This window comes from Hippoglossus stenolepis, chromosome 1 (genome assembly GCF_022539355.2).
Source record: "Hippoglossus stenolepis isolate QCI-W04-F060 chromosome 1, HSTE1.2, whole genome shotgun sequence".
Lineage (NCBI taxonomy): Eukaryota > Metazoa > Chordata > Actinopteri > Pleuronectiformes > Pleuronectidae > Hippoglossus > Hippoglossus stenolepis.
In genome coordinates, this window is record NC_061483.1 from 11097775 (window position 1) to 11163242 (window position 65468).

The 65468-nt window shown below is 40.6% G+C and overlaps 2 protein-coding genes across 4 annotated transcripts; both read right to left on the reverse strand.

Moving 5' to 3' along the window:
- Positions 1 to 717: 717 nt before the first annotated feature.
- On the reverse strand, positions 718 to 6513 carry arl6 (ADP-ribosylation factor-like 6). Of its 2 annotated transcripts, none has more exons than XM_035174581.2 (8): positions 6321 to 6513; positions 4727 to 4875; positions 4308 to 4369; positions 4139 to 4207; positions 3950 to 4044; positions 3657 to 3786; positions 3049 to 3104; positions 718 to 2547 (listed from the first exon to the last, which is right to left on the reverse strand). In XM_035174581.2, exons 2-8 carry the CDS (start codon positions 4844 to 4846, stop codon positions 2522 to 2524), a joined length of 558 nt encoding a protein of 185 aa, XP_035030472.1. In that variant the 5' UTR covers positions 4847 to 4875; positions 6321 to 6513; the 3' UTR covers positions 718 to 2521. The 2 variants fall into 2 exon arrangements, with proteins under 2 accessions (XP_035030472.1, XP_035029596.1); XM_035173705.2 differs by having other exon boundaries at positions 4727 to 4880.
- Positions 6514 to 7256: 743 nt separating this feature from the next.
- LOC118113514 (ephrin type-A receptor 6) lies at positions 7257 to 51868 on the reverse strand. 2 transcript variants are annotated; one of them, XM_035163306.2, is made up of 20 exons: positions 51200 to 51868; positions 42981 to 43045; positions 36401 to 36529; positions 35629 to 35778; positions 35382 to 35543; positions 35064 to 35292; positions 25349 to 25504; positions 24177 to 24527; positions 17097 to 17221; positions 16684 to 16846; positions 15127 to 15232; positions 14041 to 14111; positions 12485 to 12604; positions 11844 to 12029; positions 11601 to 11662; positions 10456 to 10665; positions 10204 to 10353; positions 9874 to 10067; positions 9292 to 9441; positions 7257 to 8344 (listed from the first exon to the last, which is right to left on the reverse strand). In XM_035163306.2, the coding sequence occupies exons 1-20, from the start codon at positions 51276 to 51278 to the stop codon at positions 8230 to 8232; spliced, it is 2973 nt and encodes a 990-aa protein (XP_035019197.2). In that variant the 5' UTR covers positions 51279 to 51868; the 3' UTR covers positions 7257 to 8229. The 2 variants fall into 2 exon arrangements, with proteins under 2 accessions (XP_035019197.2, XP_035019191.2); XM_035163300.2 differs by having other exon boundaries at positions 12479 to 12604; positions 51200 to 51864.
- Between the last annotated feature and the right edge of the window lie 13600 nt (positions 51869 to 65468).

The following is a 65468-nucleotide window of genomic DNA, read 5'->3' on the forward strand; positions in this document are numbered from 1 at the left end:
AATTTTGTTCCTGTTCTATATTATATATATCATATATATTATATATAAGTATTTTGTTAATTTCAGAATAAAAGTTACAACATTATTTGGTTCAGATTGAAAGGTTCAACTGTATGTAAAGCTTATTACTATTGAAATTAATGTAAAAATACAAATAAAGACAGAAAAGCCCCACAGCTCATTTTAAGCATTTGAACAATTAGAATATCACTGACTTTAACTCTAATTAATTTTGACATCAGACAAGTGATTCTGTGCTGCACTGGCACCAAAAGCTAAAACCTCCAGATGACAACAAGCAGTACGGTTTGACAGATGGTTGCCACATGACCATGACACCTTTTCAAACCAAACACTGAAGCTGAGGCTCTGCAGGTTTGAAATCAGCCACGTTCAAGATAACCACAATCATGTCATTATATCAAACATATACAAACAACACTTCACAAAATGAAGCGTGTGCTGCACAACACAACAACACAAACTCTCAGAACCTGTGTAATTGAATGTTTATGTTCAACCAAGTAAACTGTTCAGGGCCCGAGAACTCGAGGTCTAATGAGCAGCTGTTGCTGGCAGAGCTCAAGATGTTCGAGAGAGTAAGAGAGACAGAGAGACAGAGAGACAGAGGGAGAGGGAGAGAGAGGAGAGAGAGAGAGAGAGAGAGAGAGAGAGAGAGGGAGAGATTATTTGCACCTCAGGAAACACAAGACATGATTTCATATTTTGCACTGCATTTATTCTTTATTACACATTCAGTGTAATAATCAAAATACATAGAGCTCATGTGATGGGACATTGTGAGGGAACAATCTACAGCTAAAGTGAACTTGTGCTCCTTGTTTTTAAAAACAATGTCTGGAGGACATGAAAAAGAAGAATCACCACTCTGAAATGTCCTCCAATTACAAATAGAGAACACGTTCCAAAATCACCGCGGCGCCCTTAAAGCCTGTACAAGTAGGAATTGAATGTTTAGGACTTGGGTGTCACCCAGTGGTACAAAAATACATGTCCGATATGAATGGAATTAAAGTAACACACAAAACTAAATAAAAAAAACAAAAACAGAATCGTGTCCTGTCCACCTTCATACATTGAGGTTATACATTCTACTGTTTGTATTTGGAACCATGGAAAGTGAACAGGGCTGTAAAAACTCCTGTCGTTCATCTTACCCTCATATTTATGTCTCAGGTCAGTGTCAAGTGTCTGTGGTGGAAAAAAACCTTTCGGGAGTTTTACTAGATGTATCTTCTACAAGTTGGGAGAACTGTAGGACTAAAATGGGAGTTACAGATGAAACATTTATGAACAAGTTACTACAGAATATATACAATCAATCGCTATTACTTCCACACATTTTCAGTTATTTCCTATTTGACTCAAAACTACTATTTGCTATATGGCTGAGGTTGAGGCGATGGAGTTTGGCAAACGCCATCAGAAAGAAACAGAAGCAACCGCACTCTGTGATCTGTACATTTTTTAAATCAAGCTTTTGGTCCGAGACTAAAGAAGAGGACCAACAGTTTGCAACATGAGGAGACTGAGCATATATTTATATATTATATACTTTAATTAACTATGAGTCAACTATAACAATCATTTTGTTTGAAAACAGTGTTTTGCTTTGAAAAATGAAATAAGGCAAATATAAAAACTAGTTGAAAATCAGGCAAACTAACTTGACATTCATTCATCACTTGTTCCAGCTAAGTAAAATATTATTTATAGTCACTGAGCCACAAGTAACAATATTTACAACAGAATCTACTGCCTCCCAGAAAACATTTAATTGGCTAAAATTATGATCTTCAGTATGGAAAATATATTTTCACAACTACAAAAAAAAAAGAGCCATGTTAACGAAACAGGAGCAGAGCTGCATCAAGTCTGAGCTGCAGTAAAGATATACCATAGCAACAGTTTAATGTGACAGTGAGATGGCTCTACATATAAGCTGGAGAAGGCAATTCTTGCCTTTACTAATGATATGACACGTGACATCACAGTTTACATCACTGGTATAATGTAGTGCCAGTTTGATTCTGCCACAGCAACTAACATGTGTGTCTCATCTACAAGACATCCTAGGTATTCATGCTCCTTAAAAGAAAGACAGCACCAAACACATTGACTTTTTTTAAGAGCATCATGATCCCTGATACACGGAGATATTAAACAGCTGTTTAAAGGAATGGGAGGGATAATGTAAATAGAAGTCCATGTTTAAATGTTATTGTTCCTTTGAAAATGGCTGTTCAGACTGATGAGAATTTGCCTAAAATGAACTCCTCAACTCTCCTCTTTCTCACTAATTTAGGATTTTTATTTATTTTATTGTTCTAAATGAGATTATGGGCTTTAATTGTTCCCGTGAACCACACACGTCCAAGAACCACCTCAACACCGTGTTAAAAACATTACTATCTTACTGTACTTCTGAAAACAAGGTCAACACATCTTACATGACAGACTTTAACAGATGCTGTTTCTTCAAGCATTTTCCCTCAGGCCCTCATGTTCTCAATGTTTTGATTTGATCTGGAAAAGAAATGTGAAGAACAGAGTTTATCAGCAAAACATGACGGTACCTAAAAACACATTCAAATTCAAGTGAATGAGAAAGTGGCCTCAGACTTTTGGACTTTACTGAAGACTAATCAAAACCCACTGCAGTGTCATGTATACAAAAGCCCTTATGATCCTGACCCAAAGGAATAATTTAAAGTGGCGACTGATGAGTCCATCATTATGTTCAGAGGTAAAATTAGTTTTTAAGTTAATTGAACAGGCCACAAATGTGGTGGGTTCTTGTTTGTCGAGTTTCCAGTGGCCAAAATGTAGAGATAGAAAATATGAATTATATCAGTCATAATGTCATATTATTATTTCTTTCAAATTTAAAGACAGATTTTTGCTCCTGAGTGAAGGTTCCTCACCTCATGAAACAACCCTCCGTTTTAACAAATAGTAAATGTGTCTGAACCGTGAATGCAGCCTTACAAACTAAACAATTAGCATTTATGTGAACTCTCATCATACCTTGCAACCAGTCGACTCCCTCCTGTAAACCTTCTCCTTTCAGAGCATCTGTGGCACTGAAACATATCAACAACATACATTAAGAAATTTGCCATAAACTACTATTTTTACTATGAAAGAAACCAAACCTCTAGTTATAATCACTGTGTTACATCCTTCACGTTCATCAGCTAAAAACAAAGGCAAGTAAATATTTGGCTGGTGCCAGTTGTGTCTCTATAAGCTACAGCAAATACTGCAGCACTTAACACTTATCTACACAAATATTTGACATGGATATTCTTCTTTATGTTTTTAAATTGAAACAAGCTGCAAGATATCAATTCAGAGAAATGCTATAGTCTGAATAGAACCGATAACATTTATATTTCATTTTACCATTACTACTTTCTGAAGTCGGCATCATCACTGTCAGATTCTAGTTACTTAGAGTAATCCACTATGTCTGTAAACTCCAAAAGAGCAGGGATGAAGAGATAAATCTGTGTGCGCTGTGCAGAGTGTATTTCACAGCAGACTACAGTTCATCAGTGATACACACGTTTTCTCAATGACACCGGAATGCAGCAGTAATTAATAAGCAAATAGGTGTTGATGTGTGTTCGTACCAGATGTGCCAGGGTTTGTCTTTGATGTTCTCCAAGCAGAGCAGCTGGGAGACCTTGACTGACGACAGAGCATCCCTGACATCCATCTTGTTTGCAAAAAAAAGGATGGGGATCCTCCTGTGTTTAATATCTGTGGAGAAATAGAGGAAAACCAAAAATGTATATTAATTATCCCAAAAATGCCAAATTATCTTAAATTTACACTGTGCTATAACTCAAGAGGGAGATAAACAGCTGATTTCAACCTATGCAAGAACATGATCAAGATTTGTGCAAAATGTTATCGAACTTACCGGGATGATTCAGTAATGTGTCCAGTTCTTCTTTGGCAACAACCATCCTCAGTTTGTCTGCACTATCAATGACAAATATGATCGCCTGACCTTCCCTGAGGAGAACAAAGTGATTTGAGAAGTCGATATGTACATCTACATCGTACATGGCAAAGAAGATTGTTGTTTTTGCTCCATCTACACACTCACTTGTAGTAATGCTCCCAGAGGTTTCTGTACCTGCCTTGACCTGACATGTCAAACACTGTGAAGGAAAGACTATGAGTGGAGAGAGGAGAGGAAATGAGAGGATATTCATTTGTGACAGATAAATACAACTGGAAAAGGAAAAATGGAAAAATGACATAAACAGCTATACCTGGAGGTCTTGAACTTCTCTATGCTGAAACCAATGGTTGGGACGATGTCTTGTGCCTGGGCCTGAAGGACAAATGCAGTGTTTTCTCAGCAGCAGATTAAAGTAGGAGTACATGTTGCAACATACCTTCAGTAATTTTCTAGTTAACAAATTTTATGAAATATGCACACAGTATAATTACAGAAAAGCAAATGGTGCAGTGATGTGGAGTACCATGAATTTTGAATTGTTGAATGTACTTTGTAAGTTGCTTTGGATAAAAGAGTCAGCTAAATGATATGTAATGTAATTTATGGAAGAGCACAACTTCAAATTCATGGAATCTTTAATTCAATTGGATGATAGAGAAATGACACACTTGGGATGCATGACTGAATAACATTTCAAACATTAGTCATGTTAGAAACACACAGACTTACATTGGACGGCTTGAGCTTGTTGATGATCGTGGTCTTCCCGCTGTTGTCCAGACCGAGACACAGAACATTCACCTCCTTCTTCAACCCCAGCCATCCCGCCAACTTGTCAAACAGCCCCATTGGCTAGTCAGCAACCATGAGCTGTCTGTCTGATCTTCAAGAAACAACACAATTAAAGCTGTAACATTCACAATGTAACACCTCGCTTATGGATTAAACAGGGGTCATGTTTAAAGGAGTCCTGGAAAGATCAGAACATCAACACATACATCTACAAATATGCTAAAGGTCAAATATGTGCCCTGACTGACTTCCTGTTTCATTACCTGCATTGGTTTTCAGAAATGCAGTTAAAAATCTATACGTGAAATTGTAATATGATTTTACTCAGTTTGTGACGTGTGCATTTGTAAAACTGTTTAACATGTGCACTATTTGCTTTTTGTGAGTAGCTGAGGTTATGCACGAATCCTTGCACGCATTTGTAAATCATATTTTCACTTGTAGATAGTGCAATAAACATTTGAGAACATTTTGATTCCGTTTTCTATCCATACCCTCAGCAAGAGTGAGGGAAAGCAACCCCTCAAAATACCCTATTAACAGGGGAATAAAACATAGAAACCTCATAGAGAACATCAACTGAGAACATCAACAAAATAACAGTATTTGCAACATTGATTAGAAGAAACAGTTTGTAACATAATTGAAAAGGGTTTCAATGTTTAAAGTGAAACATTGTTATTGGGTCCTTCTTAAATGCCCCTAAAGACACAAACATACTCCCTCTCTCTCTATTTAGTCAAAGTGAACTTTATTGTCATTCAGACCATACAACAAGAATTGCAGAGCAGAACTTAACACTATGTGCAAATATAAAAGGCAAATAACTTAACACAAGAAAAATGGACATAATAGACGAGACCTAAAGACCAACTAAGCCATAAAAAATGAAATTATTGCACAGAGTAACAGGTAATCTGTATCTAGTCTCTATATACAATGTTAAATACACCACATCCACAAGTATGATGTCAACCATTAATGAATACACATGTTACATTTCCCTCCTCACAGTGTGTAACCATGATTTACAACACACAGCAGATTCAGTGGAGACTCCACAAGTTGCCATTCCCACACCTCCTCCCCTGAAACCACTAATCTGTGTGTAAGTGTGTTGATTAGCCGCAGCGCAAAGGCTAACAACAGCTTCCAGCAAGTGACATTAACTCGACGACTTTTATTTGCTAACCGCCTGCTTAAGCTAACATGCTTACCGGGGGTGTAACGTAATTAACATTCGCTGTTTGGTTAATCTCTTGTTGTTAATGTCGCTAGGTAGCTAACGTTTAGCTCCCTCCGGCTTCCTGAGCGGTGTCCCACATGTAAGAGTCCCCCCCCGAGGCACCTTTTATTAAGTTGTCGGTTTTAAAGTAAAGCGACAAGTAAGAGACACGACGAAGGAAACGCGTTAAAACCCCCCAAACTTTAGTGTTAGCATCACAGTTGACGCTAACACGCTAGCGGGGTGTAGCTAACGTTAGCTTGGTGCTATCCTTCACCGCACGGTGCTGTAGGAGCTGGGTTTTACCTGTAGTTTGGCCTCGGGTCGTGTTTTCTGGATGATTTAACGCTTCCCTCCAGTTAATCCATCAAATAACCAGATTCAAACCAGCGTCTCATTCATTTCTCCTCCTCTGTCATGCGCCTCAGTCCGAAGAGGTAAAAGAGTTATTTACATGCTGTTGCTGGGAGACCGCTGAGCTGACTCAACACCGCCACCCACAGGCCAAACACGGGAGTGTCCTGGCTCTGTACAAATTCCCGAATCAGCGTGGAATCATCCGTAGTTGTATCAGTAACACATTGTTTTTATTATTATAATACCTATTATAATAATAATAATAATGACTATTTTTATTTTATTTGTATTTGTTTATTGAATTGTTTCTCGTTGTTAAATTTTGAAGTGTTTGAAGCACCTTGTAACTGTGTTTTGAAAGATGCTATAAGAATAAAGTTTATTATTATTATTTCAACAGTGCAGGAACACATTTAATTTGTCTCTCCATACTGCTCCTGTGGTGTCATCCAAGTGCCTGTTAGCCCGATATTCAATTTCAACTCGAAATGGAGTCATTTACACCAAGTTTTTAGCCTAAATGTCTGCTCTGATCCACGTGTGAATGCGGCTCCAGAGGAGGAGATCATTGGACATTTAGGCTAAAAACAATGTCGGGGCTTACGGACACTTGGATGACACCACAGGAGCAGTATGGTGGCATTTTATGTTTTTTTATGTTTGAAGAATCGGTCACCATTTACTTCAATTGATTTGGATTTGGCTGCAATGCTGTTTACCCCTGAAACTCCAAAAGTGTTTTGTGGACTCAAACACTTTGTCCACCCCTTCACAGGCAGAGTGGTGTGTCATTTTTCGTTGAACTATAGCTTTAAAGTAGATATATGCAAATCCTCCGAATCATGAACATGAATGCCTTTATAAAAATAAAAACAGTATACCACATTTAATCCAAAAGAGTAGATTTATAACATAAAGAATATACTGCTTTGTTTACCATCAAGCCTTTCATCATTAACCTCCCAGCAACTGTTTGACAAACTCACTTGACAATTCTCTTGATGTCCAGAAAACGTGTCAGTCCCTTGAGTGGCAATTAAGAGGACGCCATTATTGTGCATGTGTGAGTGTGTGTTTGAGAGACGGTGCGCATCCATGGTTACATGTGATAATGTGCATGAGCGACTGATGTCTGGGGCCTGTGCTGGTTAGAGTCTGAGAGAAAACAAAGTATTAAAATAGGCTCGTTTATTAAGGAACAAACATACTGAATAAAACATATGACTTTCACAAGACTCTTTGTACAAGACATACTGCATTATCATGAGGATAGAACATACACATCTCTATAAAATCTTTTTGACATTCAGCGGTCTTCAGTTCAAAAAACATGATTGTATTCATCATTCTGTCAATCTTTCTTACTGGCGAAGTGATTCATAAACCAGCTGGAAAGGTTGCTACTAAAATCACACTCCGTTCCCCATGTTACCGTGTTACATCCACATCCTCTCTGGTCATGAGGTAACAGACATGAGACCTTTCAAAGTCCATAGAAACCGTCGGATTGTCACTTGGAAAGAGAAGAGGTATCGGTGGACACTTGAATAAACACTGGAGAGAAGACGTCCTAAATTCAAGTGAATGCTCGTGATTGCTGAGATAATACAGAGACCGCATTTGGCCAACGCAGACAGAGGTTGATTGTTGTGGAGGCTGTGTTGATAATGATCCATACGATGATGAGTGTGTTTTAACTAGACCAGATGTGGTCTAGTGGTGGACTCCTTTCTCACAAGCAGCGTGTGGTGTCAGTTACACCAAAATGTCTTGTGTTGGAGCGTTGGTTTGTCTCCAGCTCAGTGCACGCACGCACACACACACACACACTTTTAAAGTCTGTCTTTGTGGAGTGGCCTCACACTTGAAAGCCACTCTGTTGGATGTGGTGAAGCTGCAGGCGCAGAGATTGTATGCTGCTTATGATTCTCCTCTGGTGACCAATCAAACAGATCCCAATACGCCTGATGTCGCTGAGGGGGAGAAGAAGATTTATACAGTTTGAATAATCATAGAACAGCAGCAAATGTCTTAGATCAAGGCAAAACATGCAGTGAAGTTGTCCACATTCCTTTAACCTGCAAAAAGCCCATTTGAATGAATTGATGGTCCGAACAATAAAAACATTCAGCACAGCAGAACAAAATACTGTAACAATAGTATTCGCTGCGGCTTAATAAACATTTTTTAAAGCCAGGACACATTTGAAATATCATAGCATTATCATCAAAAACAAGAAAGAACATTTAATATCAGGGTACATGATACACACAAGCTGTGCAAATCATAGACTGTATATAAAGATGGACGACATGACAGCTCCACAAAATTGAAGTGTCTTCATTGCCACCTGGTGGTTGGCTTTACTTCAGATCATGAACCCTGCCTCCTCCATGTTAACGGATGAGAAATGGACCAAATGAAAATCCGCCCCTTTGCTTAGTGTCTTCACCATTCTCTCTCCCCATTTCACCCTTGCATTGTCTTATTGATAAAGTCAGAAAGACCAAAAATTACACATCAAGTAATTATTTTTCAAGATAGTTTCTGTCATTTAAGGTATCTTTAAGTGATATTGTAAAAAAAATGTCTGCATTGTCGTGGTTGACAGCTGAGACTGAAGGAACATCCGACACAGCTCTTTTCCTCAGATCACTAACGTACAGACTCTGCCTCTTAATTACATCTTCATAGGCTTAATCGCTGGATAGTGGAAGGAAGTGGAGACATCTATTTTCATATACAGTCTATGGTACAGATACTTTTTTTTTTTTTTTACATTATTGGAACAATAAAACCGTCCCTCTGTTCCAATGTTCCCAACTTTTTTATGCTGCTTCTCCTACTCTACTACCTCTCCCTTGGGTTGATGTACTTTTTGATACCGTAGCTGCACTCTGTGCGATTTGGCTTCACTCACTCTATACTCATGGTTGAAATGGAATCCAGTGTTGTGTATCCTGCTGCAAGGAAGTTGTTCTTGTACTGGCACATTTTGATGGAGTCGAGCCAGTCACCGATGGAGATGAACAGGGGGTAGTCTGGCATGTCCTCCGGAGACTCGGAAAAACTAGGATGACAAAGAGAAAGTCAAGCAGAGCACAAGTATAATCATATTCAAAGCCGTGAGCTGCAAACCTTGTATCTACATTATTACAAACCATTTTCCGACATGCAGAACTTTCTACCTCTCACTAAGCCATTGGTTTCACTTCATGCAGTCTGGGGTGACAATCCACATGGAGCGACGTGTAACATCAGCAGTGAATCAAAGTGAATATATCAGCTCAACCTTGAATGTTCTCTCCAGATTCTACTGGGAACTGCATTGCCAATCTGGGATACCTAACAACAATTATGCATTCACTAACCCTAGGAGGTAGGAAATATTCATATATTATGCTTTTGATAACATTACATTGTACTGTGAAGGTCACACAACTTGTAGTCAGCGGACCAAAACACGCAATAGATCTCAGTGTTTGTGTGAATCGATACGTACCTCTGAACATCATTCACCAATGTCAGCAGGCTACTGGGATTGATTATGAGTTTGTCGAGGAAAGAGAGAACGTTGCTGAAGCGTGGCCGCAGGCTGGACTCCTTCTGCCAGCAGTGCAGCATCAGCTGGTGAAGTGTCACGGGGCAGCCCATCGGTGCTGGCAGGCGGTAGCCCTCTTCAATAGATAAAATGACCTGAGAGGAACATCAGTAAACATAATGTTGTCTCACACAGTTGTACTCCTCATAAAAGAGAAACAGTACAAATCACATGCTGTGTTCACCAAGCCAGAGTGGTTGTGGAATATTAAATCTGATTAGCAAAACTTACATCTTGATTGGACATCTCCCAGTAGGGCCTCTCGCCATAGGACATCACTTCCCACATGACAATGCCGTAGCTCCACACATCGCTCGCTGAAGAAAACTTTCCGTAAGCGATGGCCTCCGGTGCCGTCCAGCGTATCGGTATCTTCCCTCCCTTACAAACAGGGGTGACAGAGAAGTTTTGTTAAGGAGACCTTCAGATGCTCAGGTCCATAAGTCCTCACTATTCTGCACCAGCTGTTCGATCCTCACTCACTGTTGCAGTGTAGGCTGCTTCACTGTCATCTTCAAGGACTCTGGACATCCCGAAATCTGACACTTTACACACCAAGTTGTCATCCACCAGGATGTTGCGGGCGGCAAGGTCTCTGTGAACGTAACCCATATCTGAGAGGTAGTCCATGCCCACTGCGATGCCCCGCAGCATGCCGACCAGCTGGAGCACAGTGAACTGACCGTCACGAGTCTGGAGTGGGTGTGAGAAAGAGAGGGGACCAATAAGGTGTGAAGAAGACAATATAACCTCAGTTGAAAAATAAAAATAAAGTTTATCAGTTTATCTTTGAGTTAAAAAAATGTTATAAACATGTTTAGTTAGGCCACTGGCCCTTGACCATTGACCACCCAAATCAAATTATTTTATCTGTGAATCTAAGCGAACATTTGTGCCAAATTTGAAAGGATTCTCTTGAGACCATCTTAAGATAACGTGTTCACAAGGCAGAAACGGTTTAGTGAGGTCACAGTGACTTTGACTATTCAATTCAAGTTATCCTCGTCTCCAAGTGAAACATTTGTGCCAGATCAAATTTCCTATGGGTGTTACCGATATATCACTTTCTCAAGAACATGACGTCACTGTCACCTTTAGCTTTGACTTTTGAAGAACAAATTCAAATATGTTGTTGTTACATGTTTTACCAAATTTTGAGAAATCTTTTGTTCACAAGAATGGGATGGACGGACAATCTGAACACATAATGCCTCCAGGCCTTAAGTAACGGGAGTGCGTTATGTTTTGGTGCCAACCAGTCCCTGGCACTGGGATAAGATATGCTTTTAGTCTCAATTCTCAAGATGATAACAATATTGACATGGCTTATAATGACCTAGACTTGTTATCTGCTTCCTCCCATATGCTACAATACTGAGATGTTTCTATTGTGCTTCAAGCTTTTTGGTGCGGCTGTTTGCATGGGAGCTGCCCCAAGAATCTCTATCGACAGATCATGTTATAAATAAACTTGTGTTCAAGTAAGAACAACTAAGCGTCCTTGATATGATCCATGTATCCACCACTGTGAGTACCACCAAGAAAATCTGATTTAAAAAAAACGAAAATAACGAAATACAAGTTTTTTTCTTCATCTGTTAATCATATATTGCATATATTCGTCTCACCCGCAGGAAAGAGTCAAGTGCTCCATTTTCCATGTACTCCACCACTATCATCACTGGTCTGCCTGCAGGAAATTTGATCGGTGAACAGAGAAAAGAGACCAAAGTTAAAGAGAAGATGCACGTGCGCACACACACACACACACACACACACACACACACACACACACACACACACACACACACACACACACACACACACACACACAACCACACACCACACACACACACACACACAGAGCTTACTGTTAGTGACGACCCCCTCCAGCCTGATGATGTTGGGGTTGTTGAACTGTCCCATGATCGAGGCCTCACGTAAAAAGTCTCTCCGCTGTTGATCCATATAACCGCCTTTAAGTGTCTTTATTGCCACGGCGATGTCCATCCTTCCAGGTACACGCAAACGACCACTACACACTTCTCCAAATTCACCTGCAATGTTTTTAAAACAGGTCATTGCACACCGCCTCCATCAGATGGCGCCCATGTAACAACAAACAGACAAATGGGAGGCACCTTCATGGACCGAATAACACAATCTGTTCGATTTAATGAACCATCAAACATTACTGCTCACAGTCAGCAGCAGTGGATGTGCTCATCAGAGGTACAATATAATAAAATACATTAAAATCAGCTTGCTAAGAGGATATATTAATTTAAAAGTAAAACTTTATGGGGTTTAACATTTCTCATTAAATACAATTGTTACCCGGTGTAAAGTGTCTCTGTTATAGGTGCAAGTCAGCTGCCACTGGAACATTTGTTACATATGCTTGTGTTATATACCAATTCAGGAAATAATACAGATGCAAAATAATCTTTTCTTGGTAGTTACAGATCACTCATTATCAGAAGATAATGATTAGTATTGATTGTACCTGTACCGATCACTCTTTCAATGCAGATATACGAGGGGTCTATCTCTTTGGCAAATTCCTCCACAGCATGAGTGGGGTCTTCATACGTGTCTGGATCCACATACGTCTTTATTCCAGAAAATGGGACTGGAAGACAAGAAGAGCAACAAACAGTGTCATATTTTACACATGATTTTTGAGTAGAATCTCCATGTAGTACGGTGGCCCGCAGCAAATTCATGAGATGTAAAATCACAACTTTGGAGAATAGACGGAACATATTCTCAACTTTGTTACAAAACTCCAACACTTTAAATACAGCAGATTTTCCTCAGATGTGAGGACATTAATGAATCTTCATATATTATTACTAGACCCATGGTACAGTCAAGTCAGATTTATAATTGATGGATGGAAATATTGAACCTGATGTGTTTAAAAGTACAAAATATGTGCAGATCTTATAGATAAATACAGATCAAATCAGATAATGTGCTTTGTTCAGTGTCTAGAAAATATGGAAATACATGTGATAACGCACTGCAATCACCTGTGCAGTACAGTTCAGTGTTAAGTGTCATTGAGGTTTTCTTATTATTTTATTCAGAGCAAAACACTTACACAAAAAGTACAGAGGTAACGAATGAATGAACGAACGAATGAATTGAATGAAGCTAACTTTCCATTTCTGTTGAGACTTCATTCTTGTTCATTCTTGATTCAACTACACTACGTGAGTCAGTCAGCATCATCGCTGGTGTATTTTCCATGATATTATGAGGTTTCTCTGCAGTTTGGTCGAATGATGGAGAAAAAGAGCAGAAAGAGTTGGGGAAAATGCCTCAGAGCTCCGTGTATAAAGACACTGCAGGCAGCCAGACTTCAACATGCTCCTCTGTGGCAGAGGCTGGGGATGATGTCACACTGAGCGCTGCGCATTATAACTGGCACAAATGATAACTTGAAGCAGCCCCTGTTACACCTCGTGCAGATGAGCTGGGGACCGGGTGTACTTTATAGCCGCGTTAGCTCATATTGTTCAGGTTTGAAGGCTTCGTCTGAGAAATATTCCATTTTGGAGTCGACGCTCTGCCTCTGTCTCCAGAGTGTCTGAGCTCAGCTCTATAATAGAACAAGACTTTTTTCAGCCGTTTGTTGAGCCTGCTGGCGTCCCCCTGCCGAGGTGATGCCTCCCCAGCGCACGACAGCACAGAACAAACAACAAACACAGACTGTGGAAAGAGTCAAAAACTAGAACGGCTCAAAGTATTTTCATAATATCTGATGAAAAGAATCAGAAATGCATATTTGTGCTGACAAGACTGAGACAATTTAAGTAAGATACGCTCTGATAAGGAAAATGTAAATTAGAAAAAGGTATGAGCTGCAAAACAACTTTCTGTTCACTGGAGGAAAATATATAAGACGATATGAAGCTATACAAAAATGAGATGGATAGATGGTGCATGTTAGCATTAACCTAGTGCTCTCATCTAGTCAACTATGACAGGCCACAAACCCGAAAACCTTCAACACACACACACACACACACACACACACAAAATAAAAATTGTGTTCACTACCATGTCCACTGCGGAAGCGAGTCCGCCTCTTCTCCTCTGACTTCATCCTGGCTTTAATGTAGCCTTGACACCTGTACAAATTAACCAGATTACCAAAGAGTACAAATCACACTCATCTACACATATCACTCATTGTCTTATATCTTTCTGCTGATAAACCTCTCTATACAACACAGTGAATTAGCAGCAGAAATGATATCAAACTTATTTACTGTCCTCATGAGAAAAAGTGGAAAAGGTTACTTTGAAACAGCCTAAAACTGTTATAAAAAATAACCTTTTTTCCCAAACTGAACCTTTAGGCTTCTGCCTATTATATCACACACATTTTGCTTTGCAAATATTTCTCTGCTAAAAAAAAGGCAGCTTGTGTGTCTCTCTTAAAATTTTCTTCCATTTCCCAACTTTGAATAAATTTAAGGCTTGGTGCTGTTTGAAAATGCCAAGTAGTCTTCAAGTTAATATACATAAACAAAATGGGGAAAAAACGTATGAATTCTAAGTAAAATCTGGATGAATTTGGAGTTTAAATATCACGTATATAAAATCCAAAAAAATTCTGACACGAGGCCCAATGAGAAAGTACCTGAACCATTGATTACCACCTCAGCTAAGATCACAATTTAAAACCTGGACAAGTAAAAATCCAGACAAAGTTTGCACCGAGTCTGAGTCATTTTTCACTGTTTATTAGTAAGTGCCACTAACGGCAAAGTCCAGTGAACCAGTCTGAAGACAACAGTCTGAGTTCACCTGCGGAAGTTAATGGAATGGAGCAAACTGCTGGTACTTACATGCTGAGTAATTAGGCAGAAAATTGGTTCAGCCATTTGGAAAATAAGAGTGTCTGCTTGGTGGCAAAAGAGAGTCTATTAACAGACCTCCAGGTTGTAGCTTCACTCTGGAGATTATGTGAAGCACAAAGGTGTGTGTGTGTGTGTGTGTGTGTGTGTGTGTGTGTGTGTGTGTGTGTGTGTGTGTGTGTGTGTGTGTGTGTGTGTGTGTGTGTGTGTGTGTGTGTGTGTGTGTGTGGGTGGTGTTAGCTAAAGGGACCAAAGGACCATAGAGGCCCACAGGGTGTCTTACCGTCCAGTGATGAGGAGGAAGAGGGTGAGGATGACCAACAGGGAGAAACCTCCTACAGACGCAGTGACGACCACCAGAACTTGACCCTGATCAGCGATATCAGGATCTGAGGAGAGCAAGAGCAGAGGAGAAATAAACAGATAAGAGACTGATCAGTGTTGAGTTCAGAAACTTTAATCATAAGACTGACACACTACATTGAAAATGGCCAGTATTCATGGGGAATGGTCTTAGTTTCTATGTTGCTCATTTAAACATTCTCAATATTTATCACTAGAGAACTTGCAACAGATGAGATCCTCTCATTTTACAGTGTCCTTATTCTTTAACACATGAATGGTGCACCCACATTTAAATCACATATGAAGTAATCTGCTTCTGCTCTGTATTATAATCCAAATAAACCAGATTACACATGCTTTTAATTGGTTTCATTCAGACTTGGATTTGTTAGTTAGTCAGTTACACATACATCTTTCTAAAACCATTATGTGTCTTACTTTTCTATTGGTAAGTTGGAACATCATGGATACTCCTTTCTACCTCTGACACACCAAACTATGTTTTCCCAAAGGCAAATGTTGAAAAGTACATGTTAATAATATTTTCATAGCAAAAATATGAATTTTAAAAGAACCATTTGACAACAGCTCAACTTAAAACTTGAATTGACGTGGCATTGGAAGAGTTAATAATATAATTGTATCTCCTTTGTTGTGGTCTTCTGTGTCTGGCAACTGTTACCAAGTGGAATTGTGTTTCTTTATTTCCAACTAAATCTGAGGGGTCGTAGGAGACAGACATATCTCCTGATCCCTGAATCCACCGACACCTCGGTACAGGTGTAGGGTAAATGTTTTTACATATTTATTCAGTGATTAATTTATGGTGATGAACGCTCAAACATTCAGTTTGTATAAAATGAAATAAATGGTCAAGGAACATGAAAAAATAAAATTCACTGCACTGTATGGGTTGGATTAGATGAGAGAGGAGGTGACTCTAATGTGGAGGCACAATCCAACTATATAAATGGACCTGCATCAGAAGTATTGGTCCTGGGATGATGAGATTGTGAAGGTGGACATCTCATCTCTAAAAGAGTGTGTGTGTGTGTGTGTGTGTGTGTGTGTGTGTGTGTGTGTGTGTGTGTGTGTGTGAGTGTGAGTGTTCATCCCTACATATTTCAGGGTTAGAATCATCCAAGCGTTACGTGTGCATGAAAACTGTAATAAGCACAACTGCACAGCCTGAGTCAGGAACTTACAGAGCTTATAAACATTTAAATAAATGGCGCATGCCTGAGGAGGCGCTGATGAGTTTCACTGATCCATAGCAAAGAATGACCATGAATTGTCTCCAGGGATTTTATCGGGTTGTTGATCAGCACAGATGACTCCACTTATTGTCCCCCTGCGTTGCATTCAAACTAAACTCCATATCCACTGGGGTCTCAACACTAATCCAACCGACTGAATGTCAGAGTCACTCCTGCCTAACACACACAAAACAAAGCCACTGCTCCTTTACACCCACTCCCCCCCCCCGCTGTCGTACCCTCTGCTGCGGTGGAAAACTCAAAGTTGGGGCTGTAAGCGGTGTAACCAGAAGCAGTGCGAGCGCGCACATGGAAGACATACACAGTGGAGGGTCTGAGGCCTGTGACCACCACGCTGGGGGATCTGGTGCGTGTCGATGAGTAGCTCAGCTGCTCTTGCTCCTGGACAAGCAACAACACATCATAAGAGATAGTAAACAAAAGCACATTTTGGCAATTAAATGTTTGAACAAAACCTATTTTCTTCTATTAAATATTACAGAAGTGTCTTTAACTGCATTTGTTTGTGAGTTAGCAGCATTAAAGAAAGAAAATATTTTTCCTATATCTTTAACATTAGAAGAAAGGGCCTTTTTTTCTATGTAGTTTGACAAAAACAAAAAACTTGACAAAAACAAAAAAACTTCCTTACCTTCTCAAAGTACTTGATCTCATAATCCACTATGTCGGAAGGAGGCAGTTCCACTTCTGACCAGGAGAGAGCGATGCTGTTTTGAGTGGACGAGTCTTTTCTGATGACGCCCACCAGAGCAGGACCTGATGATGCAGTCAGAGAGAAGCAGGGGTTTGAGTCAAAAAGAGAAAACAACATCCTGATGCACTAGTATAAATGTCCACACTGGTAATTTCATGATACTTCTAAAATAAAGATAAATATGGACACTTATTTGACTTAGATTTTACCTTAGTGAATGTGTATGTGCCAAAGAGTGAACTTCAACATATAAGTAAAAAAATGAGAGAAACTTCAGCAAGAAAATAATTGATAATATCATTGCAACAGTAATAACAATTCATTAACAGATTCTCTCCTCGCACCCAAACCACTTGAGGCAGATGGCTGTGGTTCTGTTGGAGGGTTTTTCTCCCTGCTCGTTGTGGAAGCTGTTGGACCTTACTAGGAGAAGTATCTTGAGATAATGAATGTTGTGATTAGGCACATATGCAAATAAAGTTCAGAAGTTTTTTAGCAGGACTGAGGAACTGGCAGTCACTTATCTAAGAGAGGTGAGCACCCTGAGTTCAGAGACACGACTGCAATACACCTAACCCTCACTTCCCAGCTCTAATATGACGTTCGGCCTGAGACAAACATCTTTGTTAACCAAACCACTAGACCCACAGCAACTGTTCATCATTCCTGTCATCACTGCTGAATTTGGAGGGAACATTTTACACAAGGTTGCTGAGGAGACATAAAAATCACCTCGCAGAGATTCAAATATTTACCATTAATTATTCATTAAGCCCGCGCTTGAAGAGATTTGGCAAAATAATAGATCCAGTCCCTCTGTTGTTTAGTGTGCTGTCTGGAGGATCAGTGCTGGAATATACAAATCACTGTTGGAATACAAATTCCAACACCGACCAGAGAGATGTCTCAAACTGTCCTCATGCGAGACACAAAGAAGGCTGCAGATCGGATGGGACACTTCAGAAAGTTACTGTGTTACGTCAGAGGTGTTGGGGTGAAGATAAAATGTTTACAGCGGGTCAAGAAGTCAGGATTTCCAAGCAGAGACGACGCTTCAAGGTCCAGCAGCTCAACCACTTTAACTTGTATAAAACAAAAAAAGAACAAAAGGGAGAATGGTGCACGCAAGGAGGCAAGAGTTTGATGCTGACTGCTGCAGAAATGTGCTCTCCAGGTAACAATTATGTAGATTTAAGGTGTGTCTGACTTTTACATTACAATGCAAAAACTCAGACTCCTGACTCGAGTCTTTGAACGTGCATTCCTTCGAGCATCTGAAACTTTCAATCATGTCCTGTATGTGACAATCAGACACAAAAACCAGAGTTTAATACATTCACAACTCACAGCAAATAAGAAACTATGGTGTGTCATGTCAAAGTTTTACCGGATTATCAAAGGAAACAAATACCATCAATCATGTCAAAAAAAATCTGCATCCTTCCTAACTCACTCTTGGACTGGCTCTCAGTCATTGGGCCGTGCAGTCTATTGAAGAATTTGCGGCGCCAGATCACACATCTGCTGTCAGCCATGTTATTCCAGGTAACATGTGCCCTTATATCCTGCTAGCAGGTGGTAGCTGAGCCGCTCGGAGCGCCGGGATATGTTGTTGGGAATATCTCAGGCCTCTCAGTCTGGCTGCCTGCTGCAGTTCTTAATGGCCAACAGCAGACACATCAACAAACACATGCAGGATTCACTGACAGAGCACTGCAGCGCAAAGGTGCCCAGGCAAGTCAACAACAAACTCCAGGGAGTTGTTTTGCAAATGTCATCTGAGTCATATCTGAATAACTGCAGGTTTGAGTGTAATGATGACCAGCGCGGTGTCGGCTGCACTCATTATTAAAACCTGTTCTTTTCTTCTTACAGGTGAACGAAATGACAGGTGAGTTTGCTGTGGATATGTTGATGATACTCCCCTGTAATCCTGATTATTGTCATAGTCGGTAAATACAGCATTTATTTTTACTCCATCAATCGATTCATGTTTTGCCTGGAAAATGTCATGAAATTGGTCGAACATGCCAGTCACAGTTTCCTAAAGTTCAAGTTGACATAATCATAATAATTGAGCAACCGTAAAAAACCTTTCTCTAGAAACCAAAAGAACAAGCTGGAACTCAATAACAACTCAGTAGAGTGCATACAGTACCTCCACCTACAGTCCCCTTAAATCCAATCAACATGCACCAAATTGCTCATAGATGTCTCTCCCCTAAAGGTTTTCATTGAGCTCCCAATCACAAAACACCATATCTCCCAATGTTAAAGAAAGTAATAAAGATATCCTGGATCCATCCCCTGATTCCCTGACTCATACTGCTTCCTTCCACAAAGTTCCGTGGAAATATGTCCAATGGTTTCTGCGTAGTCCTGCTAAGAAATACACCAACCAACAAACAGACAAAACCTCCTTGGTGGATGTATTTAAAATATATTTCAGCTGTAGTGCACAGTTTCTAACACACAGTGAAACATCTGTATCCAGGCAAAAGACTTTGAGAAGACCTGAGGCGAACATGGACTAATCTGCAGGAGCAGCTCCGACATGCATAATGCATGTTCAGACCAGCAGAGATGTCCAGAGTCTAAACTCCAGTCACGTTTGGTCACCAGTGATGTATCAACAGAGACTTGAACCCTTATACCATGAGTACATGTGTTAAATTTCAAACCATAAAAGCACGAAATCCACAAAATCAAGCACTGGAAATGTAAACTACTGAGAAAATGTGTGACTGCATGCGCTTTCCATTCGACTGAATCTGTTTATAACATATATAAACAACAACAGCTCCCATAAATGTCTTGTTCAAACTAGGAATGGCGATATTTTGCAGTTGGCATCAGTTGCTTCCAGGCAGATAAATATGTATAACCCACTTACAGGGTAAGAATCACATTACAGGAGGTGATTTTCCATCTGCACAATGCAGTGTAATGTTGTGTATCTGTCACCGTGTCACTGTGCTTCCATCTTTGTGAGGATCGTCACTTTTTGCAAAAAGGGGGAAACTCCCCAAAAATCTCTCATGCAAGACGCCATCCCAGCCTGAGGATAAATCAATCCACTCGCTGTAGATGAGCGGTTCAAAGGGAACAATCACTGTCATTACAGTTCAATCACATTTCAAACAGCTAAAGAGAATCTATAAGGTCTCATTGGTTTATTGGAAACATGTAAAAATAGGTTAACCCTCAACTATACGAGCTCAAACATGTACAGAAAGGACAGAGGGGGAAGAAGGAGAGAGAGAGAGAGAGAGAGAGGGAGAGCTGTAAAGAAATCCCAGGAGGTTGCATCTCCCCGGCATCTGAGCATATAAATAGAAGTCGGCCGTATTCCCAGAGCAGGGAAGATGAAAACAGAGGAGAATCCACGGGAGGGAAGGGGAAAAGAGCAAAGTAAAAAAAATCTCCTGAATCAGGACACCGCAAAACACTGGGAAGTGTTCACACGTGGATTTAACATGTGAGAACTTTGTATGATCTTGATTGATGTAATCATGAGGTCGACAAAGTAGCAAATGGAATCTTTTCAAAGCAGAAAAAAAGGTGCTATAAGCATAAAATGGACTCAAAGGTCACAAGGGAGTTTATCTACATATGAAAGTCCAAAGAAATGCGATAGGTGTACCCCACCTCTCGCCCAATGTCCCTCCCCACCCGTGATCCTCAAAGTATAGGCGGCATAGAAAATAGATGGATCGATAAATAATGATTATTGCAACTCAGAACATATTCACTCCTTCCTGCAAAGGGATGGAGCCCTAACTCTCACTCTGGTAGTAGTTTGTGTTGGTATCAATCGAAAAGAAGAAAAACAAACAAGGCAAACAAGCCTAACTAATTGAATGCCCTGCAATGGATCTGCTTAAACAGTCTCACGCAATGCTCTGAGTACAAATCAGGGATGAGTTGGCAAAAGAAAAAAAGCTACACGACCAGAACTGGAAGGAGGCGTTGACAGCACAAGGCCACCAGTTCCTCTCGAGGAGGAAGAAAAGATGCAAGAAGAAAAGCAGTAAACTCATGAACAGCCACCACTCGACAAGCAGCACCAGCAGACTCTGTCAAATCAGGAGGTGAAGGATGGTTATATGTTGATCCAACCTGTAATGAAGTTTAAAGATATGATCACACTGTGCTACACATGTATGTATATGGATGTAATGTGACTGTTTGGACCATTGAGCAAACATAAGTCCCATATTACCAGTTAACAGTCAGAGAACAATATAGAAATATCACTTAGAATTTGAAGTAAGTAATTATTAATTACGGGTAATTTTTTAAGTATTTAGCTGAATTTAAAAATGAGAAAACTGGAGTAGTTTAACTAGCTTTAACCTTGAACAAAAACACATGTAAACTCTTTGAGTCTGATCTTTAGTCCAAACAGTCAAGCAGAAAAAAACATTGGTCCTGTTTTGTTTTGTTTTTTCAAACCTTGCAATAAGCTTCACTTTTAACAGACAGTCTTATTTTTTGCGATCGCCTCTGTGCAGCAGCCTCACACAAATTTGCATTGATTTCTCTGTGCCGCTCTCAGACTACTGCAGTGCACTTTGTGGGAGGAATCTTCAGTCAGAGACGCTCTGCTGAGCAATAACTACAGTGTATTTTGAGCCGAGTGCAGCTCACTGTTCATAAACACACAGATCAGCCTGCTCACTCGGCTTTGCCTTGCTGCCTCCGAGAGCCGGTAGGACAACAGCACCGGAAAAAATCAGAGAAACCCGCATTCCTGTTTTCCAAAGTGAGCCCGAGTGTGGACAAAGAGGCATTCGAAATGATCAAAGGCGTTTTTCTGAGAATCCGTGACAAAGCGGATATTGCTCGGCTCTTGCAGCGACAAAACTCCACGATAAATCCACTAAACCATACTGTCAAAGGCAGTGAGCATTCTGCTTGATGACAAATCATACATCTTACTTTACTGAGCATCATAACTTATCAAAGTTAGACAAGCACACAGGCAAATGGGGAAGAGAAATTATTAGTAAGTCTGATTAATAGGCTTGGAATAATTAAAAGCATAATGAGGCATTAATACGCAATTTACAAACAGATAACATGGCAACAGAAAAATTAATCCTCTCACTGCTTCTGACTGGAAAAAAAATCGAGTTAATTGCAAATTCTGCTTTTGATTGGTTATCATTCCATCACTGACATCATATCACAGTCAATTACATGAATCACCTCGGAGCCTGTCAATCCCACGTCTGTCCCAACAGAAGTTCAGCAGTAAAACAAACCTTTCAACTCAGCGATTCGTCGACCTCATATGAACGTGTGGTGAGTATTGAAGAGCTTATATAACATCTTGCATGTCATCTACCATAGAGTGTTGGGAAGAGTTCAAATGATTTTATTTTGTATTAAGAAGTTTCCTGCTGGATTTTCCACTATGTGCATAAATAGATCAAATACAGGGCAGACAGCACCAAGGGGAGAGCTGGGAAATGACTAACGGAGCATATGCGCGGCTTTAAGTACATGGATGAGGCAAATGTGCATGTAACTGTCGTATGTGCAGGAATTGGTTTGACTGTTTGTTTGCAGTCGGTGCACACACTCCGTGCGTCTACTGAGGAAAAGGCAGTTTGACAAGTTAATCCAGTCTAAACATCCACAGGGAAACATCCCCACAGGCAGCTTCTCCTCCTCCGCTGAGATTATTTAGCATTTCAACTTCCTGTCATCAGTCTGGCTGCCTTCACCAGAGAGAGAGAGAGAGAGTTAGGTATGAGGCGACACATATGATGTGACATTTGGTTTCCGTGGCATGACGACAGCCTATCAACATGTTTTATTTATAGAAATAAGACTTTAATTCAATGATGCAGGGTCTAGTAGGAGAGAATGAGCCACAAGAGATGACCTATTAAAACTGAGCGTAAACACAACTAAAGTAAATCCCTGCAGAGATCCAAGGCAGAAAGGTTGGTGAGGAATGGAAGAAAATGGAAATATTCATGATTTACATTTTAAAGACTGAGAAAATAATAAACCTATTGGGGGCATATGCACAGTCAGGAAACTTGACACATGTGAAAGGACATTTGTATTCCCAGTCTGTCCACTCCTGGCTTGCTCCCCACTTTGTCCCACACTTGATCCACAAGGAAGACTTTGTAATTCAGACCAGGCATCTTTCAGTTACTTTGTTGTTTACTGCATTCGTCTCATTCATCTCCATCAAATATTTTTCTGATTTATTTTTCCTGCTGAGCCAGAATACAAATGATAATCTCTGACAATCTTCATGATAATGCAATTATGGCGGCCTATTATTGCACACAAAGATGATTTAGCACCGATATACCCGCAATTCCCTGTTTTATATCTGAGCCGCTGATGAGTGATGAGCATCAGTCATGTTCTCATCAGAAATTCATCTCACCACTGACTTGCAGCTCATGCTGAAAGGGAAGAAAATGTGCACATACATCCTGCCATAATTTATTAATCCACCCTCTTTCCTCCCTTCATCTCCACCTTCTCCATCAATTATTCCATCAATATTCTTGCCATCAATATTCAGTGACTGAACTTAAGATCTCTTATTTTCCCTAATTCAAGCCCAAGACAATGGTGTCTTGAGGACTTCTGGCTGTGGTTGACCTCAGGTCAGCTCAGCTCGGCTAATTAAGATCTGGTTCGGGTCACAGTGGCTTTGTCAGCTATCCAGAGGTCAGAAATGTGCTTCACCTACTGACACATTAAGTTGGATGAGGAGAAAATGACAGTAGTGACAGTAGTGGAGGGTGCTCAAGGAAGAGAAAACAAAAATCTAGCTGCTACAAGCTGAAATGCAAACACAGTATTCCTGATGTATGACCCAGGTAATACAGTACAACATATGTAAATACATGCAGAATGTAACCTTTACTATGATTTTAGAGCTAAATATATTGTTGTGGAGCCCGACCGATAAGGATTTTTCAGGGGTTGCCAGTGATTCCCAAGTTTGAAAAATGAAATGTGAAAAAGTCTGCAACTCACCGGCTTGATGCGTGTTGACGGTAATATTCGCCAGTGAGCGCGCGGCCACACCCAGCCCGGCTACACCGTTCATGGCCTCTACGTGGAAAGTGTAGTTGGTGTGCATCGCAAAATCCAGTATCGCCACAGAGGTGCCGGTCAGACCATGCGGCCGTGGGATGAAGCGCAGTTCGGCCTCGCACGGCTCACACTGAGTCATGCCACTGTCGCCGTCACTTCCGTCACAGCGCTGGCACAAGATGTTGTAAGTGATGTCCTTCCTGCCGCCTGTATCACCGGGAGGCATCCACTGCAAGAAGAGCGCCGTGTCATTGATCAATGAGACCAGGTTCCTGGGAGCTGACGGAGGCCCTGAAGAGAAAGAGAGAGTGTTTAGAGGGGAGGAAGAATTAAAAACTCACTGATTACCACTTAACTTTGTAAGGCAGAGTTTCTCTTTAAAGCAGATCAAATATAATATGAGGTGTTATTGTCTGTTTGAATAAAAGAAACGACGTGGACCTTTTGGCAGAGCTGTCATCAAAAGATTATGATATGAACGTCAGTTGTTTTGTCGGCTTTCTTAATTCTGCAAAACTCCTAATTCGTTACTGCCAAAGTATGAAAGTATCAGCATCAAACTTAAACGTTTCCATGCAAAAACTATCTCAGAACACACCACTCGTCTGACCTCAGAGAGGAAGAAGCGACAGTGGGCACACGATCACCACAATCTGGCCCTCGAGCAGCCAGTGAGCAGAATTTGAATCTGAAGTATGTGTGATAGGTTTGTAGGTGCGTTCGGTGTGTGGGCGGTTGACTTTCAACACATCCTGCGGGAATTCATTCCAACATCTAGTGTCAGTCTCTTGGATAAAACTGTTCAGATTCAGTTTTTCTCAAAGTAGTCAGAGCCGAAGTTGTGAGGGTGTCTTTGTAAATCTGCGTGTAGGAGTGTGGGTGGTGTGAGGTTTCAAAGTGCCTCAAGTGTTACGCTCCAGCGCGCAACTTTCTTTAATTTCATGGATACAGCTCCACACAAGACAGTTTCATATCCACGGAAAAAGGTAGACTATGAGAGATGGTTTATTTCACAGTTGAGCTTGATAACACAGCAACAAATAAAATCATCAAAACAAACACAAAAGACATTTTTTTAATGCAGACGGACGTTTTCTGATTAATCCACTAACTTGTGCAAGGCAGAGTGGAGGGGTCTTTAATGGCCCGGTAGAAGCCTTTATCACAGTGACACATGGTGGCCGCCTGGTCATGGCTGGAGCTGTGCAGAGGACACTTGGAGCATTTAGTGTTCCCGGCGAACGCCTTGAAGGATCCAGGCCTACAAGCTGGAGACAGAGCGAGGCAGCACAGGAGAGAGAGGGGGGGGGCAGTTACACCATGGTAATGTTCTCCATGCGACTGCATTTCCATTCAGCACACATACATTTAATTCACAGCTCCAGCTGCCTCGCTCCTCACCTGTGGTCTGACCCCATTTCCCGAGGTGCCATGAATCACTGTCAAATCCTTATTAGCTCACTAAGCCACATGCTAATGGCCCTGCCCATTGTCCTGTCTAACAAATAGCACACACCTGTAAAGGCACATTTTGGGAATAAAGAATGGCAAACGCAAACATTCAGATGAGTCTTAAAATAAACACATTACTGAATTAGAACAACAAAATCTTGGTACTAATGTGTAGAGGGATGTGCAGGCAGAGTTCCACTGCAGCACAATCATGTTTCTTACATTGCTGGAACAGCTTTAACATTAAGATAGATTTCATGTTGAATAGGCTGAAAAACACATGGTTGCACGTTAACTGACAGCAGTTACTAAACCCTCACTTAATTCATAAGATCACCATCACTTTATCACTTGATACCAGTAAATTGCCATATCATTATGGTATTAGCTTACTATACCAGCATCACTATAACCTCAGGCGCAGTACGTTCAAATGCGTTAATTGAACGTCCTCATCGTTCAAACACAATATTGATTAAGGAGAAGACTACTGGACATCCTGCCTCTGCGTATTTCTCTTCTATTATTTAATGCTGGCTGGTCCGAAAGTCCAAACTGTCCAACAAAATGATTTCACACTGCAAACAAACCAAATCATGGATTTGATCCACACCAAAATCTCTGTTGGTGTATACATTTTGGACAAAAGTTTGATCCAGACCATTGTCTGAACTTTCACGTCAGTTATTTTGGCTCGGACTGAACTGAAAAGCCCAGAGGTCTGGACTGAAGAAGGTAGGTGTGAAAGTGTGCTAATGGCTTCACTCCCACCAGAGCCCTCGCACGATGTTTGTTCCTGGAACCATTTCTCTGCTGAACGCACCCGACTCCCAGTCAGAGAGCTTACGAAGCCACATTAAATAAACACTGTGATAAACACTGGGTTTGGCAGAATTATCCTTTTACCTAATAGACAAATTAGTTCGATTTTAGGATGTAACATGTGAATCTTTGCTGGAATAAAATATCAGTACAGCTTCGACGAAATACTGGAACAAGAATATCTACGATCTGTGTGATATGACTATTTTTTTTTTGAGTGCATGAACAATACACATGTTTAAAGCTTTAACATTTTTCAGGAGTCCAGAGGTTGAATTTAGGTTAAAAGAAATACGATAACAATCTAAAGCCATGGAAAAGACTCTGGAGTCCATTTGTTGGAATCAGCAGGTTTAATAGAGTCCCCACGTTCAGATTCCTTCTAATACAAACACAGAAGAGTTTGCATTGTTTGTAAGGCAGATAAAAAAAGAGCTATTAACATACAAATAATGCATTATAAAATTCAATTATAGGCTGCATTCAGTCGAAAATCTCCTGCTGACGTGAATATTTCTGAGTTTTACTACTTCATTACTTCCTCCATTTTACCTTCGCCATCAATTGAACCAGCTCCTCTTTCCTTATCGCTCCAGTTTTTCTCTTAAATGTTCAGCACCGCCGCAATTTTTCCTTTTCTTCATCTCTATTCCCAAAATTGTTCCTTCTCCCATCTCAGCTCCCACTTTTCTGTCCCGCGCTCTTTCCCTTGAGGCTTATCAGAAGATGGCAAAACCATTACAGATTGCAGCTTTCTCCCCTGACTTACCTCAGCGGAGAAAACTAAAGTACTAATGGTGCAGTTATTTAATATTACGGGGGAATCTCAGGATGGTTTCATTGCATAGTGATTTGCATGAGAATATATGTGCGTGGGTGGGATAATAATTTCAAAATTAGAAAATAAATATCCCCTTTATAAGACAGACAAGAGTCAAGACCTCGCGGTAAAGAGGGATATTATGAATTACGTTATAAAATGAATATATTCAAAAGATTTTATCATAAGGAGCACAAAGATGTAATAGTGAGTAACAGTAATTTAGTTTCTTCCTCATATCATCAGGAAATGAGGATTTTAGAAAAGTATTTTATTTTATTATTGCCTCCATTTAGAAATATTACCACTATAACACTTCTGTTGATGAAAGTCTTTTCATTACACAGTGCTTAGTTCCATACTGTTTCCCATGAATAATGCCCCAACTGCTGCCCTGTATTCAGTACTGCACCCAGGACTCCTTGTAAAGGGCTACTGTTACTGTTATACTGCTGAAATAAAGTAAACATTAAAGTAAATTGCTCCTGGTAGGAAAAGTGTGCATCAATCACAGAGCTTGAAATGATGCTAATAGGCCTCTAATTAAATATATGTGTAGTGTATTGTAAGCAACAGAAACAACAATAATAAATCAGGGAATTACAAAGAGTGAAATTGAATTAATTGACCATTGATGAACTGCCTGTCCTTTCTGTGCTTGATAGAAAAAAATATACTTTGTTCAATTTATGGATTCTCAGCTTTAACTAGCTGCAACTTCCAAGCAGTATCTGTGATAACTGCGATATCGAAGAAATAAAATGCAGATCTCATGCAAATGATGCACGTCTAATAATATTGTGTCAGTAATCCAGAGCCTCTAAAATGATGCACATCTTTGTTTGCTTTGATAGAACAACTATCTGGTTCACACTCCGACATAGTAGAGGTTAGTATGTTCTTGTATTTTGAATGAAATTCATTTGTCCAAAAGAGGCAAAACATAAAATAAATAAAATCAAAGATTCATTTGACTCATAGCTTTGAGTTTATTTTTTTCAAAAATCTGACATGAGAGATTTATAGCTGCATCTAAAAGTTACTTTCATTGAAGATTAATCTGTTGAGGATTATTGTTTTGTCTATGGAATGGAATGTTCTGATAGTCAGAGGTGACAAACAGTTGACAGACATTCAAATTGAAATGATATAAAACAGAGAATAGCAGCAAATCGTCATATCTGAGTGGTGAAATCAGAAACTGAAAGATTTTATATATTTTTGCTTGAGTAAACCAATTCAAAAATTGTCAGTCCACTCCAATTTGTTTTCCATACAGCTATCGAGCACTTTTCTTTTATATTTCCTTAAAGAGGTCAAACATCAGTTACTAGAAAAGACAATGACAACTTTGAATGAGAGATCAGATGCAAGATAGAATGAAAATCAAACCTGCAAGGAGGAAAAAACATACGTGTAACGAACAATCTCCATGGAAAAGTCGAAATACTTGAGTATATGAGACAAAAGATTCACACTGACAGAATGCATCACCACAATCACATTGCCGGTAAGATCCTAATGAGGAACAGTAATTTGTCACTCGACTTCCAATTTTTGAGGAACCTCATCCGCTTAGTTATTACCTTCCTCCTAAACACAGCTCCTGCCAAAGGCAACAAACACACACCTTCATTCCAGTTTCCAGCCACTTCCTGCTCTCTGTTATGAACTGGGAAGATCACCACCAAAAAGCAATTATAATACTCATAGTTTTGAAAACATCCAGACGCGCACACACACACACACACACACACACACACACACACACACACACACACACACACACACAAACATATCTAATGAAATTAAATTTGGTCACTATCAGTTGTTGGGCTTTCTTATTCATGAAAGGAACAATATTGGCACAAAATACATATTCCTACTCAGAGCAGATGCTGTAGACACAGAGATTAAAAAAAGCAATACTACAGACTGTGTTTTACCAGCCTTATCATCCATTATTCTAATAGTTATTTTGTCAATCAATTGATTATGAAATGAAAGAAAATGGTGTCAGTTCTACTTTTTCTACAGCCCAAGGAGACATGGACAGATGTCTTTGATCCTTCCAACAGTCCAAAATCAATTAAGTTTTCAATTAACTATCATCCATATGATAAAGAAATTAACACATCCTCACTATATAGAAGCAGAATGGAGAAATTAATTTATAGTTTTTGCTTGAAAAACAATCAAATGAAAATAATTGCTTATTAATCATCAACTAATTCATTTATTTTTTACATTTAAATAGCTTGTTTGTTATTTTCGATGATACTGGCTTGTTACCAGTTTTGATAGTATGGATGATATGGCATCTGTTATGACTCTTTAGTCACTAATTTAAAATCACTCATTTAGTGGCTGATACAATAAAATGGAAGTCTTTTTTCTGTGAGGAAACCTGCAGTCATTATTTCATTATTTTGGCAAGACAATGAACTGTAAATAAATCATTAGCTTCTAAACTTAAAATGGCAAAAGTGGAAGCAAACAATTTCTGATTTGCCATCGAGCTTCATGAGACACCAGACAAATCTGAACAAGCCCATAATGAAGTCAGTCTCTTGCTCCGTTTTGGTCTCCTCCACCTTCTAAGCAAACTATTCGGCTCTTCAGAAGCTAAATTCTCCACTATGTTTACAGCCAGTAGTTAATTGTGTGCTTTATTTGGTAATCTGCAGTGCAGTTTGCTTTTTGTTGAAAATAGCTGCCCGCCGGCTGAACGCACAAGGTACAAGAGCAGGAAGTGAGTAAAAACTCAAAAGAAAATAATTAGCTGAAAGAGTGAGAGAGTGAAGGAGAGCTGCAGAGCGGGATGATAATTCTCTCCGGGTTCATCACTACAAGCGATCCCTCTTGAATTCTACATAGCAATTAGATTCATATAAATATTGATCACAGAAGCTTGAAAAAGACACTTTTAAAAGCACTTTGCAGAGCTTACACTACGGCCTCAGGTTAAGAGCATGCATCAGATTTGAGTTTCAATAGATAAGCGACAGAAGTTTGGTCAAAGGAAGCACATCACCTGCACATTTGCAGCACTGTAATGACATGTCAACTAAGGACTTGTTTTTGGTATCTGGATTGATTGTGTGGACAGCAAAAACCACAGGAAATTAGATCCAAACCACATTTGTTGGTTTGAAATGTGATTCCAATCACATCTCTGCGTGTGTGTCTAAGTCCAGATGCCCTGGCTGCTCAAATTGGGCTTCAAAATATAATTTGAATCACTCTCAAGGCAACAATGTGGAATCCAGAGTGGCTGTAAAGTTACTCATGCCTTCATGCTTACTACAGCAACCCACGTAGGTGATGGTCTGGACACAAGTCCGATCCGATCACTTGCGAATAACAGTGCAGACAGTCTGTGCTGAAGATCTGATATGAGAGAAGCATTTGATTTTTGCCTCCAGTATGAAAAACAAGGCCGGAGAGATTGGGAGTTGTTTGGGTGAGCTGAGTTGGAAATTGTCTCTTGGCTTACGTTGTCAGAAACAGATGGAGCCAGAGAGTGTGTTTACCCTGGTCTTTCAGCTTTGATGTGCAGATGGGAAGTTCACAGAGAATGAGTGATGCTCTGGTCTGTCTGAGCGGCGTTAAAAGCCAAAGTAAACACAGTCCTTAATGGACAGAAGAGGGACACAGTGACTTGGATACGTATTGACTCCCTCATTTCCAATTCCACTTTACCTGAATCTAAGTTTGCACCTTGCCTGCTTGATCAATCCTGACGACCTCTGGAGACGGCAGAGGTGGTTTCTGGGGACCTGTGACTTGGATCATCATGGGGAAACAGAAAAGGGGAAATGACTGACGTACTTAATCCCGTGACTCTAAAACGATTCCGTTTGTTTGTTTGATCCTCACTATTCATCTGTACAGTAAGAGGAGAAGCCAGGCTGTGTTATTATGAAAGCTATCGGTGGTGTTAGCGGCAGAATTGTCACTTTAAAGGTATTTACTGAAACCAAAATATTTGAATACAGAAGCTTTTCCAGCACTTGAACGTCTGCTGGTGGGTTGTGGCTCTTGTCTGCGCATCAACCGTGATTTGATTGAATAAAAAAAAAAGACGTCTCTATTAGCCTCCCACACAATTCACCTCCTCCTGAATATGATGCTGTGACAAAAGGATGTGGAACAAATAGCATTAGCACTATGATGTCGCCTTATCTAGGTCATGATATAACCAGCCCATCTCTGGCTAATCCTCTTGTGGTTGACACTGAATGAAAGGAATAGCATAATAAAGCGCTCGATTGAGATGTCAAAACAGTCTGGCGGAACGCTATTGGGGTGGAAAGCAGGGTTTGATAAGCGCTGACGCCTTTGTTTAGGCAGCTGGGAGGGAGAGATGTACGTGCAAGCGCAGAGCTCTGCTCATATTTGGGAGCGTTGGGGTTTTCCCTATTCGCTCTCTCTCTCTCCATCTCTTTCTCTCCCTCCATTTCTCGCTCTCTCTCTCTCCCCCTCTTTTGCTCTTCCCCATGCTGCCTCTCAGACAGCTTTGATCACAGCAGCCTTTGAAGCAGTGTTCCAAAATGAAAACGAGGAGAAAGCAGAAGTCACCGCAAGTTCACGGCTAAACTTCCTGCAACTTCTTGCAAAGTGCACATCGTCATCGCAGCGCAGGCTCTGCAAGACCTCTAATTGACGAGGGGAAGAGAAATCAAAGCCATGAATCATTGATTACAAGGTCAAAAGGTGTTGTTACTATTGATCACTTCTTTTAACCTTAATCTTAGTGAGTTTAAAGATGCTGTTGAGATATTTTTGATGGTTATAATCTTAAATTTCTTTAACACAGCATAATACTGCACAGCTGAGCAAATACAGCATAGTCCTATCTCTGGGTTGCTTTAATCAGCATGCTACAGTGTTATTTCTGAGAGGGTTGAATCTTAAAGGAACAACCATTTTGGGAAATACACTTGTTTTCTTTCAGAGTCATTGTCAGAAGATAAGATTGGTATTAGTTACACACCTGTACACACCAGGTAGAGAAAAGAGCCACACAAGGGGGAACTGCCTGTCTAACCTGTCAAGGCTGCTGTGCTGGAGTGTGGATACACAAGGTTCAGACAGGAATTTTGAAATTAGAGGGTCAGGGATGAGGTCGCAGTAGCAAGGTCCGTCAATACACGTGCTCGACTAAACGCGAGTAAGACTCAGCTGTCAATCATGACGTTTGGCTCTGTTTTCATGACATCAAACAACAAATTAAAACCAAATTTAACAGTAACATTAGCACAGTTCAAAAGGATCAACCTAAAATGACAAAAAACATCTTTGAGACAAAATATATTTGACATGCACTTCATAGGTTGATCCCCGTTTCATCCGCTAGCACGGAGGAGGCAGGATTTAAGATCTAAACTTCAGGCAGCCACCAGGGGCCAATCACTTTGGCTTCACTTATGGGGAGCAGCCATGTCATCAATCTTTACAATAAATCAATGATCTTTATGTAGAGTTAAATCCATAAGAGGTTCCTAAATAGATTTTCAAGAAAATGTACACAATTTCTCAATTACAGGGCGGCCGTGGTTGAGGGGGTAGAGCGGTTGTCTTCCAATCAGAAAGTTGGCGGTTCAATTCCAGTCTGCATGCTAAAGTTTTCTTGGGCAAGATACTGAACCCCCAATTGCCCCTCATAGAAAAAAGTGCTCCCTATAGATGCACTCTGAATGTGTGTGTGAATGGATGAATGGCAATACACTGTACTGTAAAGCACTTTGAGTTCTATATATTAAAGTTAGTACCTTAATTGAGGCTCATTAGTTTAAATAGTTTTCAGATCATATGACTGAATTAACAGATTAACACATTGTTTTCCAAGTCAGCTCCTTCTGCATGAGTTACTGACCCATTCATTTCAATGGCTGCCAACATCCCCCTGACACTGACACAGCTACAGTACAACTGAGAGAAGCAACTACTGTCGGCCAAAGGGGATGAATGGGGAGTATAGATGTAGGACATATATATCCGAGGGACACCATTAGAGCACTGCTCCTCCGCTGCTGTGACACCAGTGATCTCTTCTGACGTCTGTGTCGTTTAACCACATCTTTCAAATGATTGAGAACGAGCAAGAAAAAGAATAAGTATGAAGCAGATAAAAGTGAAGGAGATAAAAAGAAGAAATTGCACCCGAAGAGCAAATAAAGGAGATATTACAGCCTGTCCTACATATCTGCTACAATAATGACTGTTGCAGTTCTCTCTGTAATAACCTGAGTAACCACATCTCCACGGGGGCACTCCATGAATTTCACCCCGACCAGTCGGAGACGTCAGTAAATCCGCAAAAGGTAGAAAGCAATACAGAGCGCGAGTTAATTGTGATCATGCAGTGTGGCTCAATTTAGCTCTCGCCTTAATTACAGTAAGTCTGAGCCTCGTCTAAATGAAAAAGAGTTGGAGGAGTTTTAGAAAAGACGAGGTGTGAGATAAATTAGCTGTGGAACTAACAAATGGAGGCAATTAGCTCTGCTAGCTCCCAGTCTGTCTGCACAGCCTAATTGAGAAACCAGGCCAGCGACTATCTGGAACAGTTGCTTTTACTTTTTTTTTTTCCCTTAATCTGTGCTGCTGGTAATCGGCCACAACTATAGGCAATGCTGATACAACAAATTAGAGAGGAGGCGTCGCATGAAAACTGCTTATCTCTTCACCTCCGTCACGTTGTTCATGGTCTCACAGAAGATAAGGATGGCAGAGAGAGTGAGAGTTAAAAGAAAGGAATGAAAAGGGGGGCAAGTGAAGAGCAACCAAAGTGGACAAGAGGGGAGAGAAGATGATGCAGGGAGGTGGAGCTGAAAGGAGATGAAGGAAGATGAGGATGGAGAGGATCAGACAAGGATGAAGGATCTTCGAATGGGAGGAGGGAATAGCAATTCTGTAAAGTCAGACTCCTGCAGATGACTGGGGAGACCCTGGAGATCTGTCAGTGTGATGCAACCTCCTCTCTTCTCCTCTCTTCCTGTCCCCCTCTCTCTATCCGCAGCTTTATTACCTCCACCAAGGAGGTTATGTTTTCACCCATGTACGTTGGTTTGTATGTTTTTTTTGTTTGTAAGGAAGACTACACAAAAACAACAAATGTGATTTCCGTGCAACTTGGTGGAAGGATGTGATGTAGGAGGAACTCATTCAATATTGGTGCAGATCCAGATCAGGAGGGTGGAGAGGATTTTTTGTTTTTACAATGACTTAACCATTCCGGAACCACACTTACAAGAACCACTAACCCGCCCCACTACCTCCAAACAACAAGAACTGAAATCTACCTGGATTCTGTTTCGATGCAAACATGCACCTGTCACTTTTAGTAGTCATTTCCCCTTTTGTCTTTTCTTTTTAACTGCAAATACTGCCATTATACTACATCTGTTGCTATTTTGCACTATTCCAGTTTGCACTACATCCGATCTACCCAGGGCCTTCTGATTGCGTACTATGTTGTGTTCTTTTTTGAGTATACTTAATATGTTGCATACTTATATGTATGTCTCTACTTAAATGTTTACACCAGGGATTAGAGAGAAACAGCATTTCAGTCCCGTCTATGTCCTGTGCACGTGGCAGAATTGACCAAAAAGTTGGCTTTTACTTTTTTTAGGCCTTGGTGGAGGTACTGACTGTTATTCCAGTTTATAAGTGTGCTACTTTAGTTACTACACATATGCACATACAAAACATTTAAAAGAGCTTCTTACCCCGGCAGTAGCCGTCTGTCTCCTCGTGCCCAATGCTGCAGACACAGCGGCCCAATGGTACCAGCCAGTCGCCATCAGCGCCACAGTACAATTTGGGTGTGTCCCTTTCTTCTGCATTCTCCACACAGGCTCCCCTCACTTCCACCAGAGAGGACGAGTCCATGTGCGGCACCGTGTTGGGAAAGGCTGCTAGGTTCCGTAAAGTCGATGGGCAGCGTTTGTAGAACACCTAACGTGCAAAGGAGAAACGTGTGAGGTTCAAGTTCTCCTTGGCTTATACTTCACGTAAAGATGAGTCACATCACAATGTTCACTGACCTTCACTGACACAAGAGCAATACAGGCGCCCACGTCCTGGAACGCCAGGTAGAAGCCCTTCTGTGTCACAGGCCCCACCTCCCTGACCTCCGTGTTGAGGCGGAGCACACGATCTCCCAGATCTGTCTGTGTGAAACTCTCATCTGCCGCGATGGTGTCCACCTTGAAGCCAACAACAACCACGTCATTAGCACAGGTCATTGCTACTGAATGTAGCGCCGCAGAGAACTGTTTTTCAATAACCAACCTTGGCATAGTCAAGAGGGCGAAACCGTGTCGCTGCGGGGAGAGGCTCATCTGTCTGCAGATAAAACAGGTTGAAGGTTTCCTTACAGGTGCCAGACACCCAGGGGATGGAGTTACAGTCCCTCAGTGTGAAACGCATCTCCACGTAGACCTGAGTTACAAGTGACATAAAAAAACAAATGATCAGCTGGTTTGACATTAAATAAAGGGTGATTACACATTTTGCAGTCGGCTACACATACAAAGTCCTTTCTGTTTGTAGAATAAACATGTGTATATTGGGTGTTATTATAACAATAAAGTCAATGAGACTTCACACAAACAGTTGGTTAAAAAGCATCGTAGCATTTCATTTATAGGGTAAAATATAGTAAGTAAAATAGTTGTTTTTTTTAAAAGACCAAAGTAAATTTGTGTAAAAAACAATCACCAATAAAAAGGATCAAAAAACTAGAGGCAGGTTATTTGAACATGTGATGGTGGCATCAGCTCATAATGAGCATCTCTCCGGGCAATGTGTAAAAAAAGCAGCCCTGCACTATCTTTGATTTCTCATGGGCTCTTGTGTTTTGACTATAATGGAAATCCTCCCCTCTCTCCATCACAGTGAAGTCATGTTGTTGTTGCTATACAGCACATCTGCCTGCCATTATTTCCTCCCCATATGTTACTGTAAATAGAAGTTTGCATTCCCTCCTGTCAGTTCGACACAGCCTGGCCTGTCCTATGACTAAGACATAAGTCTGAGGAAGTGTTAGTGATGTGGTCCCGACCCTCTGTGCTGCCTGCCGCTGGATCCATCCAGACCGCAACCAGTTGTTCTGGTTTGGCTCCATCACGTGGCAAACCTGAAAGGTGTGAATGGGTCTGTTCTGCTCGTCCATCTCTGTGATCGCATCCCACTGTGAACATGTAGGAAGCAAATATTGGTACGTTGGTAAGAGAAGAAAATGGACACATGGCAGCAGGGTATTTCGTGAGTAACTGTATTGTCTATGATGTGACAAACTAGGGGGTGCGGTTTCTTTGTACAAGTTTTATTTGTCTTCTATTTTGTTTCCTCCTACTGTTTCCAAATGGTGCGATCAGCCACCCTTTGTCTCCCCTTTGCTTCATATGTTGGGTCAGTTGATTGTGTTGATGTCCTGTGTTTTTAAGCAGTATTTTAGAGTAAAGTTCTGTTTGGTTGATTTCTTTCAAATAGGCCCAGTTTTCTTCTTAATCTGCTTATTTTTCATTCCTTAGCATTTTATATGTTTGGGTGAAATACATCCTTCGCTCATTTGTCCTTTGACATTCCCTGACAACAAGTTTCCTACCAGCATTAGCAGATAATATCGTTATTTGGGTGAACTGACCTTTTAAGACAACAGTAATTTGTGGGTTACTGTTAGGAATATGCTATTTTGTATAGAAACTTAGTATTTAATATATCAGTAGCCTATGTGTTAGACTGCAAATTAAATACATATTTATGTATATAGTCATATTGTAGAATGCATGAATGATGTGGTTTTATAGCTGTTCTGTGAAATGATCAACCTGTGCATCCTCTTCTGCACGTACTGAAACCTCTCAAGAAACATGACGTTTCGGAGACGTTATAGCTTCACCAATGTTTTCAAGCTGTTGCATCAGCCAGACTCTCTCATTTGTCCGCTCCGCTTTAACGGTGTGATGATCAGAGCCTCAGAAGCCCTAACGTTTATTGACAGGACTTTCTCACGACAGCCGAGATTGTGTCAGTTACACAGCAGGACCTGTAATTATATCTCCAGAGCATGAGATACATGAGAGACACAAGAACAGCTCTGCTGGAGTCTGTCCTGTGAAGGCCACGGCAGAGATATACACTGCATGACAAATATTATAATACAATTAACTATTCTGCAACTATGTTGAAAATATAATTTTATCTTTGGTCAGTGTTAGAAAATCATAGATTAAGTTTCAAATGGAGATAAAACTGTGGATGGCGAGATGCCATTAGCTTGTGAAACAGAACACCAAAGTCCAGCGTCATGAACAATAGTTACAAAGGGTAACTATAATTGTTATAATTGTTATATTATAATTGTTATAATAAACTTAACTAAAAGGAATGTGTTTGTTTTCTATCAAACTAACATACTGTAATTTCTACATTTCACTGGAAGAATTAATTAGCAGTTTTTGAACTCATGGTATAGCTTTAACCAATTATTGGACAACAGAAGACTTGTTTTGTATTTTTCAATTTTTTCAATTTTGTGTATTGACGCAATATTAATGTAACAGTAACACCCCCAACTCTCTCTCTAATCAGGTGCCCAGTTTCGAGTCACACCCCTACTCAGAGGCTGAATAATCCAAACTATGCAGCCACATTTCAACAATTCTAATGCAGCATTTGTGTCTTTCTCATGAAGTTCAACATTTTAATAACACAATTTGACCCTAAATTGCAGAGTGAAGTTGCACTCAACAGTGCAAAACAGTAATATCAACAATATGCCCATGCTGCAAAAAAAATTAATTAACAATTTTTAACTGTCTGCCATCATTTACAGCAGTGCCCTTTTTCATTGTTTTATTGGTCAGGACCAATGAAGAGAGAACCAACTGAAAACAGTTTTTTTTTAACATATAGTTTTAACAGAATAACTTAAAAGCTCCGTCAAACATGTGATTCTGCACAATGGATTATGGGACACTGAGGGGTGTGAAAACAAACGGGCCGTGTCCTAATGTGGGTAAATGAAGACCACATAATGCATCTAGGCCATTTTTGGAGACAAATTCAGAACCGGACAGGTTGTGTCAGACTTTTAATAGGTCTGGAAAAGTTGTCTTTTCAGGATCCCTGACTGTGGACAAAGCTCCTGGACAGATTTCCACTAAGGGGGGTCATGATCCACCTCTTCAGTGGACATATAAACTTCCTCTGGAAGTCTTCTCTCTCCCAGTTTTCTCTCAGAAAACTGAATCTTCTTCCATGATTTCAAACTATCATTTCCAGGTCACACACTGGAGATGGAGGGAAGCTAGTTTGCTAAATGGAAAACACTGTGGAAAACTAATTGGTCAGCATTGGGGATATCATCATAATGGAGCATTAGATAGGAGAAAATGATCCAAAGCTGCATACTGTGTTTAACGTGCTCACACACACACACACTCACACACACTCAGAAACACACACAGAGCGACACACAGTCACAGTTCTTAACTACAGTATCTTGAATGTACTTAAATAAAAACTAATAAAGGTACATTGACAGACAGAATGAGTTGACCCAGAGGAAACTGAAACAACTGAGGTAGAGTGTTCTCAAATGTAAATTATTAAATAACACTTTAACCTTGACTGGAGTGCGCAAAGGCAATTAATCTTGTATTAATTAAGCTATCTAAATTAGCTCTATGTGACACCCAAGGGCCAAATGATTAATCAATCATAATCGCTGCCTCTTTCATTTGGAACTCCAGCCACCCAATAACACAGAGCTCATGTCTTTATGAAGTTAAGTGAACTCATACTATCAATACAATGGGAAATATTGAAGTTAAAGTAGCAGAATATAAAAATGGAGAGAACATCTTGGTTTATGATTTGGTCATTTAGTCGGTAATGGGCTAAAACCATGAATCCCTGTGTTAACTACAGTATATGCATACCGGTAATTAAGTATTGTGTCCATCAAGTGCTTTCAATAAACAGTATGATCTATGTTTACAGTACATTACAATAGACCATGTCTGTTATAATTATTATTAGTCCAATTTCATCCAATATGTGCAATATTGTCTCATGTCTGCTATCTATTTATTCAATACTGTATATGTCTTCATTGCTTTGCCACATTCCAGCCTACCTGCCATGTCTGAGATTCTCTGCTACTTCATAAAAGTGTAAATGCTGTAGAAGTCACAGAAGAGAATTGCAAGACTCACACACTTCAGTAGATACACTTGTACATCATATTGTTTCACTGGCTTCCTCACAGACCCTGATACAGAAACTTGGCGTCTGTTAAGGAAGCAGACTTTCTGGTTTGCATAAGATCAGCGATAAGTAATCGGCGTTCCATTATGCATACGAACACGAGAAAAATGGTGATTTGTCACTCTGGGCGCTTCAGTGTTTTAAAATGCACCCTTGGGATGTGGCATAGTTCAGAGCAGAGAAAACCGATGCGAACCCGAGTTTGAAAGATGAGCTGCGGCCCACGCTCTCCGAGGCAATCAGGTGTGCACCCGCTAATCGCTCTGCCGATTGGCCCCGAGCTCAGCAGACTGCAGCAGACACAAACCAGGTTTTAAGTAAAAGGGGTGGGACTAATTAAGGTATTGAACTCACGCTAATGTGGCAATATCAGAGTGCAACAGCAGGTTCTCTGGAAATGGCGAGTAAAAAAAAAATATATCTTGATTTAGCTTAGAAAATTACACTGTGATGAAATACTAGAGATCTGGAAAACTGCAAATGATGCAAAAACACTTTGGAGCCTAATATATAAGTGGGATTCATGACTTTACACAAAAAGGAAATAAAACCTGTCACAATGACACTCACACTACAATGAGACCTGCAGGATTATGCTTCTCTAGGTTCAAATGGATTTTAATAACCTTTGCAACACAGAAAATGGTGAAGAGGAAGGTTTGTGGATTATCTGTTATGAGTCATGAACTGCAAAAAATATTTTCAAATTGTTCTTGTGACATCACCTCAGGAGACATACTAGAATACAGTTAAATGGGCGGATCCCTTTCTTTGCAGCTTTTCTGACAGATGCAATTCTATTTATGGTCACATGAAGGTCACATGAAGGTCACTCTCACTTGCAACATGGTACACAGGCTAAATAATGCATGACAAGTTCCTGCGTTGAAAGACAGAACTACACTGCATGTCACTTGAAGGTTTGCTTACAACTGCAGCAGAAACTATCTAACTGTCTAACTGTCTGCGTGGACGGTAACAACTTTATGGATGAGAGCATGAGCAAGCATGCTTCACATAGCTATACAATGTATTAATGGAGCAAAACATCAAGTTAGAGATCTCTCGTTTTTTTTATGAGAATTTTTTTCGGTTCATTATGAAACTGTAAGTGGGACAAAGTAGAAAATGGTGGGCCGCCACAGTCTGGATATAATGGGAGACACTGCTTCGACATGGGGAGATGTGCATTAGCCTTCTCAAAGCTTCATTTAGTACATATTTAAAATCCATTTGTGTTAATAAGGCTATACAAAATAAAAATGCATACAAGCTAATTTCCTGAAGAAAAAGCTCTTCTCATATAAGTTTATTGATTGAAAAATTCCCTGGTATAGAAAACGCTGAGAAAAAAAATGTGGAGTGATATTCTAGTCTGGTTGTCAATGGTTCTTGTCATTAGGTGTTAAAGAAGACATTTGGCTGTAAAGAAAGCTCACTGACACACACACACACACACACACACACACACCTGCCACGATGCACAGACAGATATTGTTGTATTAACAACAATGTTGGAGACGCTTCAACCGGTTCAGAGCTGAGCTTCTGATTAAAACAAGACAATTTGTCATTGTCAGCGTAAAGGGAAGACAGAGAGAGGGAGGTGTTATGAAAATATCATTAAATCTCTGTAGTTGTGATGAATTATTGATTTGAATCTTGGTGTTGGCGTGTGTGTTTTTGTTCAACCAATTAATGGCATTGCTGCTCCCCATAGCAAAAACCCTGTTTAGGCTGCGTGCAAGGGAGCAGAAGCTGTTTCAATTCTGGCATTTGGCCGTGAAAATATCTCAGTATTTTGTTTCTATTTATTGGTTTTGCTCCGAAGGATTTATTACACTTTTAATAATAGCCTGAAAGCACAAGCAGTCTCTCTACCACCTCAAGTCTCGAATTAGACACAACATTGTGGGAAATTATTGTTGTTGCCGATGGCTGCTCAGTCCCTGCTGAAATATTCGTAAGAGTGAAATCTACAGCGTTTCCCCTCCAGGCCGAGCCTTGTAAGAATTACATGCTACAGTTAAATTAGTTTAATCTCCAGATATTTTAAAGGCTTGATTGAATCTGAATTCATTCCACACAGTCGTACTGTCACAGGTGTTTTATTTAAAAAACTAAACACGAGAAGAGACACGAGAAGAAGAGTTTTATTTCACCTTTTATGTTTCAGGAACAGTCTAACTTGTGAAATCAATAATATTGTTTTCAGCTTAATGTGATTTAATCATTAATGGAGCTGAGAGAAGCAGGGAAACAGGGCCAACTAAAGTTTGGGCTCATAAAATGAGAATTGACAAAAGGACAAAATTATCTTTAAAAAGCTGCCGACAACAAAGGCAGCTCCATTTTCTTCTACTTCGGGAGAAGTTAATATATTTGTTAAGTTGCGGTGCCATTTAAGAATGACAGAAAATTATACTATCAACAGTTTAGCTCGACGTTTGTCGAGACTTCTGGAAGCTCAGCCAATGAGCATCAGTCTGGTGATGTGGAGGTCGAAAGGAGGAGGACTACATTAGTGTGAAGTTTTTAGATGTTGGGGATACATATGAAGTGATTGCTTGAACAGCTTTTCAAGTGAAGTTGAATCCTTATTGGTCCTTTTTATCTTTGGTTTATTCGATTGTACTTACTAATATTGAAATACAAAAACTGAAATATAAATAGTTGATAGATTTCAATGTAAATAGTTTTGTGTTCATGTTCTGAAAACATTACTTGGTCCGGTCATGATCTGATGACTGAACTGGCCTCTTCCCTCTGCTTGTCCTGTCTCCTGTCCATATCTGAGTTAAATGTACGACATGGGACTCTGGCTGCTATAGGGGCCTCGTACAGCAGCACAGGATCATGGGATTTGTTGTCTTCATTGGCATCATTGCCAATAAAAATCTACCAGGTGGAGATCACTTTCATGGATGAGGTAATGAAGTTTTACTCGTGTAAGGCAGCCGACAGAAATCAATAAACATGATCCATTACAATTAACCAGTACAAACAGTGGAGGTAAAAAACAGCTGACTGGCAAACTGGGTAGTGTGTTTTTACTTTGTCATCCATTATTTGTCCTGGAAAGACATATGGAAAATCGGATATGACACAATTAAAAGGCAACTAAAATGTTACTTTGAATAAAACGTGAAGACATTTTAATGAAGAAGTGTTATTTATTACATCTATAAACTGTATCTAATCTGGCTTGAGGGTTTGTTTTTAATCTTTGCTCTACTAAACCCGAAAAACTGGTGTTGTTTCATTTCATTGATTCATTTCATTTTAGTTTTATGTGTTTGACTGGCCACATTTAAAGTAGACAAAAACATCTTCTTACAGCACTTTAAAACATGTGAAAAGTCACTTACCCCATTGACAGGATAGGTCTTCCAGTCCAGTTCTCCCAGCACTGTTGTAGTGTCCAACAGAACCACTAGAGAGAGTGGGGCAGTGAAAACAAAAAAAAGAGATTCATGTAAAATGGAGGAGAAAGAGCGAGAGAGCGACAGTACAAGCACAGACAGTGACAGGAGAGAGGGAGAGAGCGAGCGAGGGAAAGAGGAAGAGAGGGAGAGTGCCAGAGAGGTTGGGCAGTGAATTTAGAAAGAAGAGAAATGGAGGTGACAAAATAGGACGAGAGCACACAACAGTTATCAAACTGTCAATGAGGAGCTGACAGAGCTGTAAAGCCCTTATCAGATTCAACCACCTATGAAATAACAGCTCTTAGCACCGATCCGCCCTCCATCTATAGGTGAAGTCTGGAAGATTAGTGCTCTCCTTCTCAGAGGTCAGCAGTTTTCTGTGCCGGGACGTCAAAGATGAGCCAAAGATAAATAACGGGGAAAGATCGAGGGACTGTTATGGAAATGTTGAATATTTAACTAAACACAATGTGACTTCATTAAAACTCATTTAAGAGAAATACAGTCAGCAAATGGACGTGTATGGATGGAGTTAGTGGATAAGCACAGCTCAGTATCCCGAGAAATAACACCTACGATGGTTGGATGATTGCACGCCAGTTTACGTCCAATTACAGGAAGTACGGTGCTTTGTAGGCAGCGAGGTGATAAGTGTGGAGGTCGAGATGGTGAACGGGTGTCTGGGACATCTTTCATACAAGACACTGGAGTGTTCCTCCTGTCACAGATCTGAAATCACATTTGCAGCTATAATAATTGTAATTAAACTTTTGTAACCACCTAACCGGGCGGCTGTGCATCAGGAGGTACAGCAGGTGGATGTACGGCTCCTCCATTCTGCGTGCCTAAGTGTCCTTGGGCAAAACACTGAACCCACACACATTGCACATGGATGTGTGAATGTACTGTGTAAATGTGTGTGTGAATGGGTTCATGGCAACTGTAAAGCGCTTTGAGCAGAATATAAAGACTCTTAGCACAGCTTATTTAGCGGTGACCACAATTTTTCTCTAAGCATATTGTAGTTCACATTGCAAAGTGAAGTGGATGTAGTAGACTGTATATAAAAAAGGTTGAAACAGTGGTGTGATAGCGTATGGATTATTGAACGTGTGATACACATGATGATCTTGGCCTCAAGTTTATTCTCCTCTAAGTCAAACAAGTTGGAAGCTCACCCGCCCAAAGTGTCCCACATCATTCTGGTCACTTGATAATCAGATCAGTTTCATGTGTGACACACGGATAAATAGCCCGACATGCAAAGATAGACGCATGAACGGATCTCGTGATTTTCACGACGAGAGACACTCACACTCACTTCAATGTTTCATTCTGGGTCAAGAGTGTGTTCGTGTCTGTCGGCTGAATTCAGACATGGCAGCACAGAGAGCTCTTGGAATACTAAACGATATTTTATACGTTCAAACTTGTGACCACTTGATATTATTACCCTCTGGTCAGGAGAATGAATTCATTATAGCTGTGACATCATCCTGTGAGTGTTTTCTGTTAGATTTTCTTTATTATGTTTCTTTTGTCTTGTTTTCTTCTGTGTTGTTTTATTACCATGTTTATATAAGTGCTGTAGAAATAAAGTTTTATTAGTATAATTAAATCCGACAGTGATCCTTTAAAAAGACAGATGCTTGATGGTGTTATTTGGGAGAGCACTTAGCTGGAAGACGTGACAGCTCCACAAAAGTGAAGCCGAAGGTTCTCCATTGCCCCCTGGTGGCTGGCTGCAGTATAGGTAACAAACCCTGCCTCCTCCATGTTTGCGGATAGGACACGACAAATGTTTCTCAAAGATGGATTCTGTCGCTTTAGGTAGTTCTTGTCACACTGATGTTTGTTCATGTTGTTTTTTCATGTTTTCTGGGACTGATTTGTGATTGGTTGAGTTTATCTGTGGATTCATGAGTTTATCATTCTACGATCACTACTCCACAGAATCTGGCACCAAAATGTTCAGATATTTTGGCCTCATTTCTGAATAGTGGTAGGAAGTGGAGACACGTCGTCCAGCTGTATTTAAAGTCTATGAGAGGCATGTTATCTTTGTCCATGATGTGTGCATACAAGTGTCACAGCCTCACACTGTCTGCACTCGGGTCACAGCTCAGGCTCTGCATCAGTTTGATATGATGAATGTGCAATTTCCTTCGTCTCCACACAGGCGGTTAATTAAAATCTCTATCAATAAAGTGCATCCAACTTCAGTGGTCCACGTTATAGACAAAGCTGTCACATCTTCAGACGACCCGTCATTTAAACGTACGGCAGACTCCGCCAAATCTGGACAGTGGTCGCTTCTGCTGTCAGAATAAGTTAAGATACTGGAGAAGATAGACTTTGGAGAGACTAAATGAAGCACTTCAATATTTACCGAGGCTTCAATTAGCCTTGATCCCCTGCTGGTAATTAAGGGCTGGATTTATAATAACTTGGCCTTGGCTCGGTTCAAAAGCAGGACACACAGAGAGAGGGGTGGGGGGGGGGGGGGGGGCAGTGTGAGACAGAGCAGGAGAGACAGAGACATTGATTTTTGACAAAGTCAGAAAAACAATCTTTCATGACCATGAGTAATGTTCCATACCATGTTTGACAGCAGCCAATTTTTTCCACCAACTGCCTTCACTGTTTTCTGTTCACCTCCTATACACAAACATACTGTGCACTCACACACATACACACACATGCAAAAGCACATGCACACACACTAATGTAGACATAAAATAATTAAATTCCTGCAACTATCCTTGGAGGCAGGAAATAATATATCACCCAAGATGAATTTGATACACAGATTTTCTCACTCAAAGTGCACAAACACACACACACACACACACACACACACACACACACACACACACACACACACACACCACACCGACCAGCATTTATCAGGAGGCCAAATCATATTACTCTTGTCGGGGGATCGTCTGTGGAAACTCAATAATGTACAACTCTCCTCTCTGAATTTCCTTGACCAATGGAAAATTGTTACATTTTAGAAAATAAAGTGTGGAAAAGTGATCTGTATAACAGTATATTGACACAGTTTCTTTTGTGACATGTAACAGAACAGTGCGACACACCAATGTTACAGGTCGATGTGTTCCGTAAGTGAGGGAATTAATCTTTTGAATCCTCAAAATCCTCAGTTCGCTTATCCGCTTTCTCTCTACTTGTTGTGCAATGAACTCACAGTAACGAGAAGACTCTTAAAAGTTACTGTAGCCGCTGACGTGCACTGAACTTTTCTTGAAATTCTCCGGAGGGCCTTTGAGTGAGAAATGTCTGAGTCACTTGCTCTGGACATTTTCCGGATCTTTTCCTGCCAGACCGCGGGTAAAATGTCAAGAAAATGTCAGAGTGAGCCCACGTGGGAACGCAGCAGGAAAACTTTTGGCGAATTCACAGTGAGCGAGTGGGGGAGCTGATGATGTTACTGCCACGTGGCGGATGTGAAACGGGAAGAATACAAATATCTGGAGGAAAAAGAGTCAGATGTCAACTTGGGGAGACAATGAGATTGGAGCGCTTTGGACAAAAAGAGCTGTCAACGGTGTTAAAGTAAACAGAACAGGATGTCCGCAGCGGAGTTCATACATTATGTGCTGTCTTCCACATCCCCCGCCCAGACGCCACGCCGCGCCTGAATGATCCAGACATTTCCCTGTTGTTGTGAACGTGTCTGACCCGGACAATATTCTGCTGTGTTCTTGAAAGACAAAGTTCTGAAAGTTTTCATCCCGTCTGAAACTCCTCCACTAAGTAATGTACAAAGTCCACTTTGTACATTACTGTTTGTGCACAGATAAAGAAAATATATACAACTAGTGTGGAGGTACTGATGTGCAGATTTGTGACTCCTTACTTCCAGGATTTATCCTAAAATAAGCTGGGCTAACCCTCTCCTGACTCTAACCTCACATTTCTGATACAGACATGACAGTGCTATCAATCTTCTCGACAAATCTCAGCATTTACCCTGATAGTATGTTGTAATAACAGAATGTATTGCAGACCTGACCTCTATTGTGTTGTCATCGTATTGTGTAATGACAACACATCTTGTTTTTCAGTCAGCGGCGTGCAGGGCATGGATTTGTTCCAGTTGCACCATGTGAAAAATACACAACTCCAAAAAATAGACACTATAACCTACTGGGAGGTCACACATGCATCACGTAGACTTTTTCGTTTACAACGCTGACAACAACAACAGTCTTCACAGCCCAGCAGTAGTTTGCAGAAAATTGCAGTGTATTTCTGGATGACACCTCGCTGAAACCTGGGCCTTAGCAGAATGGAAAAGCCAGACATTAAGTCAGAGTCCTCAATTACATACAGGTTTGTCTGAGGATATTCGGGAAGACAAGCACTGGGCTGAGATCCTCCGGAGACACGGACATTTCTGTGAAGCCTCTTGTTTCTATTTCTTGCAGTTTCCAGGATGTGGTTTCAGGGAGCCATTGTGAGAGGAGGAATCATTATTTTCTGTACGACATGAAAATAAAAGTCGACGGCAGCAACTAATACACCTGATCCTGACACACAGATGATGTGGCCTCCTCTTATGAAAGAGGGAGACTGTGCAGTATCTGCATAAATGCTACTGCTTGAGATGTCAGGCTCATCCTTTTAAAGTACACACTATATACAGAAATACAAAAGCGTTGAGCTGATTAAGTGATTTGTTACCTATGTTTCAAGTGCTGAATAATGTGTCGGCTAAACGCTGAAAATGTCCCAGGTTTTCAACATTCACTTCAAAATCTTCCCAGTTTTTATCAGAATCTAAATAATACGCATGATATCAAACTTCTTACATAGAAGTTCATCCTGTTCTGTCCCACTTTATTATAACTTAAAATAAACACAGAAACAAGGCATCACATGTCCTAAGTCCACACTGATTGGTGTGTATGTTTGAGTCAATCACACAATGTGCAGTTAAACAAGCTGCTGGCTGGCCTTTGTGTCCCAGAGACTCTTCCTACAGAAGCTGTTAGTATGCTAACGGTTAGCAGTCATGCTGAAGAGAAAATTGGTCTTTACTCCTTCCTTTGTGAGGAGCTCATCTATGAAAGTGCTGCGTTCACGGCTTCCATGGTGTTGAAAAGTGCCCTCGGTAAGTTTGATTAGTGCTAAAACATGTGTCCCCTATCCCAATGGTGCATGCATGGGCACATACATGTGCAGTAAGGGACCAGGTTTCAGTGGTTTTGAAATAAGTTCATTGTATTTATGGATGTACACCATTAAAGCGTGGGCCACATCTAACCGGTGCAGTCACCTGGACTGTTTAAAACGGGAGCGACTCCGTTCCATCAGACACGAGTAACTGAAAAATGTGACTGAAACATCTTGTTTGTAGACCTGGTTTAGAACATGGACTGTGTATTAAGATGGATGGCACGTCTCCACCTCCTCCCACTATCCAGAAATGAAGCCAAAATATATCCCACATACTTTGCCATCTTAGTCTGTGCAGTAAAGTGATCATGGGACGGAGCTGTGATAGTGAGAGACACCCGCTCGACCAATCATGAGTCAGTCTCACTTATCAATCGTAATGTTTCACCTCATTTGTGTAACATCAAATAGCTCATTAAAGGGATAGTTCACCCAAAAAAGAAACTTCACTTATTATCCACTCACCACTGTGCCCATGGAGGGGTGGGTGAAGTGTTTGAGTCCACAAAACACTTTTGGAGTCTCAGGGGTAAACAGTGTTGTAGCCAAATCCAATACAATTGAAGTAAATGGCAACCACTTCTTCAAACGTAAAAAAAACCCAACATAAAATGCCTCCATACTGACCCTGTGGTGTCATCCAAGTGTCCGTAAGCCCCGGCATTCAAATTAGACTTGAAACTGTGTCATTTACACCTTGTTTTTAGCCTAAATGTCCGCCGATATCCTCCTCTGGAACCGTGTCCGGACATTTAGGCTAAAAACAAGGTCTAAATGACACCATCTTGATGTGTGTTGGTGAGTAGATAATGAGTGATTTCTCATCTTTCTGTGAACTATCCCTTTAAAACCAAACTTATCAAAAAACTGACACTTGAACAAACGACCGCCTGATAGTTGTAACTTCATTGGGTCGCCAGCTGGAAAACTTAAAGTCTTTTTAAACACAACTGAGAATTCCAATGGTGAATCTGCATCATCACCGGAAACTGTACTGTGCGAGAGTGCGAAAGTCAAGCAGGGGCGACAATAGCTAAAGGGGTTGGGAGTTTAGAGAACAGTCGATTTTAAGACATCACATAAACTGCGTAGCTTTGGAGGAGAATTCACCGATATTTTTGGACATTATTTATAGCACAATTATCTTTATATTGACCTCAAACAACAAAACAACCAATAAATAAGCTGTTGTATGAAGGCTGCATCTAATCTCTCAGCCCAGGAGGGATTCACACCCATTACAAAACTCACTCAGATAAATTTCACCTACACAGAGCATATATCAGCCGGCTCTCACTATATATTAAACCCGTCTTCTTCTTTTTTTTTCAAGTTTCCCCTGTGTGCATTCCCTCCCCTTCAATTCAAATCTGCCACCACCACAGGCAGACAGACATCCTGTGGATAAAACACACACACACACAGAAAAATGAAGCAGACTTTGACATTTGTGCCAGTGAAAAAGTGTACCCTAAACATTAAACATTCAGGAAGGAGGATTAAATTGACCCCTTGCAAACGTGCAAAGTGGAAGATGTCAAGAAGCGATTACATGATATGGCGACCATTTACCCATGTGATTTATGTGGGGAGATAACATTATCATGTTCTGTGTTTCTCATACTTATGCAACTGCACTCGCTGCCCGTGTGACTGGAAATGGATTTTGAAAAGTGGGAAATTATTCTCACATAATTTATTTCAGCCACAGAATCAGCGTAATGAAATTCACGTTTCTTTGCAGCAAGTACAGAAACCAGAGCGTGTGAGGAATCCTCCTGGGACTGTGTAGGGGCCGGAGTTCTTTATATTTTCACCCATGAATACACGGACTCATCATAGACAGAGGCAGAGCTCAAAAGCACCAGTAAAGCTGACATTTACTGTGACACTCAGTGGTCACTATAGCTGGGAGCTTTTCATTTCTCATGTATTTTGAGTCTTTAAACATGTTAATGTGTGTTTTGTATATTTCAGAACAAAGATAATATAAGTCCAGCTGGGTTGAAGAGGTTCCTGAAACACTGGCATGTTCAGCTTCTTAGACATTTGTCATCAACTATTCAATGTCAGTGATTGTGATTATATTATATACACAAAACTACCACAAGCAAGACTGGATTCACACGACATGGATTTTGAGTCTGTAAATATCTTAATGTGTGCTCTTTGATAAATTCTCAATTTAACTGATATACTTAAAAACTGAAACATTGATATCACAGTCAATGGTGAATGTTTATACAGTATTTATGATTTGGAGTAAATATAGATCAACTGTGAGCTCCTGCTTAAACCAAGAGAAGAGACAACAGCAACCCGGCAGTTTCAGGTTCATGTTCAGGCTGTAAATGAATCTTTAAAGGGGAATTCTTTGTCAAATCCAGAGCTGAATAAATCGATTTTGAAGCAGAGTTGGGGTAAAAAAAATATCTAAACAGTATTATCCCTGTGTTTTGTGAACTGTACAGTATCAATGATTAGGACAACTGTGAAATCTCCTGAAGATAAGACTGAATATTTCTGTTCCAACAACAAATTGGGAAAAATTGTACATTTTTAGAATTTAAATTTTGATTTCTGTTGATGTTATTTCACCAACTTCAGATTGATCCAGCTGTCATCTTGTTCAGCCAACAACATGCCAGGGCAAAGACATGAACAGCTGAAGTAAATCCCATTAGACACCAAGTTGTAACAGCTTAGCATCATTTGTGAAAAATACACAGTCTGTACTAATATGATAAGATACGATTTTCTATAAATATGCAAATTTCCACTGTTAAACATAAATGCTTTCTATGTTTTATGACTGCGCACAAAGGAGACTGCATTGTGTTGTGTAAGTTTGTGTTTTGTGCATGTGTCCATCACTTTTGTAGGAACTAGGACTGTAAAATGGTTAAATGGATGCATCTTGTTCCCAGTCTGTGGTCGGATGTAGATTACACACTCACCTTGGTTCGTGGTTCCCGGGTCCGACAGGACACTTTTGAGCAGCAACAGAAACACGCAGGTTTTCCCACCGGAGCTCATCGTTGAGTCAGACACTGAGGTGCGCTCTGGACTAAAACGCAGCGCAGACTCCGAAATGGATCAGAAGGTAAAGAGGTTTCATGAAAGAGGCTGCAGAGATCTTCCCCGGTATCCACTCTCAGAAGGTCACTGTCGGATCCACAGCACTTGTGTTTGTCTTTCTCTCTCTCAGCCGAGCATCCCGAATCCCTCCATGCGGAGACGGGGAGACACACGACGTAAACAACCAGCCATTGCGCACGGAAAGCCCGACGACCTCAGGTGCAGAGAGTTCAAATAAAAAATAAGAAAAAATCGTGAAGAACAGTTGTTTTAAATCTCAGAACATCTACAGGCGCAGACTTTCCCGAAAGTGCCCAGAAGCGAACTTCTCCGGGGAGTGTTTGTGTAAAAGTGCGTAAATTGGTCATTTAACGTGTTTATCCCAAAACGTGGGAGAATCCCGGACTTCCAGCTTCACTTTCAGACACCGACATCTCTCTCTCGCTCTCTCTGCGTATCTCTGCGTGCATATCTCTCTCTCTCTCTCTCTCTCTCTCTCTCTCTCTCTCTCTCTCTCTCTCTCTCTCTCTCTCTCTCTCTCTCTCTCTCTCTGGCGCAGACGACACACTTTCCTCCACAACAGTCTGAGATCTAGGAGCAAAGTCAATGCGTTCTAATCAAACTTGGTCTTCACTCCTCACTTTGCATCACATAAAACGGCACCAGCAGGAGGGGGAGGAGGAGGAGACATGTGTGGGCTCCTGCTCTGTTATTGATTCGGTGGAGGAGGAGGAGGAGGAGGAGGAGGTGGTGGTGGTGAAAGGAAATATGAAGCCATTACTAGACGACTGTATCACCCCTGCGCTATGATGTAGGTTATACCTGCATTGGATTATGTTGTAGGAATAGTAATGTGTCTGGGCCAGTTCCTATTTATGGTGGCAGGGGAGGAAGGCGAGCAGACAGACAGATACCAGATGATACAGGGCATGGGGGGGTTGAAGGTATACACGCACGTACAGGAACACAATCGCACACGCACGAACAAGCCAGCCTCCGTGACTTTAGAGGACGTTACATCGACTTACATTGAGTTCCTGGAGACAGACCTAAACCTAACCGTAACCCAAACCTGAACTTATACCAACTTAAACCTAACATTAACCTAAATATAAACCTAACCTAAAACCAAAACGTGTCTTCCCCCTTTAAAGCTAATTTACAATTTAATTGAATTTACATTAGGGACCTCCACAAGGAAGACAAGTCCCCATAATGTGACCATTTAAATAGATTTAGGACCCAATAACATTAGTAATACCTGGACACACACACACACACACACACACATATAGGTTTATGCAGCTTTGTCCTTTGTTAGGACTTTGCATTGTCTTCCATTCATTGAGTTTAACCCAAAACTCATCCCTTACTTTAATCTTGACCAATTCTTAACCTCAACATAACCACAATGCGCATGTTACCACTAACCTCTAATCATGTTTAACAGAAGGCCTTGGTTCAGTGTTTGTACAGGAAATGGTCCTAATGAGGTAACAAAAACAAGTACACACACACTCATTTACATGTTATTATGAATCACTTCACTGCATTGTTAGTAAAACTGCAGCCCATTTATGGACTGTAATTGAATGTAACTCGCACCATAATAGATTTGTGGAGAACAACATTAATTCATTAATATGTTTCGCCCTTTGACACATTCAATATTTTAGGTCTTAGATTACTGTTGATGTTTTCCAAGAAAAAAATAAAACAGCATCACCTGTTACCAACACGTATTCTTTTAATGTGCTTCTGTAAATGTTCATGTTTCACATTTATGTCACAGTACAGTTGATAGGACTCTGCAGTTCCTGCTCATCAACAACAAACCCTCTGAACCCACAAGTTCCCTCCCTCTAATACTCCTGCCTGTCCTGACTAATGGTCTGTGAGCTTTAACACAATAGAAGTTCCCAGGCACCCACAGTCATGGTGAACGTATAATAACCTTTCTGCCACTAGAGTCACAGCTCAGCTGCTTGGACCGATGGGTGACATCAATCAGTTACTGTCTGTTAAGGTGATGGCTCAAGTTATTTCGGGATGCACTGCAGTATTCAGTGCATACAATTCAACAAATGTTAGTTCAGCCAGACAACTCACGTTTGGATTTTTTATAGCAGCAGCAGCAGAACACAGAGTTTGATGGGCTCTGAATTCATCCCTTCTAACATTGATATAATGGGGAGTGATGAGCCATTATCTTTAACCCCCTGTCGGAGCCTGCAGGTTGATGCTGCGGAGGTGGAGGGGCTGAATCGACGTAACGCTGACGTGGGGCAGCAGAGGCATTGACAAGCGAAGGGAGAGATGAAAAATCCTAGCAGCTTAAATAGACTGCCAAATTGGGAGGGTGTGTATAAAAGAGGGTTGTGGACAGCGAGCCACGTGACATGACCAGAATAGCTTGAGTCGCCTGCCTCAACTACTTCACAAGTGTCGCTCCATTATGTGGTTGCTAAGAAGAAATGCTCTCGCTGTATGTTACAGGTCTTCTACAGAAAAAAGGTGTTGTAGATACCCAGCGAATGTAGACATTTAAGTGACTTGCCTTATAACGATAGAATGACTCATCCAGTTGACTTTAAAAGTTTACTTGTTGCCGACTGGGGCTCCAAAAGTTTCAATGTTGATGTCTTTGTGAAACATTCTCTATAAATCCAGCAACTTGCACTGCCTTCCTCTTGCATTCCAGTCTTAGTTGTTTTTTTTGAGATTCTATTCACCTTGAACACACAGAAGAAACTTCAAACGTGTTTTTTGAAAGCTTCGAAAAAAGTCACAAGTCAACAGTGGTTACAATGTTATAGAAAGGTCTGTGATTTTTTTAAGACAAATGAAGATATAGAGTAGTGTCATGTTTGTTAATGACAATTTAGCTCATCTGAAAAAAGATCAAAGATAGAGCCTGTCTCTTCTCTGAATACATCGCAGCTGGCAGCTTGGAGACTGCAGCATTTCAGCACCATGGACAGAGACACCAGACGACTGAGGGCTTTGAATCTGTGGAAACTTTTTGCCTTAGTTGGTTAAAAGTTTGACTGTGTTCAGATCTTAAATCATGCATATGTGTGTTGTGCCATCTGCTAAGCACAGACAGTGTTAGTCAAAAATAAACCATACACTCTTTCTCCTCCTATTTCCAGTTATTTTTATGTCGCTAACTAAATCAAAGTGCTGTGATATTGCTGCTTCTGGTTTCCAGGGACTAATGTTGGCAGTCTGCTAAACTTGGCAGAATAAAACAAGTATAAATAGAGTGAATGGATCGTCTTCTTACAGCGTTATGGTGTTTAAACTCAACAGCACAACACCACAGAATAACTGGGAATAACTATTTCGGATTCATTATGTTGGAAAACCTTTGGATTTTGATAGACTGTCCTTACTCTAAGTACCTTTCTTTATTTTTTCATTTTTGTTTTCATTTTTGTTCTTGCCTGTGGCTGTGGGATGTGGGTTGCTGAATATACCTCTTGCTGAGTGAGAGGAGTGTGAATGCTTTTCATATGCTCATGATTCTATTTTTTCTCCATACGAGCAGTGGTGCCAAAGCATGACAACTGTTTTTTGTTGGCCCACTTGTCCAGACATGACATCTCAACAAAGTTGGCCAGATCCAGGAAATTTGGATATTCATAACCTCCAGCTGGGAAACTGGTGACGAGTTGACAGAAACACGCAGACTAAGAGACACTGACACTTCAGGCAGGAAGTGATGACGTCTGAAATAAAGGGAGAACAGAATTACTAGAAAATAAAACAGGAAGTGAAAACATGAGGTTGGGGCATGAGATGTGTCAACGAGTCTGGAAATTGCCTTAAATTGCCTGAAGTGATGTCACTGGAGTCCGCAGCATTTGGGGCATATGAAGACTGCAAATTTGAAAATACCCCAGGGTGTAAAGTTAGAAAGACTCCCCAGAACTCTGCAGATCTCTCCCATCTCTGCTGGAGGCTCACAGCTGGAGGCTACGGAGGCTGCTACCAGCACAACACACCTGGATCCTGGATCATTTTTTCGATATATTTTTATTTTTTCGTTATGTTTTTATACTCTGCCTTGTAAAGTGACCTTGTGCTGTCAAAGGCGACTATAAACCAAATGTATTATTATTATTATTATTATTATTATTATTATTATTATTATTATTATTAGTATTAGTAGTAGTAGTAGTAGTATTAGTAGTAGTATTAGTAGTAGTAGTAGTAGTAGTAGTAGTAGTAGTAGTAGTAGTAGTAGTAGTAGTAGTATTCTCTCTGACTGAACTGTCAGTGGTAGAGTTGCATTGTGGGTGATGCAGATGTCAGATTTTGACATGGATGGAGAACACATAGACTACAGATGATGGAATCTCTGATTGTCTCGGTTTTTATCTTTTATTTTCTCCCCATCATGACTCAATGTTGTAGGAGTGCAGTGATGAATCAATAGTGTGTGTTTGTTGAAGAATCTCATGAACATATTTCCACTTAACACACTGAGCGCATTTGTGCTCTCGGGAGGATTAACCATCTGAATTTGACCTATTGCATCACTTTCAAACACTATATCTAAGATGCAAATTAGATTGTGATGAAATGCCCAGATCATGATAAATTACTTTCATTTTAACCATTATATATAAATGAGCATCACTCTTGAGATAAGTGTTTTATGTTTTTAAAGTTATTACTGATAATCCTCAAAGAAAATGAACATCGCAGCCTCTTTTGCCTGTATTGATTCTGCTGTGCAAACACTATAACTCATTTAGCTCTCCCTACAGATCACATGACTTGGTCTATGTTTAACTTGGTCATCACACGTTTAACATGTATACCCTATGTCACAAAAGCATCAGCCAAATAAATAAATGCAAATAAAGAACTTAAACAAGTAGTTTTGGGCTGAACTGTATTCGAGAAAATATTAGTTAATACTGGTTAAAGTTCAATTCATCAAGCAAAAGAATGTCTATAGATTCCTGCCAAGGAGCCAGAAATGGTGCACGGCAGCTGTGTCCAGTGTGGATCACTCACAAATTACTATAATAATGATATCAATATAAATTCTGATAACATTTTATTTTAATTTGATTCTGTTGCTTGTGGGTGTTAAGGCAGTGCAAGGGTTAACACAGTTGCTTCACAGCAAGAGGGCGGATGGTTGTAGCCCTGGTTTGGCCAATGTGTTCCCATGTAGACTTTATACCAGTTTCCTCCCACAGTCAAAGGAACTATATGTTTTACATCCGCCTAATTGGAATAGCTTTCAATGTCAGAGACGAGCGGCTCAAGGCTCCTGCAACCCTTGAAGAATGAACGGTATAGTTAATGGAGGGATGTACTGTTTGTGTCTGCTGTCCATCAATAGTTTTCTCTGAAATGAGCGTCACATAACACTTCTTTAATTGCTCATTTTTCAAACAAAGACATATCCCACAGCAAATGAGCAGAACACATTCAACTGACAAGCCAGTTGAATGTTTTGTCTTTTATATACAAAAACTGACAGCGTCACTGTTATTGACCAATTCAGAACATATGAAACATCGTATGGAGCAACAGAGAAACAAGACTACAGGTAATGAGATGTTTGAGGAATCCCTAATTCTGAAGTGTTCTGAATATCCACGCTCACTGGTGAAACCCTTGCTGTCACACTGAGGAGAGGACATGGGGATAACAATGCAAATGTATGTTCCTGGCAGAATTCCTGGTGTTGCACTGGTTTTTGTATGTGAGAAAAACTATGTTACAAAATCCCAGCTTTTTAATTTTCACACGACTTACAATTTATGGAAATTGTTGGTCACAGCCCCCTACTCTGACCCCACTCCGATTCCGATGGGGTCAGAGTGATTATCTACTTACCACTATGCCGATGGAGGAGTGAGTGAAGTGTTTGAGTCCACACAACACATTTGGAGTTTCAGGGGTAAACAGCATTGCAGAATGAAATGACTCCATACTGCTCGTGTGGTGTCATCCAAGTGTCCGTAAGCCCGGCATTCCAATTCAACTCGAGACGCTGTAATTTACACCATGTTTTTAACACTTCACCCACCCCTCAATCGCATAGTGGTGAGTAGATAATGAGTGAATTTCCATTTTTCAGTGAACTATCCCTTTGTAAAGAAAAAAAAGTAAGATGATCCAAAGTTCGTTTTTGATCCTTAGTAGAGGTAAGTTTGATGATGCAAGCAAAATGTGTATTATGTAATAATTTGATTTCCAAACATGAATATCTGCATCAGATTTCAATCCATCCAGTAGATTCAGAGACATTCCACTCTTGGCTTTGATTCTGCTGTCAGGCGCTAGAGGAGGTGATCACCGAGGTCATTAATGTCCGGGAACCACAAATGTTATCCATCGTTAAGACGTTGAGATATTTCTCTCTGGAACAAAGAGGAGGACCAGGCGACTGAGCGGCGTAAATCAGTGACTAAAAACCTTGTGATTGACTTCAAAAAACTTTACTAAACCACAGTAACCATAAAAGAGAGAGGGGGTGTGGATGCATGAGTGTAATGGTCCTTTAAAGTCACAGAGTGAGCAGAGTGGAAGTGAATGAAGCAGCTCTGCCGGTGAGATGTCTTTCAAGATGCCAGGACAAAATGACCTGTGAAAGAATAAACCCTCATTAAGTCCTGGATGGGGATTATCACTCTTCAGCTGCAGACTGTCTGGGACCATAAAGAGCTTGAGAGCATTGTCTCCTTCGATCCATTTACTCTTACACATCTCCTCCGCTGTCGGACACCACGCATTGTGCTGCCTGATTATTTCTGATTCCGTCCGCCTGTCAGTCAACGTCTTTATTTATCCTCCACATGTGGAGCATCCCCCCCCCCTCGCCCCCGTTGCCCCTTTCACGCACTTTTTCTCGCTCGTCAGCCTTGCTCCTTCCTATCTCACTCCTTCAACACCTCCTTTGCTTTCCCTTTCACTTCCTTTTCACAAACAACCCGCTCCTTCCCTTCAGATCTTCTGCTGTAGCGCCAAGCCACCTCCCCACACACTTCTCTCCCCTCAGTCCATCTTATTCTGTTATGCGTGACCCCTCTCTCTCTCTCTCTCTCTCTCTCTCTCTCTCTCTCTCTCTCTCTCTCTCTCTCTCTCTCTCTCTTTTATCTTCTCACTCCTACACTTTCATTTCTTCCTCCCTTCCTCCTATCTCTCTATCTCTGAATATTTCATGATTTGGTGGCACAGTGCTGAGGTGGGGAGCCTTCCTCAGTCTCGAGCTTGCACAGCACAAATATTTACTCCCCGAGCTGAGCTTAGCTGAGTGTTGGGAGACTAACAGTGTGTGCGTGTGTGTGTGTGTGTGTGTGTGTGTGTGTCTGTGTCTGTGTCTGTGTTTGTCTTTCTGTCTGTGTGTGTGTGTGTGTGTGTGTGTGTTTGTGTGTTGGCCTTATAAGTAACAGTGATTACATGTGACATGGGCCCCAGGGGGGAAGGAGGTCTTTGGTCACATCCTACATTGATGTTAGTGCTCCGTTGCGTGGTCTCTGAAGACTTCTAAGATAGATGGATACATACAGTAGATGGAAACATCAAGTGTGTTAAAGACAAAAGAACGAGGGAGAAAACTGAAGGAAAAGGAGGTTAAATGGAGGTGAACAGCAGAGAGAGAGAGAGACAGTGAGCAAACTCCCAGTGCCTGTGCATTGACAAATGTCTGTTCTGTTTTGGCTGGCGAGAATGGGGCTCAATTGCAGGTCTGGAGGAACATCAAAACACAATTAAGGGCTGACATGGAACTGGTCATGCAGAAGAGCGAGGACAGGGGAGGAGGAAGAAGTGGAGCCAGTGGAAGGAGGAGGAGAAGAAAGAGAGACATGAGAAGCAGACACATGATTGTATTTCATTGGCTGTGATCAGAACAGTGGAATAAATACAAAAGGACAATCATCTTTGAAGACGCATGTGTTTGTGTGTGTGTGTGTGTGTGTGTGTGTGTGTGTGTAAATTGTTCCTTTTTTAAATTATTTTATAAACAACAAGATAAGCGTTTAGAGAAGCTAATTCAATTTTCAATCAAGTGATTCAGAAATGTTCTTTGCTCAAACAAAGGGCGCAGACACCAGCATCGATTCCAGATGGATTGTCCTGTCATCTTGTACAGACAGTCATGACTCCCACACTTCTGATTTTGATCATCCTCTGACATTAACTAGTGCAGCAGTCGCTCAGGGGGTAGAGGAGGTTGTGCACTAACCAGACAGTTGTTGGTTCAATTCCCAGGTTATCATTTGGTATCCCAAGAATATACTTTTGCAAGATACTGAACACAGATAATCCATTTACCACTAAGAGATTTTTTACCACTAACACGATTTTTTGAAATAGATTATACGCTAGGTGTGAATTATGCAAATATAACATAGCGATGTCATGTGACAACACGATACCCAGAAGTATCAGGCAGACGACTGACGAAGCGTTTCAGGAGCGTCAGGAGTTTCAGGAGGGTTTTCTGTTCCGTTTACTTTGGGCTTTTTCACTTGCAGAACTTTTACATGCATTCGAGAATAGTAATAGTAATCAATATTCTTGATAAACTTGGTTTTTAACATTCAAATGAGTGTGTGTTAAAATGTTATTTACCTTTAGGAACATCAGCTTCCAGGCACATTACAGTTGAGTGGACCGTCTTCCTTCACTGTGATTATTAACTTTACTGCTATAAAATAGGACAGAGTGCATTGAAATAGCCGAGAGCTGAAAGAAAATGGGCCATATGAAAAATGAAGTCATGTTTATGTTAAGTTTAATATTCCCTCTGGGCTTGTTCTGCCCTTTTTGCAAAGCATGCTGTGTTTGATTGATCAATTCTACGTCCCTAAGGGAGAAGTTTCATTTTAGTCAAATGGAAAAAGGTCACAATTAACATTTTGTTTATGTTTCTACGATCGCCAGAGAGAATAACCCTGAACATGTTCACATCCAACAGTTCAGATAACGTTAGAACCTTTTCAAAAGATATGCAAAACAGAACGTTATTCATGAGGACATCAGTCACCATCATCATCACGTTGGCAAAAGAGAAAATCACAAAATCTCAACGCAAGGACGTTAATAAGGTAAGTTATACTCTGACCTACAGGTCCAGACTCAGACAGGCTTATGAGTCTGTGTGGTTTTTATTTGGGTTCGATAAAAGCAGCTTTGTGATATGTGAATCACTCTTTGTCATTATCTGAGGTTGTGAAATTTTGATTATCGGTTCAGAATTAAATCAAATAAAATGAAATTATCTTCATCTCATTTTGCAAGTTCAACTAAATGAGTTTTGGGGTTTTTATTGCACGTAGCAGTTGATGAACTTCACTCGCATCACCGGGGCGTTTAAACATTCAAAACAACATCTCTGGCACAAAAAGGAAGGTGACATATCAAACATCTAGAGGACATTACATAAACTGCCGTCCTCCCCTCTCCCCCCGCTGCCCACTGAGCTGCTTCCCTTTTGTTCTCGAGCTCAGAAAGGCTCTCAGTCAATGCGTGACCACATTTAAACACCTGTGAACACCTGTTGTTCTAAGATCGATCGCGGTGGCAGGAGGAGAGGCCAAGATCTGTGGTTTAGGAATTGGATTGAAGCTGCGTGAGAGGCCCGGTGGGGATGTTGAATCGTCTGCGTGATTAAGCGATGCGAGAGGCTGCGTGCCCTTCAAAAGTATGTTCTGACTGCGGGCCGGCACACGCTCTTCTTTGAAGGAGCCGTCGGCATTTTATGTATTCGCCCGAAGCACCGTAACAATGTGATGACAACACTGCACTTGGCCTGTGTTGAAATAGTTTGATTAAGAGCGGTTTTCTAAGGGTGACTCAGCAGCCTGCATAATCATGTGCATCTGTTCATTACAAGACCAAATGGTTGTGCCGGGAAAAAACAACAAGAAGGTGAGCGCTCGTGAAAAGCTCCCGTGTCAGCGCTTTCTCTCCCAAGCAAAGTGTCCCGATGAGGATTGGACCCAGTGCGATAAGATGAGTCAGTGAGAGCCATGTTTCTCTGCTCCAGGGGGGGGGGTTTTAAAGGGGTGACACCAGGCGGCTGCCCTTTTGTTGACCACAAAGACAGCGGACGCAGCAACTCTCCACGCCAGCTGCAGCCTCACAGCATGTAGCCGAGCCGGGGCTTTACAATTTATTTCAGTCAGGAATACTTTTCCCAGGCCTTTGAGGGGAGGGATGACAGCGGGATTAGTGTGCTGCAGATGTAGAGCCTCGTCCTCTCATGAGCTCCGCCAAGGAGGTTATGTTTCCGCTCCTGTCCGCTTATTGGTTGGTTTGTTCGGATTTAAGCAAGATTACGTAACAACTGCTTGACGGATTGTCAGAAAAACTTGTTGGAAGGATATTGCAAGATCGTGCATCTTGTTTTTCAACGTTTTTTACTTATTTCTCAGACAATACTTTATGGATCTTGGTGAAAAGAATCAGATTTGAATTGCTCTGACATTTATCTAGATGTTTATGGTCCTAAGAGGTTGAGCCACAGTTATTGTTTGTAGTGGACTAAACCACTGTGAGTCAAGGAGGGGTCGGGGGGTGCAATCTGTCATGCTTATGAATGCTATATTTTGCTTCTATAATTAGCTAACATGCGTTCAGTGCATGTTGTATTACTATTTCAAATGATGTAGGCAGTATGGTTGCTTATGTTTTCAATGATATTGAGGGGGACAACTCTCTGACTGTGGGAGTCCGGACCCCCCAACCCCCCTGGAACTCCGTCCCTGCCTTCAGGAAAAAATGTAAAACTTTGGGGATCCCTTTAGTTTTAATTTAGAACAATTATCAATTAAATATTTTTTGCAATGCATTTTTTTTGAATGAATAATTTCCCCCTCAGCCTCAGCTGTACTTTGTGTACAAAGCTGTGTGTAGTTTTGTTTAAAACACTCCTGTGTTTAAATATAACCTCACATAGTCTCCCACCGGACTTGTTTCCCCTTGTTTCATTCTTTAAAGGCATCTTTTTCTTCACTATCTTTATACACTCCTCATTTCTGTCTGTTTCAGGTCCGTAACATTTTGCCATCTTTTCATATTTCACCCTTCATCTTCCGGCTCATTGATCCCATTTAAAGGTCACAGGAACATTTGACCCGCTGAGTCGTTCTACTTCCTGCCAACGACTTCATCCCCACAAGATCTTGCACTTCATTACCTTTCAGTTAACATGATTAACCTTGCTTGTCGTCAAATTGTCTTCAACAAGTGTCACATTTTTATTGCAATGCCTGAATGAGAATCATAATATCACATTCAAAACTATATATTGATATTTAATTATTTAGTTACTCAGTGGATATGTGGGAAATCTTAATTCCACAAATAATAGTCATTAAATTTTTGTTTAAAGACTGATGTTTTCATGCTGCATTAATTATGAATCAATCAGTTGTTTTCAATTGCCCTATAAATGTAAAATAGCAGTTTTTCTGTCATACTTAAATGCGTTTATTCATTCCATCTGATTCAATTATATGTGGTAATACAAAAACACAGATAATATTAGTTCAGCTTTGTGTGCACTCTAAGTTTCTTATGAGAATAATCCAAAGTGTGACGTGATGTGGATTTAGCTGAAACAAAAATAGTGTCATGATCGATGTGATCAAAGCCTGACGAGGGTTCTCTCTGCTTTTAACCAAATGCATGCTGGGAAGGATACCACTGCCCCCCTGACACTGGAACAGAATGCAGTATGGATGGATGCATGATGTGGAATTCTAAAGTGTGTCTATTCAAATTTCAGCTGGAACCTAAAGCCCATTAAAAATGTAATAATTTCCATGTGATGGCTGATGAGTGGTGGACAGACAAGTGGACAAAACCTGGCTGGGAAAAGAGACTAAGGGAGTTGAAGCGGCAGAAGAAGATTTAAGTTTAATGTGAGCATTTCATTAGGGCAGACAGATTGGAAAAGAGAAAATAAGATCATCTCTCACGAGGAGAAACGTATGATTTATGTTCTTTAGAGTTTTGACTCATTTACTTAAAGAGCTGAAATTCATCAGTTATATCGAACGGTGGGATTTCATTTTCTGTACAAATTACAAAAACTTGTGAGCATCCTTGGCAAAAGTGTCTGAGATCGGCCACGTTGGTGTTTGTGCCTCATTTGACACACATAAATCTGGCAAAGTGATTATACACTGCCGCACAGTGTGAATAAAATCTCCAAGCACCTTTTAATAATAAATGAATTATTCATGATAATTGAACTACTTCTGTAGAACCATTTAGTCACCTGCATTATTCATTCAAACTAGGTGTGCATAATGAATGTGGCAAAACAGCAACAACACAATAGGCCGTTCCTGTTTTCACACTCGTGCTGGTGTTGTTGCCCCTGAGGCTTTGACATTCACGTTTCTTTGCTTGTTGATATTTCTTTGGGCTTAAGTTGAAAAAAAAAAAAACTCACTTTTCTTAATTTTTTATGTGTCGGATTAGGAAAAGATATTAAAGACAAATAAGCAAAGGTCATTTCATGTCGTCACCGCTGTTGTTTGTGCATCTGATCCCATACAATACATTTATTTTGAAAGCATGTCTGCATGTGTGTGTGCGATTATGATCAGACCCGCTCCTGCAGAGCTGCTCAGCCCACTGTGTTCTCTGTCTGAGTGCAGCATGAAATTAGACACAACACTTCAAAGACAAAGTCCCTCTGAGACATGAGAAAATTAAACATCAATTTTTTGCTCCACGGCCTCGAGTTCAGTAAATGTTCAGCCATGATTCTCCTCATTGGCCTCAACCAGTCAGAGTCTCCCGGTGCTTGTTAAGGAAGAAACAGTTCACATGCAGGACATGAACCAATCCACCGCTTTCCCTCTGCGATCACTCATTATCGAGGTTGGACTCACATATAAAAATGTATAACGTTCACTCCCGAAGAACATTTCAAAGTTACTGTATTACAAGATTTATTAAATGTAATTTCAGTATATTGAATTCCCCAAGACTTGAATGGGACTTATTCAGGGATTAAAAACACAGCCACCATCACATAGATTATTATCCAACCCCCCAGGAAGGAGACAGACTGAATGTACACAAAAACATCCCCGCATGTGAGAATGCAAACATCCAAGTCAGTCGACACTTTCTGGAACTTTTCCTGCCAGCCCCCCGAGTGAGCCCACGTGGGAACACAGCAGGAAAATATCCAGAGCAAACAAGAGGGTGTTCTGATGACGTTTCTTTGCAACAGACGCCAAAGGGAAAAATTCTAAACACCAACAAAGATATCAACTTGGAAAGATGACGAGCTTCGCAATCTTTTGACGATGAGGATTGAGGTGGAAGTTGATGAGTCATAAACAAAAAAGTTCCAGAGGATAATTCATACGCCACATCCTGCCTCCTGCATGCTCTGCCTGCAGATGCAATTTCCCATAAACTTTTTTTTTAGACTTCATTTCTGAAAATGGCTTTAGACATATTTTTTTGAAAGACGGCAAAAATTACAGAAATTGCATCTGCACTACACAGTCCAGGACCTGAAAAGGTAAGGATTCGGGAAATTTGCAAATGCCTTCCTATAATGTGTGAATTTGAGCATTCATGCAGCTGTGAGTGTGTGCTCTGTATCGACAGCAGTAATAGTAAATACTCGGTCTTTCCTCCTCTGCCGCTTCTCCTCTGGGTGAACGGTCCTGAAAATGTATGTTATGGTTCTTGAGTGCTGAGTGCACTTGTACGTTTCACAAGAACATCAAAACACAATCAAGTTGTGTGGATCCCTGAGGCTGGAGACTGGGAGCTAGCACTTAGGGAGAGAGAGAGGACGGCGGGAGAAGAGGAAGAGGAGCTTCAGAGGCGGGGAGATGAAGGCTTAAAGGGAGGAAGAAGACCGATGTGCATTTGGAGAAGAGATGACTAGAAAGGTTGGGATAAATTACTTTCCATCATTTAATATTGTTGGCGCCAGATGATAAGATATTTTAATATAAAACCCAGACTGGGTGATATTGCATTGTTCATATCAGTTTTTAAAGCAAGCAGAGTTCATGACTAATTGATTCTCTCATACATTCATCATTCACTGAGAAGTTTTTACCCTCCTCGCCGAATCCGTCCAAAGCTGCAGCTCCAGCCCAGAAACCTCCTAAATTATCCGGTGTCATAATT

Bases quoted from the DNA above. Each gene is read 5' to 3' on its own strand.
- arl6 (XM_035174581.2), bottom strand. From the start codon at position 4,846: ATGGGGCTGTTTGACAAGTTGGCGGGATGGCTGGGGTTGAAGAAGGAG. The intron at 3,787-3,949 runs GTAAGTTCGATA...ATTTCTCCACAG, and splicing joins CACATTACTGAATCATCCCG to ATATTAAACACAGGAGGATC. The intron at 2,548-3,048 runs GTATGATGAGAG...TTTCTTTTCCAG, and splicing joins GGGAGTCGACTGGTTGCAAG to ATCAAATCAAAACATTGAGA.
- LOC118113514 (XM_035163300.2), bottom strand. From the start codon at position 51,278: ATGAGCTCCGGTGGGAAAACCTGCGTGTTTCTGTTGCTGCTCAAAAGT. The intron at 12,030-12,478 runs GTACAATCAATA...AAAACATTGCAG, and splicing joins TGAAAGAGTGATCGGTACAG to GTGAATTTGGAGAAGTGTGT. The intron at 9,442-9,873 runs GTACGTATCGAT...TTGTCATCCTAG, and splicing joins TTGGTGAATGATGTTCAGAG to TTTTTCCGAGTCTCCGGAGG.